The sequence below is a fragment of the Haliotis cracherodii genome, unplaced genomic scaffold (assembly GCF_022045235.1).
Source record: "Haliotis cracherodii isolate W230 unplaced genomic scaffold, xgHalCrac1.p SCAF_10, whole genome shotgun sequence".
NCBI classification, from domain to species: Eukaryota; Metazoa; Mollusca; class Gastropoda; order Lepetellida; family Haliotidae; genus Haliotis; species Haliotis cracherodii.
Window position 1 is genome coordinate 15,551,698 of NW_027266265.1, and position 69,899 is coordinate 15,621,596.

General features: G+C 39.3%; 3 protein-coding genes across 9 annotated transcripts; 2 read left to right on the top strand and 1 right to left on the bottom strand.

Moving 5' to 3' along the window:
• The first annotated feature begins 8,195 nt into the window (after positions 1–8,195).
• Positions 8,196–38,479, top strand: LOC139447330 (uncharacterized). Of its 2 annotated transcripts, none has more exons than XM_071228643.1 (2): positions 8,196–8,222; positions 37,241–38,479. In XM_071228643.1, the coding sequence occupies exon 2, from the start codon at positions 37,241–37,243 to the stop codon at positions 38,369–38,371; it is 1,131 nt and encodes a 376-aa protein (XP_071084744.1). In that variant the 5' UTR covers positions 8,196–8,222; the 3' UTR covers positions 38,372–38,479. The 2 variants fall into 2 exon arrangements, with proteins under 2 accessions (XP_071084744.1, XP_071084736.1); XM_071228635.1 differs by lacking the exon at positions 8,196–8,222 and adding an exon at positions 13,967–14,036 and having other exon boundaries at positions 37,238–38,479.
• A 2,759-nt stretch (positions 38,480–41,238) lies between these two features.
• LOC139454106 (uncharacterized) lies at positions 41,239–58,292 on the bottom strand. Of its 5 annotated transcripts, none has more exons than XM_071235618.1 (3): positions 58,220–58,292; positions 44,437–44,559; positions 41,239–43,947 (listed from the first exon to the last, which is right to left on the bottom strand). In XM_071235618.1, exons 2-3 carry the CDS (start codon positions 44,547–44,549, stop codon positions 42,624–42,626), a joined length of 1,437 nt encoding a protein of 478 aa, XP_071091719.1. In that variant the 5' UTR covers positions 44,550–44,559; positions 58,220–58,292; the 3' UTR covers positions 41,239–42,623. The 5 variants fall into 5 exon arrangements, with proteins under 5 accessions (XP_071091719.1, XP_071091718.1, XP_071091717.1 ...); XM_071235617.1 differs by lacking the exon at positions 58,220–58,292 and adding an exon at positions 50,786–50,878; XM_071235616.1 differs by lacking the exon at positions 58,220–58,292 and adding an exon at positions 50,288–50,397.
• LOC139454108 (uncharacterized) lies at positions 57,098–66,049 on the top strand. Of its 2 annotated transcripts, none has more exons than XM_071235622.1 (2): positions 57,098–57,190; positions 62,756–66,049. In XM_071235622.1, exon 2 carries the CDS (start codon positions 62,827–62,829, stop codon positions 64,192–64,194), a length of 1,368 nt encoding a protein of 455 aa, XP_071091723.1. In that variant the 5' UTR covers positions 57,098–57,190; positions 62,756–62,826; the 3' UTR covers positions 64,195–66,049. The 2 variants fall into 2 exon arrangements, with proteins under 2 accessions (XP_071091723.1, XP_071091721.1); XM_071235620.1 differs by having other exon boundaries at positions 57,099–57,235.
• Positions 66,050–69,899: the final 3,850 nt, after the last annotated feature.

Sequence of the window (69,899 nt, forward strand, 5' to 3'; positions counted from 1 at the left end):
AGGAAAGTTAGTTATAGCTATGAGTTTAACATAAAATATTCTGGAGCCCTTTGTTCTTATCAACAAGTCTCTCAAAATAATATTTATGTATGAATTAGCTGTGATACAAAATCTGCCATTTATTGCTTTTTCCATGATTTAGGGATATTTAGCATTACTCTGTTGTAGTCAAGTAAAGTACCTTTAATTTGAAATTTGTTTTGTAATTCTCCAAATGTTAAAATCTGTTGTTGCTACATAAATCTTTTAAACTATGAATACCCTTATTAAACCAATCTTTTATAATGAAGTTATTTTTAAATTGATCATTGAACCATATTGGCTCTGATAAAATTTCTTCAATACTTTGTTTAAGTAAGGATAAGAATTTATGGATGAACATCTTCTTAATTACAATTACTCCAACCTCTAAATGTCTATTAAAGAAGAAATACTTTGTTTGTCAACTTTATGTTTTCTGTAGTAATTACCACAAATGTTTAATATATCCCTCCATAAGGGATTTTTCAAAGTAATACACTTATCAATATTTGCAATCAAAAGGAATATCTATTTTGATTGAAAGTTCTTTAATGTTGACAAAGTCGGTTTTTGTAAACTTGTCCCTAAAAATGATAATAAATGTGACAATAAATTTGCGGGTATCTATCATTCTCAGACAAACGTCTTCATATTACCTTATCAAAGTAGATCTTTTCATTTTGTCTGGTTTGTTATTCCAAATGAATATATAAAATAATTTATTCAATTTTCTAATAAAATCATCGGGTGGGTTTGGAAGTGCTTCTTTTTTTCCAGTTTCCCAATAATGTATTAATATGCTTGAGTCTTTGTCTTGTATTTGTTACCCATAGATCATGTAATGTGGGATTAAATATTATTCCCAAGACTTTAAAGTTTCCCTCATGCCAGTCTAGTAATATGTCTTCAAAGAGTTTGATGCTGCTTCCTGCCATTGAACCTATACATATAGCTTTAGTTTTGTCAATATTTACCGTAAGGCTGGAAAACTGTATATTATATGTATATTGACCCAATTTATACTCCATATCATTTATTGTTATTCCTTTTATGCCTTTATTATTCCTAATCATTATTCCTTGTTTCTCAGCTACAAGCAAAAATAGGTAGGGTGAAAGTGGATCACCTTGCTTGCATCCTGTTTGGTAATGAAAAAAGTGGTGAGATAACCATTTTGTATTACACAGGATGATGCATTCTTAGTTAAGATATTAATCCATTTAATTATATTTGGTCCCAAACCATTTTTTTCATAACCAATTCAATACATGTTTTGAAAACTGTGTCAAAAGCCTTTTCAAAATCAATAAGTAATAAAAGTCCTGCCCTATTTTGCTGTTTCAGCTCATACATGATATCGTACATGGTTCTCAAATTTTCACTTATACATCGACCAGATATAAAGCCAGTTTGGTCACTGATGTTTTCTTTATTCTATTTACTACACAAGAGCTTAAAATTTTATATATAGTATTTAGAAGATAATTCGGTCGCCAGTTTGTCAGAAGCTTTCTGCCTTTGTTTTGTTTCGGAATACATATAATTATTCCTCTATTCATAGTTAAGGTAATTTGATTATTTCGGAAAGTTGTATACCTAAACAACCCATACACCTAGGTCATTCCAAAAGAATTTTTAAAATTCAATTGGAAACCCATCCAGGCCAGGGCGTTTGTTATTCTTCACTGATTTAACGACATTTGCAAGTTCACACATTTCAATAGGTTTTTCAAGGCTATCAACAAGTGAGTTAAGAAGTACAGGAGTATCAACATCATCAAATACTTGTCTGATTTCCAAAGTATGTTCCCTATCAAAACTTCAGATGGCGTGAGGTAAGATGAAATGTGGTTTAACGTCACGTTCACGATTATTGCACTTATATAGCAACGTGCACCCTTTACTTTACACATGTATGACATGCATAGTCTTATTTATGTATCCAGTGGTTTGTGTCGGCCATCACCTCCATCCATCAAGTCACTGTCGGTCACACACGTCGTCTAAGTCGTCTAATCCCGTTTCACCCCGATCATGTTTCTAGGTTTGTCAGCACCATACCCTTGTAGAAGGGGTGGAGAACAGACGATTTAACATCATATATATATATATATATATATATATATATATATATATATATATATATATATGTGTGTGTGTGTGTGTGTGTGTGTGTGTGTGTGTGTGTGTGTGTGTGTGTGTGTGTGTGTGTGTGTGAAGGGGGCACAGGTGACCCCAATCTCATTAAAATCAGACCTTAGTTCTCGCTACCGCTCAACAAAGATCTGAGGACATCCCATTGCGCGATATACTGTGTCTGAGTGGGGTATTCATGTTGAACTGCGGCGTGGTAGCTCAGTGAGCTAGCACTATAAATCGGCATCAGTCCAGACTATGTTTGTTTTTACTTCCCCTTGTACAAGAGCGCGAAGCAGTTTTCCTTGAATATTTTATCCATTCCCACAATGCATTTTGTATCAAAATAGCTTCAACTGATGACATGTAAAGTTGCTTGCAAGGACATGATTTTCAACAGAAGACCCGGCAGCACAATTAGATCGGCTTATTTCAAGATAAATAAGAGCTGGAAACTATTGTTTTTCAAGACATAATTTTCTAAAATTTCTTTAAGACTCGAGGTACAACCTCACATTTTGGGACACCATACCCCTGCTCGTGGGTTTCACCGAAGACCAGCATCACTTCGGGCTTTCCTCCCACATTAAGCTGACACGCCGAGATATAACACGCCGGAATATTGTTAAAAGCGGCGTTAAACCCAACTCACTCACTCACATTTTGGGGACTTTTTTTGTTCGAAGAAGATGCAAACAGTTGTATTTCAACTTTTTTTAATACATTACATTCAATATGAACCACTGAGGTTGATTATGAACCTGAAATGAATCTGATTGTACTTTCCTTACTTTTTCAAATGAGATCCTGCAACATAAAACCAATTTGTTAATTCATCTGCAGCTTCATCTATGTTCTCATTCACTAAGTTAGAGAATTTCTGAATAATTGATTGTACTTTATCCGAAGAGAAATTGGCATTAAATTGCTGTTTTCCTACTTCTTCCCAAATATATCTTGGAATACTCGTTGTTTGAACGTTATCTTTGGGATACTAAGTTATTTGATTTGGACAATAACTAAAATGACATGACATTGGTAAGTGATCACTCTCTGTACGACTATGCACAAACATGTTGGTAATATGAGCAAATATAGTAGTTGATACTATAAAATAGCCTATCAAGCTCATTCCATTTAAGCCGATAAACGTAAAACACCCCTCACTGTCCCAAAGCTTTCTTCCATTACCTATATGGATACCCCAAAGTTTACAGATGTAAAGAAGTGATTAACCAAACTTATTTACCTTTTCATCCAGAGAAGTTCTAGGCATACAGAATAAATCAGAGCTATACATTTCACCTAGATTTAGAAAATCTACATCTTCTTCACTTTCAATAATAAAAGGGGCGGTCGGGTAGCCTTGTGGTTTAAGCGTTCGCGCGTCACGCCGAAAACCCGGGTTCGATTCCCGACATGGATACAATGTGTGAAGCCCATTTCTGGTGTCCCCGCCGTGATATTGCTGGAATATTGCCCCAAGCGGCGTAAAACCACACTCACTCACTCACTCACTCACTCACTCACTCACTCACTCACTCAATAATAAAATCTTCCCGCAGTGCAACTCGAGCGTTCAAATCTCCAAATAGGAGTAGGTCTATGTCACTATCATGTTCGGACTTAATGGCAGCTATTTTATCATCAAGATCTTCAATATCATTACCTTTAGGAATTTCATACATTAGTTTCTTCACGAGTGTCTAAAACACGAAGGGAGATAGTTTAATATGATAGAACACAAACTATAGTCGCCACTTGAAATATGATCATGAAATATTGCAATGATTAAATAACCAAGATAGCTGCATCTGTGTTAATACCTAGTGAAAACAAGCCATTCCACCGAAAAGGAATAGTACTTACAGTAATGACGAAAACTGCAAAGTGCGCTTTTCTCTGATACTACATGGGGTTCACAGCGTCAGATAAAAAAATTAGATTCTTATGCAGATACTTACACAAATCTATAGTGTTTTAGAAGGAAACTTATCAACTAAAGAAATATGGTATTATATGGGACAGGTTTTAGAGGTTGTAAATACTTATAGATATCTAGGAGTAGCCTCCACTTGTAAGTTTATTCTAAGTAAATATGTTGGTGATCTAGCTCTATGTGCCAGAAAGGCTTTACTGAGTTACTTACTACAACTAGAAAAATATGTATTACTGACCCAGAAGTATTCTTGAAGTTATTTGATTGTCAGGTAAGTCCGATTATTTGGTACGCATCTGACATTTGGGGGACAAATAGATTTAAGAATATGGAGAAAATCCACCGACTTGCTTTTTAAAAAACTTCTTACAAATTGTACCACCTAATGGTATAGTTTATGAACAACAACATTGTGGATGGAACACAGCTAGAAGAACGTACAGGGCTTAAATAAGAGACCGACCATTTCATATTGTGTGTGTGCGTGCGTGCCTGCGTGCCTGTGTGCGTGCTTGTGTGCGTGCCTGACTGCGTGCGTGCGTGCGTGCTGGGATTTTGTATGGAGATAAGATATTTTGCAGCTGCAGCTGGGACAATGAATATATCGATTAAAACCCTCGCCCAACCCCCATTAATCAAATGCAATTAATAAATGCGCTACAAACAAAATTATCCTGCGTGTGTTCAATCAATTTCAAATTTTCAATCAATCAAAGGTTCATTTCAGCATGTGTTAAAGCCATTTTGGCATTTAAAGTTTGAGCCATACATACATATGTGGTTGGTGCAGTGCATATAATTAAATTGGTATGCAATTAATACATGACAGCTGCATTATGGGAGGAATGAATAGCTGAGCAACAATTGTGCTGCACTCATCAGCACCAACTGATTTCAGTTATAACACACTTGCATAGATGTACTATTATAAGTTTCGAAGAACCAGTTGTTATCCATTACTTCAAATATTAAATGTAACAGATGTGTAACCTCAGCACATAATGGCATTCTGTACAGATGTTCGTGTGGATCAATACCTGGATTTTCTGCCCCTAGTACATTTCAGTTACTATTGTGTGGGATATTGTTATATATGTACCGAGGCATTCAGAAAGCACAACGTTGATATTCTCCACGTAAGTACCCGTTAAATATTCTGTTGTATATGTCGACTTTGAATACCCAAATGAATGTAGAAACCTTCCCTTACGACTAAGACTCAGATTTTTATTTTGTTGGGTCTGTGAGGGTCGCTATCGGACCAGTGTCCCTTAGGAAATGGCACACCCCAAGGTAGCATTCTAAGCCCAAAACTTTTCAACGCTAGGATTAATGACCTATCCGAGGGAATACCCAATAAAATTCAAACTTTAAGGAAGCCCTACTATCACTTTAAAAATCACTAATTAGAGCAAAAATAGACTATGGATGCCATACATAGTCTGGATCCCTGCCCACGTTGGAGTGTTTGGCAACGAACACGCAGACAAATCAGCCAAATCATCACTGAAATTAGAAGTAAGCATCAACCTACCAGTATAAAAAACGAAATTAAACGTATCACAAAGGAGAAAATCTTCCAAAAGTGGCAAAATAACTATCAGAAATCTGATTGCGAACTAAAACACCTGCTACAAAAGCCACTAAAAAAACAAAAATCCACCATAAACCCAAACAAATGACAGAAAAAAACTACAAACAAACCACACTTAGTTAAACTTCCACCTACACCAAATTATAAAACACTAAACCGGTAAATGCCCACTGCTACTTAAAAGAAACGCCTGAACACGTAGTACTGTTCCGTGTGCGACATACGCTGTTGGTGGGAAAGCGCACGTTAAATCCCCAACCTCACTCAGTCACAGACGTAACACTATAATGCATACATTACCAGCAACACTGAACAACACTGCAAGTGCCTGAATTATTTAAATTTCAGTGAACTGAGTCTATTCACATGTTAGCTTTCATAGGTTGTGAAGGATACTTGTAAATTCCTAAATTGAGTCCACTCACTAACTACTGTGAGCGTTTTTGCCATGACTTCTGTGCTTGTATAAATTTAGTAACTTCTAAAAGCGGCGTAAAACCATACTCACTCACATAAACTGTTAATCCTCTGCTGTGTGCTGGCAAAGTGTGGATAAACCTATGTCAAAGACGATCAAACTTAGTTAGAATCTTTGTTTATCTTCCAACTGGTGACATTTTAGTAAACTTGACAAGTGAGGATGAATTTTAATATTCATATTATTATAGTTTTATTAAATTGTAAATAAAGCTTAAATAAAATTGTGCTACACTCTCGCGAAAAGTATATTTTCTGTGAGTAAGTTTACATGTCACGTGACACCAGCATCTTTTCAGTTATATTAAGACGAAATAGTTGCCAGCTTTTGGGACTACATGTGACATTGCTGCTTTTACATTTCTTATACAGGTGCTTGACTGCCTCTACATCATGTTGAAGCCGAAACAGTTCTCATGCTATCCAACAATATCACATCTAAAAATGTGACATCAGCAAGTACATATAATAACATATGTATTGACATTTTTCGTCAGGATAACAAACATTCCTCTCCTTGTTACCACGTCCAAGTTCAGCTTAACATGGGTCCGCCTTTCGTCAAAAGTTTGTTCCCACTGTAATGATTGTGTCACGCGTTGCACACGCGTGTCGAACGGGGTGCATACCCGTGTTTAACGCGTTGCGATTAAATTGATGACCCAATGGGGACGTTTCAGCTTGCATAATAGAGTTTTATTTAACCAGAACCTTAACAGAAAGGTTAATGGGGGCATATCAACTTTGATGGCAAAGGTTTCAGCGTAAGTGAAATTATAGTTAACCCAATAATTAAAATTTGGAAACGTATCATCATCTTATTTTAGTACCGATAATATGGGCATAAACTATTCACATGCATACCCTTGATATCCGGAATGATACATAACTTTCTAAGGCTTGAAAACTTTTAAAAATTATATATTTACAAATGTTTCCCCACCTAAGGAAACGTTCATATTTCAAACCCTAGTACACTCAGAAAGGACTAGGAAAGCTCAGCACCAATCACAATTAAAAGGAATGCATTCGAATACTCTATGATCAAGTATTTACTGGGGTATCAACTTTTTATTTCATGCCTTGGAAATGTCAGAAAACCCGGTCAGAGCAATGGTGCTTGTGCAAACAACAATGCACGGTGATCATATGTCTCCAAGTTGAAGCTCCATATGAAATAAACGCCCAAAGTTAATTCATATAGGAAAACACTACATAAAGCCGGTCACAGCATACATTTCTATTGTATAATGTAAGGGACATTCTCGCGATCTCGCATTCTCGCGACAAAAAGTGCCAGGTACCCAAAACACGAGAATACGAGATCGCGAGAACGCGAGATTTGGCCAAAACCTCGCGTTCTTGCGATCTCGCATTCTCGTGTTTTTGGTACATGGCACTTTTTGTCAAAAGTCGACAACGCGAGAATGCGACATTTGGACATGATGCAAAATCTTGCAATCTCGCAATCTCGACTCGACAAATTAGGCCTAAAAAACACGAAATCGCGAAAACGCGAGAATGCGACATTTCATGTTCTCGCGATCTCGCGTTCTCGTGTACTCGCTGTAGACGCTGTCTGTGCGCATTCGTAATAACATAAGGTCAAGTAAAATGCGTTCCGTCTCCCATGTATTTTAAAATTCAATCAAACTCGAACTGATAATTCATTGCAGCCTTGACATCCACATGGTGGGCTTGCTTATACTGGAAAAGTACCCCCGATATCCAGCCTGAGGGAATCAGGGTCAGGGTTCTGCATCTCCTCTGCACTGACTGGTTAAGCGTACGAATTCTGTCCTGCGGAATTCGGCGCCATTTTGCTTGTAACACGTTGGCCAGTGGTGGAGTGTCTGCGGCGGTTCTGACGTTGACGTACACGTCGATCGAGTTCATCCCAGAGTTGTTCGATTGTGTTGAGATCTGGATATCTCGACGGCCAGGGCAAGACGTTGATGTTGGCATAAGGAGGTAGTCTACCGAGACACAAGCTGTGTGCGGTGGAGCGTTGTCCTGTTGAAACAGCTTTCTTTGGCGGTAAATAATTGGAAGCAGGTGAGGTTGAAGAATTTGATTCATGTAGCGATTTGCTGTCAAATTTCCCTAAGTCAGATCTCGTGGTGTAGGATATGCCCACGCTCATTTCGTTGACGATAAACACGTCGTCTTTCATCTCGTCAGTGTAGAAGAAAGCGTGATTCCTAACTAAACCCCGATTGTCTCCAGTTTCTCAAAGTCCAAGGCTGTAAGGTATGGCACCAACGCAAGCATCGCTGTCGATGGATCTGATGCAAAACAGGGACAACAACTGATCTTCGGAGTCGGATTCCACCCTTGCGAAGATGGTTCCTGACAGTCTGAACCGATATCCTCCTCAAATCAGGGAGGCATCCTGCAGTCTCCATAGCTGTAGCATTGCGATGACGTAGGTAGGACAGTCGAATGTAGCGATCCTGTGCAGGGGTGGTAACTCTTGGTGGGCCGTTTATCGGACGGTCTGCAGTGGAATTGAACACCTGTGTATCGGTAATATTCATGTATGTGGTGCTGGTACAATTTTGTGTCGCCAGTGTGAAGCGTAGCATTATTATGAATATGAAATTACAATAACACATTTTCTTTTTAAAACAGACGACTTGTGCGTTGGTAATGCTTTAATCTCTAAATTAACAATCCCGGAAGAAAACTAACCCCTTTATTGCACCACTGTGCCCAAGCTTGTTCCAAACTCAAGACCTAGCAACATATCCGATAACACTGGCCCAGGCTGACCCTAGCGGGATTCCGTCAGTTCTCCATGGTCTGGTGCTGCGCCATGACTGTGAAATTTATATTTTTTAGGTATTCTGTTTTACTAACATCCTAGGCAAGTTTAGATCATACTAACCAAGTCTAGTTTAGTCTAGTTCCGAAACAGCAAAAGAGAAAGGTTCTTTCGAATAAAAAAATATATATTTAAAAGAAATGTTTTAATTGACTAGGTGTTACTCTATCTGTCCCTAGATCCTAGAGAATATATTTGAAACGGAATCCAAGTGAAGAATGATTTGACAGGTCTAGATTGCCTAGGCTCTGGTCCTGAAATCAAGCATCGTTCTGGGATCCATTTGTATTCTATTGAATAGATTTATAATTTTGACTACGACAATTGTATTTCTAGGAAGTTGGTTGATTTTAGATGTGGGTATTTAAAGATAACAAAATAATATGAAATATATATAATTTATGATGTAGCTGAGGTACGTGCACATGTAAAAAACTAGTTTGTAGTCAAACAAAGAAGATCTTCAACACTTTAGATTGTATATTGTTTTGAAATGTTCTGCCTCATGAACACGTTCCTTATTTCAATATCGTATTCAGTTCCACCCATGACTGTACACAACATATATATATTTTACATGTATACGACGGCTACATGGGCAAGTATAACGGTAAAAACAAACGTGTGTTTGTTTTACATTTTTGTGTGTTGAAACACATGTTATATTATAGGGAAAATATAAACATTTAGTCTGTTTGGGTAACTAATTCTAGCTATTGTTTCCTGAATAAAATATTATTTACTTCAGGCATACATATATTATTTCGTGTCATGTGACAATACTCATATCTTAAACAACCACAGAAATGTGAAACATCAATGCTAGAGAATAACGAATTTCGATATTCCAACGAAACAAATGCCTTTTGACGTAAACGTTGACAATAGCGGTAAAAATATATTAATGGATCACTGAAAATCAATGATGACATGATTGTTGGCAAACATATGTTGTTGCCTCAGATGAATAGATGAAGCCGAAAGAGTAAGCTCTTAGAAGTCTTGATTGCCAGCTGGGACCAAGACAGTTTCACGATCAGGTATGAAATGTATTTACATGTTGGACGCATTGACAGAGAGTATTGTTATCTTGAACGGTTTCTGCAAACGAAGTAGACATTTTGGATTCCATTTATGTACACGAAGATGTTTTATTTATCAAAATATGCCTGTGTTTGTTTGAAGGGTACATGTTCTTCACCGACTTTGCTGCAGGCTTCAATGCAGGGTTGGAGTACACAAAGACTATTCAGAGACAATCAATTCAATTAATTAATCAGTGCTGCTACCAGTGCAAATAAAGAATGTTTATTATAACATGTTAATGTCATTGTGTGTGTATACAACACATAAATAAAGTACAAGTTTACTTTTCTACAGTTTTATATACATAAAGTACAAGATTACTTTTCTACTTTTCTTGGATCACTCCATTCTAATACTGCCGCCATGACCTATGTTGTTTTAAGTTGTGTGTGACAAATGGGACACAAAACAAAAGGGAGGATACCGACTACACTGACCCGGGCTGACCCAAGCGAGATTCTCTCTCCTGGTCAGTTCTCCATGTGATACTCACAGCGTTGCGTGTCTCCCAGAATGAATGAATGACTTAATTTCGTAAGGGGGCCACCGGCCCATTATACATTGTTCATTAATCGGTACCCATAGTAACGATGGAGCGCCAGATGATTACAGAGTATATAAAACCAACAATGGTAAAAAATAGAGCAGATTCTCTCAGACCCAAGAGAATAAATATGAAAAGGACTCCAACTCAAGTCAAGAAGGATATGGCAAGTCAAGATTGCCTCAGTTTTGGCCCTGAAATCAAGATTACAGGAGGAAGTAAACATTTCTCCAAGTCTGGAGAGTGTTTAATGATCCGCCGTCCAAACTGATTTCTGTAGGTGATATAGAAACGGACAATGTACGCCCATCACTTTTTTAGGTATTTACCCTATACACCATTCAATATTTCTTAATTAAACTGAATACACATTAGACATGCACTGGACTGGCACCTTTGGCTATTAAGGGAGTTTTCAGGGATTTTTTTCACATTGCGTTTCCAGGCATATGAGGGTAGTAAACTGTTTACCAAAGGCAAATTACCATGATGAGTAATGTCTAGAATCACCGATGTCTTTGATTGGCATTTGGAAGTTGGAAGAACAAGAATGATTGAAGTTGGAAGGACAAGACGTAGTCCTGAAACTTCGTTATCAAAGTACTTTATAAAAGTTTTGCCATCACAATTGTGACTTCGGATGAATTCACGTACTAATATCCCATATGTCTTTAATGATGGATTTTATCGAGCTAGGGCTTCATCTCGAGTGTTTTTGTCTTGCCATATCTTTTTAGCCAAAGGGTTTGGTGTTCGTCACCAGAACGATGATATTGCCTGCTCTCTTCTTAGTTTCAATGGGAGTTCTGTGAAGTCAGACCGAACACTTGTGAGACTGTTGAGAATATGGGGAGAAGAGGTCTACTTTAACCAATGTGTCTGCTTTAAATAGGATGAACACATGCATTATAAAGTGTTTTTACTTAGATATGATACTATCCTATAGATGTAAACGCTATGTCGACAGATGGAAATTTGTATCACGATAGCTAGAAACATTTGATACGTTTCAAATCCTATTTCGCTTAACGATTGTTTTTTTACATGTTACCTAGCTCAGCGATTTACTCGCAATCACTTAATTATGCTGCACGTTTTTGGTTTGTGATAGTTCATTTATGGCACGTGTGTCTGTTGCATCAAAAATATGTAGGTATGGTCGATAATGGAGTAATTAGCCAATAATAAATTTGGCTCGGCCCGACTATAAGGCAATCCAATACAGTGTTGATCTGTGTGTCGTACAATTGTGTGTTATATACACCTGGAAAAAAAGCGTTTAAGCACAGCTTACTACATACTTCTAAACTGCCGGACAAAAGAATGTACACACCTTCTTTCGATGTTAGCTTAATTGAAACAAACAAGAAGTGGTCATTCAATAGTGTATATTATACTTGTGACCTTAACTTCGCAATGCTTCGGCTACTGTTTTCAGCCTAGTACCGGTTTTGATCAAATCCAATGTTCAAGTGAATACTTTCTTTTCCCCGGTAGTTTATATGCAATAGTTGTTTCTTAAAATGTATCCTTTGTTAAATTTCTAACAAAACATGCATTCAGCTTCACCAGATCGACTTCAACAAAGGTATGTATGATGTTCAAACGTGAGGGATGAGAAATTAAGACCAAAGCAGGTGAAGCGTGTTTCTGGGATATTATAATATGTATAAGTGATGATATTAATAATAAATATATAACGTCAAAGCGAGAGAATAGTCTCAATTATCCGACGAAACAGATTCCTTTGGGCATAAAACATTAATATAATGTCATATATGATATGACAAGTTCGTTAAGTATTTTGTACTTTATACGAGTGTAGTTTATACAGTTCATAGACACCATGGTATAGAAAGTACAAAATGGTATGGAAATCTATAATTTGCTATTTCTTATGAAACATTATAGACCAAACCATTTTGATCAAATAACGATTTTTAAATCACAAACTGCGTACATTTTAATGTTGAAAAGGGAAAGCCCAATCCTCATGTTTTTCATAATATCCGATCGTCACGATATGGCAGAAATATTGCCGACGTGACGTGAACTCACTCATAATATCCGAACTGAAAATACCTATGTTTATTTATCTCATTTGGATCAATGTGCAATGCACCACCAATACCTACTAAAAACCTGGGTATAGGGGTACTGTATGTTTCTTCAGATGTTGCTGATACTGAGTCACGTATGATGCAAAGATGCAAAGAAGCGGAGAAAGCATTTGTAGGGATAATCAGACAACTATTGCCATGGAAACAAACATGTCATTTGTAGGAAATCGATTTCAGTTTCTGTATTCAGTATTTAATATGTCTCTTTGTAACAGAAGAGTAATACTGGATACGACTTTAAAAAATGCTATTTTATATATATATTTTTATATATATCAAATTTTATCTGATTCTCATGTGTACAATGGTTATGGTTGTCGATGTGGATGATGTTGTCGATGGTGTTGGTGGTCGCTGGACATTCTGTTGTGTTATTTCTCCTGCTCTTCGGACTGACCAGTCTATTCGTAATGTAGCGATGGTTAAGCTATGCATTTGGGTGAGTGGGTGAGTATGATTTAACGCCGCTTTTAGCAATATTCCAGCAATATCACGGCGGGAGACACCAGAAATGGGCTTCACACATTGTACCCATGTCTGGATCCGGAATCGAACCCGGGTCTTGGTCGTGACGAACGAAGGCTTTATCCACTAGGCTATCCGACCACCCTGTGTGGCATTTCTAAATTATGTGGTCATTTGTGAAGTTTCATTTTATGCTCTGTGGATGGAACTACTCAATCAAGTCATTATTAAGTACTGATATTTGTTCACCGTTTTGTCGCGAACTGAAACAATATCAATTATCTGTCCTTAACTGAACACAAATTAGGCAAATACAGTAAAGTACGGTTATAACGAACTCAAAGGGACTACTAATTTTAGTTCGTTATAACCGTAGTTCGTTATAAGCATATATACAGCATAACTACAGCAAATAGTCAGGACCAAAAAAGTGAGTTCTTTATATCCGTCTGTTCGTTATAAGCTTGTTCGTTATAACCGTAGTTTACTGCATACCTTCATTCATACCAGTCAATCCATGTAACTGAGAATACCAGACACAGATAACCCGCTTAGTCTACTTGGCAGGAATGTGATGCTGTCGGTGTAGCGAGAAGCAACCATTTTGAACAATGAGCGGATGGTATGTCAACACCGCAACAACCCGTACGTGTCGATCTGAAAAGCTGTAGCTTTGGTGGGTTAAAATGAGGTTGACCTAAAGAGATTGTAGTGGTTGAGATAGCTTTTTCACTGTTACCAGACCAACATCTGTCGGAACATTGACAGTCTGATTGTTCGTTTTGGACTTACTCCTGCTTGCTGTAATTGAGCTTACTGAAAGTGCACAGGTGAGTTAAACATTCAAGCTTTCAGAGGTTCATGTTACCTTTCTTTATCCTCTGAGCTAGAAAGAAAACGCAGTACTTTAAATATTCGAAATTTAGGGGATGTAGAGAGGTTGGAGACTCATAAACCATTTCAAATGCTTCAAGCCATTAACTTAACAGAACCAGATAAGGCCACTCGAAGTTTGGGACTTAGTAAATTATCAAAGACGATCCAAATGCCCTTTTATGCTCTATGCAGACTCTGAAACCGAAAAATTAAATTATTAACAAAATGTGAGAAATTATGAACAAGTAGAATTAATTACCTCAGAAGTAAGATTGAGAAAATACATAAGCAAACCAGTTTGAAACGTTTCAAAATATTTTCAAATATGAAACAAACACATTCATTCAAAAGCACATGCGCCATAAGATGTTTAAATATTGCCTTTTTTATCATGAACAGGGGCTACCTTTTATTTAATTAGAAGCTACAACAATCATTTATTAACTTGCAAAACAAATAAAGTAGACTTGTCGCCATTCGATGGTAAACGATATGTGATAGACGACGGCATTTCAAGTGTAATATTCTGCGATACTTCATATATAAGTTATAATTACATTTTAAAGGTAATCTCTTATACTAATGCTTTCCAAGTTATATTAATAATAACAACACTATCTACCGTGTTTATTTTTGTGAATCGATGAAACGTCACAGTATATATACATATATTTGGTACATTTGCTTATAAACAATATGTTTACCAATAAACAATCATTAGAAGAATACTCATGTGCCAAATCGACAGATATGTAAGGAAATCCCATTGGACACATGAACAGTGGTCATTTGCTGGACAAGAAGTTACACAAGGATATCGACCCCTATTCCTATGTGCATAGGTATAGGTCACAAACATGGGATGGCATTGTGCAGTGAACTAAATAGATGGAAGAAAAATTCATTTATTATCCCGAAGGAAATTTGGGTTACATCAACCCAATGCCTCAGTTTATTGATAAACAAACATACAAGAACATTACCAAAAAAGTCAAACCAATCTTTTTACTAATTCAAAAAGAAATACTTCGATATTATGAAATTACAAAATGTATTGTATATTCAAATTGTAATTATGCAAGTTTCCATGCCTTCTGGTCTTCTCTACATATATTACTTAGAGACTCTGTATTACTATGATATATGATCTGTCCATGCTACAAACATGCCAATATTGTCACAATAAATCCATGCACCCTTGATGTATGATTTTGAAATGTAAATATGATGGAAAATTGAATAAATTATTAAAAGAAAAAAAAGAACATTACAAACGTAAAAAACATTAAATATGGCACTAGCGAATAAATACAAGACTTCGATATATTCCTATTCCAAGTATGTTTAACTTTATATATAATTTATTATTTATCCTAATAATTATTCGTAACCAATATTTAAATGTCACACGATATCAGGGTCCCGTTCCGCAAAGCGATCACTAAGTACGCGATCTTATTTTTTTTGTTACGATCGGCAGCCACAAAACAATCTTAACTAAGAGAGTAGTAAGTTAAGATCAAAATGCTAAGTTGCTCCGGACCAACTTAGGATCGCTAAAACCGATCTTAAAGTGTACCATAACAACAAAGATGGCGACTTTTATTAGTATGTGCAAGGAAATGGATCGTGTCTTACACAAAGAAAAGGTTTTTAGGGACCTCAACGGGCAGCTGAACACGTTATCTGACGATGAACTACAGGCGCGATATCGTATGCCACGCCACGCCACGCCCTCTTGAAACTGCTAGAAGCTGTCTCTCTGCCTGTTACACCAACAACCCAGCGTTCGTACTCCCTGTAACCCAGAAACGAAGTTACTCCTTACTTTGAGATATTTAAGCAAGGTGTTTTTTTCCTTGAGTTGGGTGCACGTGACCATCACGGTACTGTGAAGTCTAGTGTGTCCCGGGTGTTTCACCAGACTATAGACGCCATTTGCCGCTCTTTCAACAATATCAGTTTTGATCTTGACAATTTACGTGATGTGCAGCACGAATTTTATCGACTTACCTGATTCATTTTGATCTGAATTAGGATAAAGCTGATAATGACATTGAAAGGAAACATTTGGTTATACTTGCTCTATACATGCACTATTTGTCTATTTATGAGGAATAATATATTTTGTTGTGTGTATTACCTCCTGTACCTAACGATGTTAATACTCTTATATCCATCTTTCACCACAATATTCACCTGCATGCACTGTTGCTTCAGCGACTGCTTCCTCATAAGGAAGGCTAGGAAGGACAGGCTCATCTCCCAATGTAGGTTCGGTTGGCATGGTGACCCTACTTGTCTCACGAGACACTTAAAAAAAGAGAATGTGTTCTTTATTTTTTTTAAATAAACATTAAAAATGAAATATTAAATACAAAATTCATACTACTTGTATTTTAGAAATTAATACATAAGCACGAATATACAAAGTAAAAGAACATATAATTATCATGTTTAAACATAACACACCAGTAGCTTTCAGCATTATAATGGTGTTGTTTCATTGTAAGTATTACCTTCTCTAACATCTGTTTCCAAACCGGGGGCACGTTGCCTCCATTGGGCACGCCAGAAACCTTTGATTGTGGGTTCGAATCCCGGTTCGCCCCAATTATGTTTCTAGGTTTGTAAGCACCATACCCGTGCTCGTGGGTTTCACCGAAGTGGTAAACGTATGAGACCTGCGTCACTTTGGGCTTTCCTCCCACATTAAGCTGACACGCCGCGATATAACTGGAATACTGTTAAATGCCATCAACCTGGCAGGCTGGAATCAATGAGCGTACATGTGATATCAAGGAAATATTATTATTCAATACTTATCATTGATAGTGTATATTTACGGACAGGAATTTCGTGATCAAAAGGAAAACATTGAATGGACAAGCCCGAAGTAATCGACAGGGCACGTTCACATGTGCCGCGATTTCTTGTCAACCAGTTGTCCTACATGCTCGCCCGTTTCGACAAATAACTGCTGTTTTTTTTCATATGAAAAGTCATGTCTTATTGCTCAAACTACCTGACCGAGTGAATGAATAGCCCTAACCGTTTCACATTTTGTGAGATTTCAAAAGTGTGGCCACGACATCTAACGTTAGTCGACGCCATATTGCAAACAAATTGTGTCATGGTCGGTTTCACATGTCGACGCTATACGCGATACAACTATTGAAAACATCAACATAACTTCTAAAATGATGACAGCAATACCCTTTTTTTGCATTTGGGTAAACCGTTTATGGATACGATGTTCGATATCGATTTGTTTTTCCGTTCTTTCAAACTGTGGTAATGGAGCTATGATTGATTTGCTGAAATAGTATTTTCCGTCACATGCTGTAATTGTACAAGATAATTGATAATCAATTTTGTATGAATATCTATCATCAAATACACATTACAAATCTCCCCAGAAAATGGAATATATTACCATAGCACGATAGGTCGTATCTCCAACACTCTGCCATGGATATTATTTCTAATTAATATTAAATTTACAAATTATTGATGTAGACTTTACTCTCGATTAACGTATGATAATCTATTGCAAGTCTTCAATTCTTATTTGATATGTTATCTGAAAAGTCAACAATGAGTAAACGCTTCATTTTTTTCGTTCAATGACGTTACAATCTTCAATTATATTTGTGGTGGCTAAATAGACGATCGGTGATTTCCCGCTGCTGTGAATTTGTCGTCTGGACATGTGCATGTGATTTGACCTCGCGTGTTGTGACGTGGATGACGCCACGTCAAACAGCTGATCTAATGGTGTGGTCGTGTAATGGATACATGTGGTTTCAGTTTCCAAACAATAATATTCTCTTTGACTGAACTAAAAAGGGTAGACGCGAACATCACGAATGGGAAGATTTCCACGGCGACCGACGAATGGATGAGACCGTTGATCACTTGACCAACACTATTAGAATATTTGGAGCCGTTTTCTAATTTTGGTATGTTGACATATGTTCCTTTAATATCTGTTTGGAGGGTTGATATTCCAAGAAAGTAATGTGCATATAGTGGGGACCAGTAAGTTTTACAGTGAGAAATCTGTCAAAATGGATATAATGACACCTTTTTAATATTTTAGCCTCATATATACTGAACCGCAAATGAAACGTCACCCCAAGTAACATTGCATGGAAAGTTGTCCTAAAATATCTGGGTAATTTTTGTCAAAGTTTCTTAAATTTAACATTACCTTGTCCGGAAAAATTTGGTGATAAAAAAACAAAGCAGATGACAATAAAACCGATAGCCCAAACGCATCACGCCAACGGCTATGGTAACCCGATGCACGTGAGTTCCGTGCAAACAGAAATGCACATGCGTTCCCCCGTTTCTTGGCCTATAAAAACCACCCAGATCGGATAACATTCATTCGTTTTTGAATTGCTACCACATGCCAAGATTGACAGGAAATCAGCGACACCAAGCCCTTGGACGATTGCAAGCTAAACAAACCGCCCGGAAAGTAGCCAATGCATTTCAAGTCCACGTAAGGACCATATACAGGCTCCAGCAACGGTACCAGACCACCAACACTATAGATGACCGACCACGTAGTGGAAGACCAAGGGTCACCACCCGACGTCAGGATCGTCAGTTTGTGCGACAGCATCTTCAACATCGCTTTGTTACTGCTGCGGAAACTGCTCGACAGACCATGGGGACACACCAGCGACACATTAGTGCGGACACCGTGCGTCGACGAGCAGACACCTCCACTGTCACAGGCCAAACCGAGGACCCATTCTGACACCACGTCATCGCCGGGACCGTCTTCAGTGGGCAACACAGCACCAGCATTGGCGCCACCAGCAGTGCAGAACAGTCCTCTTCTCATACTAGAGCCGTTATTATATCTCAACAGCAGATAGCGGGGTGGGGGAGTCTGGGGTGGTCCGAGCATCATGGTGTGGGGTGGAATTGGTCTTGCACAGATGGTCGGCCCTGTGGTCTTCCAGAACATCCACTGCAAACACGAAAACGTCGGTTTTTTCCGTATATGGTCATTGGACGGAAAAACGACGTTATTTGGACGCTTTCAAACCATCGTTTTTCAGTCCAAATAACGTCGTTATTTGACATCGGAATTTACTGGGAGAGAACGATATCATCAAGCTCCTCCCTTTCTTGATTGGCATTGTCAATCAAGCAACAGCGTCTACCGGTATTCCTACTTCTCAGATTTCATTGGTTAGTTCTCGCGTGTTAGATTACAGGCCCGAGCTGTACTCGAAGCGCTTAGCGGAAGTACTGAAATCAATCGTTCTGCGCATGCGGATTGCTTAATGCCTTGTCCAAATTTCCGTTCTATGCATGCGCGATTTCGCGTATTGTTTCCACTATATGTCACCACTATTTGACAGTGATTCATAAACACAGTCTCGTGATAAGTTCGGAATCGTACAATGTCGCTTTAATTTATGGCACGTACTTGATCGGCGCGTATTTCCCATTAACAAATACAATGATAACGGTAATAATTTTAGTCAAAATAATTAGGAAAGCGCAAGGCTCAGGAACGTCTGAGTATAGGAAAAGGATTTATACTTTCGAAAGTTATATAATCGTCAAATACGCAAAAGAATATCAACCGGCTTTTAAAACTTATTTTTGTAGAATGTGATCTTGGTGTTTATTGCCAGATAGTATATGCATATACATTTTCCCGATATTGCTTATTTTAATGTTTATTAGTTTTAATGTTCGTCCGCCTACCTGACGGGATTCCACTTTCTCATTTGTACATGACACTTAAACAGTGTTCTGTTACTGTAAACAGATTAGTTTCAAATTCCAAACTGGTGATATCTATTCAGACTAATGCTTAGTCTCTAAAACTGTATAGTTTTGAAAGAAACAAGTAACTCCATTTAAATTGAAGAGGAGCTCCAGTTATATGGGAGATTCCGAGATGAACCTACTCTATGGATATCTGGGGGCACGGGTGGCCCAGTAGTCTATGGCGCCGCGATTCGCTGCGCAGAGTTGCGTCCCTTTGGCACGCCAGAAACCTATGATTGTGGGTTCGAATCCCAGTTCGCCCCGATTATGTTTCTAGGTTTGTCAGCACCATACCCGTGCTCGTGGGTTTCACCGAAGTGGTAAATGTCTGAGACCTGCATCACTTCGGGCTTTCCTCCCACATTAAGCTGACACGCCGTGATATAACTGGAATACTGTTAAAAGCGGCGTTAAACCCAACTCACTCACTCACTCACTATGGATATCTAAGCTGCCACCCAAACCGACCCAAACGGGACCCGAAAGCTTATTGTATGCTATATAGTCCCATGGAAGTGCACTAGAATTATACATTGTATTCCGGACGATTGTGTTCTTTCACCTACTTTTAAATGTTGCCTATACACTAATCTGGACGTACTACTCATTGTTCTATTTATGTCATCCTATTATATATATATCTTTATATCAGATATACATTATAATTAACGCATGTTACCATTCTAAAGTCATACTCTCATATAACCTTATATTGTTCATAGTATCAAAGTTTATTCAACAACATCAAGAACAGCAATTTAACCTACTGAAACACCCAAATACAAGGCTGTTATCAAGCGCTGGTGCAGACGTGATGCATCGTAAAAAACTGTATCGTGATGTCATCAGAAATACAATTTCTTGCAACATTTATACTACGAGATAGTAAGGCTAACGCTTACTCACCGGTGGAACGTAGACAATATCGCTAATACAGATATCACGTATGTGAATGTTAATACTAAAGACAAACAATCATTATTTCTGCAGTGACGATATAACACTTATACACGTGTATTGGTGACTTTCATCAGTTTTGCTATTAATTTTAATAACTTTGTTTTCACATATACAAGTAACAATACCCGACTAGCCTGTCATATATACTTATGAGCCAGTTTTCAATCTTGAACTGACTTACTCTGGTGTTCCTGAGGGGAGGTTATTGGCTTGGGTGTTATACCCCGTTTTTTCTGGTAATCCTATTATTACTTCATTTTTATCTAATGACACCCTGTTCTCCGGATCACGGCTCCGTGACTATCCATAACAATTAAGACGAACATTCAGATCAAGTACATGAATGAGTTTGTTTTGACGCCACAGTCAATCAAAGACTAATGCTGTGCGGTTTGATTACACACTTCTACCAGGTCGAACATCATGGATCTTTTTCTACCTAAAGAGAATCATAGTTCATATGCTAATCCATCTATTGCCTACGAAACCCGTCCCGCTCAAGATGACCTTACTTGTTATTACATCCATCAGTTACCCCCCCCCCCCGTTCTCACACCCCCTGGACAGGAAATACTGCTGATAGCCTCTGGTCGGTGTCTAGCCGGGAGAGCCACATTTCAGAAATGGCTAATGCCGGTAGAGCCACATTTTCAGCTGAGTGCATTTCACCTATTCTACCGGGTAATTAATTAATCCGATTACCGATACCTGTATATGAGTGTCCCACATTTTAATTATACTCCTAATTTAATACTCCCAGACTGAGAGAGGCGACCAGTTCCTACACCGTGTTAGTGACGACATCCTCATCTTCACTACAGACAAGAACATTGAACATTTGTGTACTGCAGACATTGTATTTTGTGATGGTATATTTTATGCCTGTCCCTAGTTGTTTGATCAGATTTATTGTTTACATGCTGAGGTGTTTGGCCATATGTTTCCATTAGTTTACTGTTTGTTGTCCAATCGAAAAAAAGAGTGTTATGTCAACATGTTTCAGTACCTATGCGATTTTGCTAGTAGAGGAGGTCTAGAGTTTGCCCCACTTACAATTCAGTTGGACTTTGAACGTGCAGCTCACAATGCCGTGACTGATGTATTTCCTGGGACATTAGTTAGAGGGTGTTTCTTTCACTTCACCCAATGTATCTGGAGGAGGGTGCAGAAAGAAGGTCTGGTGATGGACTATAAGGAAGATGAGGAGGTGAAGAAGCTGGTGAGAAGAGCTGCTGACCTCCCTCTAGTACCTCGTGACAAAGTGGATGATGTGTGGCTTGATGCCATTGCTGACTCTCCTGCTGGCCCTAAAGTGACTGCCTTCATGGACCACGTGACAACCAGTTGGGTTCAAGGAGGGGCCTTCATGCCAGAGATTTGGAACCATTTCGAAAACCAAGGCCACCGTACCAACAATCACCTGGAAGGGTGGCACAACAAGATAAAGAAACTTGCCAAGAAGTGCCACCCGAGAGCAGTCAGCGAGAGCAGTCACTCAAAGAGGTTGCAGTCCTGAGACTCTCTCACCAGCGGTGAGAACCTTCACGAAGAAAGAAGTACAAGGCAATCGATGCACGTATTGCAGTAATGCAGTAATGACATTAAATCCATTATGATATTCATATGCTATTCATATTCATCAATGTAAAATTTTGATGAATATGTTATCCTTGTTGAATAATAAATGAGAAAACAAGACTTGTTTTGTTATATACGGTAACCTGTTAGAATCACAAAGCATGTTTTGACAGCATAGCCGCGAGAGCCCCATTATACAATCACGCAACCATAACCATTGCCGCGAGAGCCACATCAATTTGGGCTATCTATTTTCGAAATGTGGCTTTGCCGGCCTGTAACCCTCTGGTCAACACCGCCGCGAGCGCTACCACAGAATGTTCGTCGAACTCTGCAGGGGGCATTCTCAGTGGCTTCAAATGCGCTGAAATGTGCGTGTCAAGGACAGCTGGTGTCCGATGCTGAAGAACCGTGTTCACGGCTGACCGACTTGGTATTTTTCTGCACTGACAGAAACTGGATATACTGACCCACAGCTGTTATAGATATTTAACTAACCCCTGCTCAAATAGATGCCCTTCTCTGCGTGGAGTAGATGCCCTACTCTGCGTGGAGTACCGTATATACCTGTGATAACGATACCGGTGGCGATGCTGATGGTGATAGTGGTGGTGATGATAATGATGGTGACGGCGATGATGATGGAGATGATGATGATGATGGTAATGGTGATGGTGATTGTGATGATATGATCATATGATCAAGGCCGCTGGCGTTGCCAAGTGGTAAAAGCGTTCGCTCCTCGTGCCGAAAATCCAAGTTCGATTCTCTGCATATCATAGGCACAATGTGGGAATCCCCCGTCGTGATATTGCTGTAATATTGCTAAGGCGGCGTAAAATCCGACTCACATAAACTCTCATAAATCACCAACTCTCGGTTGGTCTTCTTCCATTATATCTCACTAGGTGGCGCTACTGGCCTCGCTAGGACGTTCATTCATCCACAGGGCTGTGTACATGAATGGCGGCACTTTCTTAAAGCGGTTGTCAAGTAGGAGTTTATGTCATGGGAAGTTCACCTCAACCGATTCCAGCAGTCCTGCTTTTATCTGATCCATTGACCTAAGTTTGTGGCTCTGTGACAACACGTACAAAAGAAAGTTTTTGTACAGGAGATGCAATGGGCTATTCATGGCATATCACATGCTTTTACGGATTGTGAACCGGCCTCGCGATATCTAATCCGCTGTCTTCGCATAGATATTAACATATCTTCGAGATATGTCTGAATGAATGGCGTGACAACATTCAAGAAGTACGTTAACGGTTATGTGAAATATTAGAATGATTCCACCACAGAAGCCAAATCTTAAAGTTGTTTGATTCTTCGGTAGCATTTTCAATAAATGTTGTTCACGAAAGGTTCCTGAATACATTAATCGAGATTACGCTATCCGCATGGATGACCTATTCCTGCATAGATATATCTAGATCGGTGACGCTAAGCCGGTGGGTGACCCGTATCCAGATCCGGACATACCAGTGAAACAGGCACTCACTCACTCACTCACTCACTCACTCACTCACTCACTCACAATGTATCAATCTATCAATCTATCAATCTATCAATCAAACAATCAATCAAAATGGAAATCGAGTGACGGATGCTTGACTCATTGTAAGTCTTTGTACGCCATTGTATCGTTGCTAGTGGTACCAGTTACCGGTTTGGGCTAGACGAAGCATTGACGAAGCAAAGAGTTTAATCAGACGTCTCCTTGAGGGAGACTGGTATCACACCTGTGATCCCTGGCGATAAGAAATATGACATTGCGTACCAGGCCAGCAGTTAGACGTATCAACGTATAATCGTAAATTCTCCTCGGCGTAATATATATCTTGCACGTGTACGTAAACAGGATGTGTTTGGTAACTTGAGTAGGAAGCACAAGTGCACGAAGGGGTGGTATTTCAGATGACAAATGAAAGAAAACAGAAAGATTGTGACCCAAATTTAGTGACTGGTGGCCGTGTCGCACACACGAATTTTTATTAAATGTATCCTCGAGAGTCAGTAAGAAACTAGAAATAACTGCCTTTGTTCTGTAAATCTCACCAAGTTTCAGCTTACGCCTCTTCCTTTGTGGAATGGGGTTTCACATTTGTAAAATGATCTCTGTTATCTGTCTGTACCATCAACTTAACTGCGTCACCCCCTGCAGTTTTCCCGTCCCATATTGCCAAGCAGGTGACCCACAAGGAGGAAAACGGCCCTCCCTCAGTCCAGAATCATGAGTTATACTGTGCCTACCACAATAAGTTGTGAATACGTAGCCTTGCTGTGGCCAAACATTTTGTAACAATTTGGCAAACTTTGATATGTAAACAGCACATATAATTCAGTTTTATTTCATCTTAACATATCAGTTGAATCCCACTTGACCTTTGAAGATCCGGTTAAGAATGAAAATGTTCTTCGTGAAATGTTCTTCATGAATACTGTATATCATGAAATTAACGCAATAATAAGTCAGCACATTAATTCGAGTATAGAAGAACCCTGGCCTCAAATGCGTCATGACATTTATGAGAGTAGCCCTGCAAAAATCACTGTAGTCTCACAATTTAATAATGTAGTATTGGATGATAGATGTTCGACCGAATAATATCATTTGTACAATCAATTGTTCATCTAATTTCCATTAATGTATGTTACATTGATAATATGTTCATGGGTTTCTTCTCTGAACGTATAGTGTTGAGGACTACTCAGTTGAGGATAAGTAACATAAAAAATGATGATATTATTTTGATATTATTGTCATTATTATTCCTTCGGATCATTAAAAATAGTTATAATGTTTCACATTAAACATAGAGAAAGAGGTATGGATATTGTGGAGATTATTTTTTAGCATCGACATTATTAACATAATTCTTAAAGTCTTAGATATTATGTTTTGTTTATGGTCTAATGCCGCACTCAGCAACTTAAGGATATTACAACATACATTTAGGTTCAGTTGTATTATTAAATTTGTTTTATTTTGCATATGTTGCAGAGACCTTATAAAGTAATATAAAAATGTATAGTCGCTATTCTTAAAAGTAAGCATATGTTAGATTTATCAACAGGAAATATTGCACACCAAAGGATTATTATATATCATGACACTATTCTATGTCGAAGTCAACTATATTTGTGTTTGCTATTGCTACATGATTGGTTATGACACAGATACGTCATGATAAAGCAATGAGAAATTGACATTTGATGATATAAGACAGCTACGCGATAAATCGCAAAGAACAAAGAAGAAGGAAGCGATATTTATTTCACGATAAAACCTTGTTCTATCATTTATGGAGATTCGAACATGCACTCGCAACTTGAGGACGTCGTAACTTTGATGTTATTTGTGAGAGGGAAGTGTCCAGTGAGTTGTTCCTTATAGATGTAGCAGGGGAAGGTAGATAAATGCAATGCCCGAACAATCGCATCAGAAAGTGAGAGCGAAATGTTAATCGGTATTGGCAAACAAACAAACACATGTAAAGGCAAGCCAATTGTTCACCCGAAAAGGCACGGAAACACACGGTACAAGTCAAAATAGAGAATTGCATCAGACATCATTTTGGTCATTGATACGTCAAACCTGGATTTGCCAGCTACACGTCCTGTACAAAGACCAAGCCAGGACCCGAATCCTTTAAACCCGCCCAAACAACCCCCTGAGCACGAAGCTTGCTTACATTTTCTCCTAACCTAAAGTAATCTATACTAGTTCTGAAGTAAATCGTATTTACCCGCCTTATGTCATTTATTCCCGATAAACAGAGCATGCACACTTTCTGACAGTAATGTGGGGTAAGTCACAAACCAAACCTATACTCTCGATATACATGTTGCTCTTACTTAAAACACTATTGGGCTAACAAGATACGTATTTTAAAGTGCCATGCTTTTCTGATGTGCTATCATTCTAATTCGAAATAATGACATAGTTAGTTACCACTCACCCTTCAATATTTTTCAAGGTCGGGTTAATCACAAACATATTTGAATATATACCACATCTATACTTACATGTACTTATCTTTATACTTTAAAGAATAAGTGTGTCTGTCATACAGACCCCGAAACAAATATGTCCAATACAGCCCAAAATTTGGCAAAATGAAGAAAGTCTCTTGGCTCCTTTTTTGTTATATTTTATAACTATTGTTTAACAACTGTTTTTTTTCTGTAAAATATGTTCATTTCAGAGATTAGATGTTATTCTAGCATCAGGTCTGTGGTACGTTCACTGCATCAGCGTTGACATAAAACGATTTTTACATATATAAATACATACAGAGGAAATACTTAGCATTTATCTTTTAAGGAAGGATGTGGACTTGCTATAATTACATATGTATGTGGACATATATGTATGGACATTTGGATGAATATAGATATACCTCCTTATAGATAGTGATCGTAGATGATTGTAGAACGTGCACGAAGAAAATGGAATAATTATGTGAGTAATCGGGTAAATACCACGTTTAGCAATATTTAGCCATGTTGCGATATTGGTTTCCAACATACAAGACGGACCATGAAAGTATGACTTGAATTTGGACCTGGCTTTCTGGTGTGATGTAACACCCCATAATATAATGTAGAAAAAGAGCTAAAAGCACGAATAAAGATCACGAGATGAAACTTATGTATACATCTGGGCATATATTTGCGTAGTATTACTACGTTAATTCATCAGTATATATGTATTTTGCGCAAAGGATATTGTAGATCGACGCTTACATGCGCATATAAACTATTCACCAGTACTGTAATATTTAATTCATTTGTCTTTTGATACATATAGATATGAACATGGAGAGTCTGTCTGAAGAAATGTAGACATGCATGGGATCTTTTGGATAGTTGTACTTCACGGTTAGACAAACGCTTAGTCTCTGAAAATACATTATTTTGGTTAAAACGAGAAACTATATTTAAATTTAAAAGGAGCCCAAGTAAGATGGAAATTTCAGCCTGAACCCGTTGAACATCTAGGCTTGTTTCATTTGGGGCTATGGCATTGCAGTTAGGCCTGGGCGGAAGGGAAAATAATATGGTTCAGAGACTGTGAGACAAACTACATCACGGTCTGTATCGCCGTCGTGATCTTTAGAGCTACGAAATTAGAGCCATCTGAGACAGCGACTCTACACCTGTTTGCACTCATCAGATACTAGTCACTACTCCTCTCACCAAACGAAAAAAAAACCGAAAAAGAGTATATTTTTAATCCTTCTAATTTACTATTTAGATACATGATTTAACTTAAAAGTAATTATATAGATATCTGTGATGCTGGTACCGTTTTGTCGCCATTGTGTAGCTATTGTGGAGTTATTATGAATGTCAAATACATGTCTTGAAATATAGACTTGTAAAAGAGTTCATCAAAGAACCATATGCAGCCATTTAATTGGCGTGTATGGATATATTATCCATTTACTTATACACACTTATTATGGACATATACAGAATTTCATTGTACCTTATTATTGAAAAAATACCCGTGAAGATCCGGGTTAGAATAGGCCTTCAACAACCCATGCTTGTACTAAGGTGACTAACGTAATCGGGTGGTCAGGCTCGCTGACTTAGTTGATGCATGTCATCGTATCCCAATTGCGTAGATCGGTGCTCTTGATGTTAATAACTGGATTGTCTGGTCCAGACTGGATTATTTACGAACCACCGTCATATAGCTGGTATATTGCTTAGTGCGGCGTTAAACAACAAACAAATAAAATCTATTATTAAACACCTTCCAACAATGATAAATTAAACTTATATTTCTATATTTTCTGTTATATTTATAACATAGTTTGATTCATAATTTAATTATTGCGTTGCTTTCTTCCCTGTCATTCAATGTACATGTTCAACCCCCTAAACTTTTAATATTTCATTTTTCACAAATGGCTACCTTAGTGAGTTGCCTAGATCTCTCGTTACCTACTCGCACGAACAGATTAAACATATTTCTGTTTATCTAATTCATAATACGAAATTGATAATTCATTTATCACAGTATAGATCATATTCGTTTATATCACTATCTGATGCTAAGGTTTTATTTCAGAAATTATAATTAATTCAAAATGTAGAAAGATACACAATTTGCCATTATTTGACTTTTAAAACTGTACAAAGTATAAAATAATGATCAGAATGCCTGTAACGGGTAGTACTTAAGAAAGAAATATTTGTCGATAAGTCCCATTTTTCAGATATGCCCTTCAGTAGTATTATTGTATATCTCCAAAGAGAGGTTTACATTGTAGTTATCATTATTTGTGGATAATTCAAAAAGCAACATAGAAAATATATATGCTACCATGACGAAAGAATACAGAGTATACATAACTCGCAATTCTCCAGAAGAGATTTCAAATCACAATAACATATCTGATATAAAGAGAGGTGGTAATGATTTAATCTCTACATTGTGCCCTTGTTCGTGAGCCCTTGTTCTATTCAGCAAACAGCCCAAAACCGAAACTCCACAACATATCCGATTACACTGATTCAGGCTGTCCCAGTTTTCCATGCGATACTGACGCCCGTTCGTCTCCCAGACCATAGAGAATAAATTTAAAAGGAATCCAGCTCAAGTCTAGAACGATTTGGCAAGTCTAGATTGCCTCAATTCTATCCATGAAAGTAAGCATTAATAAAAAAATATTGTTCTTGTCTGCTTCAGACTATATTTTGTAGAGACATATTTTTAACTAGGAAAATTGTACTGACACCGGCGCTGTCCCTATTGAAGCTATTTATACGATTTTGAATTGTCGTCCATTGTTCGATGTCAATACATCGATCACAAGTGAGGATATCATATAGTAATCGTTGATGCCGCGCTACACTATAATAAAAATTATAAACAAGTTGACTGGTGTGTACATTACTACAGTGAACATGTACATGATCATGCCCTAATAATCAAATGCCGTAATGTCAAATACTAATATATTATTGTGTGATGAATTTTACTGGATCAGTGGTAACATGTGATATTAATATTCCATCAATTTCTCTCCTGGTTGGTCCATGTCTACAAAATGAACATAATACAATTAAAATGGAGCCTAGAACAATTCTTAATTTCAGGCTAGGGCTGTGGAAATCTAGACTTTCCCAATCATTATAGACTTGAGTTGGTCTCATTTTTTACATTATTCTCTTGGGTCAACGCCACAGCTCATACCATACACTAACAAGACCAGACTGCCCCTGGCCGGAGCTCCTGGATTTTGGTTATATCATCTAACATGGCCAACTCTGCTCTTAAGTAAACAAGAACCTAATCAGTGAGGGGTCCTTTATCATCCCTGTGACTGCTTATAAAAATCTGATATCTCTCCCCAAAGACCTGGTTAATAATATCTTTTCTGCTGAGAATTCGAAACAGAGTGAGTGAGTTGGTACTACATATGTTTACGGTTCTATTTTAAATGACTGCAGCGCTCCATTATGAAAACAAATTGTTTTAACGCCGCTCTCATCAGTATTCCAGTGATATATGACGGCGGTCTGTTGTATATGAAATAAATGCAAATTGAATCTTGAATCTTGAAAGTTGCAACATTTCCGCTAATAAGTATCACATGCAGTATACAGTATATCAACTGCAATATACTGTATACAACATTCAGTATACAGTGTGTCGCGAGCTCTTCGCTGGGCTGGAGCACACATTTCCTGCCCCTCTCCTTTCGGCAAACACCTCATGAGGGTTGCAACGAGATCACAGGTCAGGCGTGCACTCGTTAGTTGTCTAATGCGGTCAAGAGTAAGATCTTCCGGAAGACCACTGCACTAGAGGTATGTGGATTGTTGATGAGGTACTACGTGTTTGGAAATGGGAGTCGAACACTAAGCACTTTTAGAGAAGAGCTCACAATAAAACGTTATGGACTCGCGGACGGACTTGTGTTTTCATATCAAGACTTACATGTATCAGGTTGAACTTCTAGACAGATGTAACTTGGTTACCGCTTCCTAACTGTAACATTAACTAAACTTTACGCCTTTTATACACATTTGTGATGGGGCGACAATGCGACAACGAGACACATTTTGACCTTGAAAATGACGCGTTACAGCATCGTCGCCCTTTTGTAAAATAAAGAAAAGGATTATTCAAAGAGCGACAATGCAAACACGCGACAATGCGACAAATGGCCAATTGTCGCGCTTTTGTTAATTTTGACACGTATTGCTTGTTTTTGTAAGGGCGTCAATGCGACAATGCGACAACGCGACAATGTCCCTTCCATAGTGATCCGTGCAAATAAAACTGAGTTATGAAATAGAAGTCTGACATGCCAATTAAAAGATAAAGTGTTGCAGCTTCTGATTTCATAGAGCTTCAAGAAGGATTATCAATAATGGGATGGGTGGTGAGTTCAACTGCATGCCGAGTCTATACGTTGTGATTAACAATAATGCTCCGAGTCAATACATTTTGTCAAAATGTATGACATGTATTACGTGAATGAACATATTGTTTATACTCGTCCATGTTTTTGACGGACAATATAATTTACATGCTCGGTAAAAGTGAGGACGGGCATCATTGTGTGTTTCCGTGCTTTGTTCAGGTGAACAATTGACATGTCCTTGCATGTGTTTGTGACGGGTGCCACTTGTGTGGCAGAATACGCTCACCTTTTCCCGAACACCCGTTGGATGGCCTGAACCAATTCGGATTTTAATCCCACATCAATCTGTACACCGTGATATAACTGAAATACTGAAATACTGTAGAGTTGAAAATGGTGTTTAATGCGATAACCGTATATATATACGCGTAGTGTGTTACTGCAACTGTTCAAATGTTGTGCAGTGCTGTTATGTAATATGTTAAAGAAAGCATATTCAATTATCCAATTGATTTGAATAGAATATACTTGCGTCAGTGTATTTTATTAACGCCCCAAACCGTAATTTAAACACATATATTAACAGATCATATACAAGCATGGTGCCTTGACTTACTGCTAACTTTAATAGGCCATCCCGGAATAAAATAGTTCCCCCCCCCCCCCCCCCCCCCCCCATGTTTTAGTATGTTTACAAGAAATATATTCCAAACAATATCCTCATTAGATGAGAAGATATTTTTCAGAATTACGTCAGTAAGTCAATTACAATGACAGAGCGTCGTAATACATTTACATCAAGTACAATACGTCAAAATGGCCGACACGATAAACGTGACGGGAGATATTCCCGAAGTTGTTAATTAACCTGTGGCTATTTTAAGCCTTTGTCATCACTGATCAATTGGCCGATCGTTGAAAGGTGATTGTGAAGATGTGTCAAATAGATACTAAGGTAAATTCATAGACTGCTGTAGATTGTCACTACGATAGTTTGGATGTTTTTTTCGTTTGTTTTTTCTCTGGGATGGGTTGTAGCTAGGGTATCCTTAAACGGGCATGTAACCACGCTTCTGTATGGATTCGTACCAGGGAATTCCAAGGGTTTCCCCATGAATGTGGAAGTAGTCAGTGTTTACGCCATTTTAAGAATACAGTCACGTGAAGAACGTCATGTGACCGACCTCTCGTCCTAGCCGTATATCTTGTAAACTTCACATTAATTAAAAAATTAGTTATTATTATAACCAAATGAAACACAACCCATTATCCGATAGGGGTAACTGTTCATAGCCGAGGGATATGTTACCACAATAAACATGGTAACATTGTTTGGTTTGACTTCTTGGCGCGTGCCTGAATTCCATTAAAATGTTACATATCCTAAAACTGGCTTATCAGCAAATCTCGCTGCACTGCGCGCGACAGATACTAGAGCAAGGCATGCCAGAAATACGAAACCTAAAGCTTAGGAAGCCTTAGGAATCACGTGCGTCGGGGGACCAGCGTCATCTGATTGGCCGTTAACAGTTGTACAAGGCGGAGCAAAAAGCATCGTTTTTCCGTCCATTTTACGCTTGAAAAACTCGACCCTTTTCTGCACACTTTCTAGACACTCACCAATTAATCAATTTTAATGAATTTTTAGTCGTTAGTCCGTCCAATGACCATATACGGAAAAAAACGACGTTTTCGTGTTTGCAGTGATCGGTCCAGGGAGATGCAATGGTGTCACAGCAGCTCGGTACATTGATCAAGTATTGAGATCACACGCCATACCTCACTTGGCACGTCGCCGCAACCACGAGTTTCAGCATGATAACGCCCGTGCCTACACTGCGAGAGCAACAAGAGACTTCATCCAGCAGAATGGCATTAGAACCATGCAGTGACCGGCCCTCAGTTCCGATTTAAATCCCATTGAGCATCTGTGGGAACGACGTCCGACCTAGGCCGACAACTGCAGCTGAACTACGTCAGGCATTCCTCAGAGTGTGGGCTCAAGTGCCTATGGCCTTCATCAACCGCCTCAACCATTCCATATATCGATGTTGCACGGCAGTCATCAATGCCCATTGCGGACACACGAGATACTGACTTGTGGTGCCATTTTCTCAGAGACTAGTGTTGTGTTTCACTTTAAGAACATTTGACACTTTAATTTCAACCTTGATGATCAGTTTTGTCAAGTTTCATCTCAAAGTATGTTTACAGTGTTTGAACAAATAAGGTTTCTCATATATCTATCCATGGTGACGTTTCTTTTGCGGTTCAGTATATTAGAATCTCGCATGGTTCAAGTTATAACATTAACAGTAAATGTAATTAGATCCACACACAATATATAGATAATCGATTTCTGAATGACAAAATGGTTTCAGTGTAGACTAAATGTCGTTTCGTTTTGATGTTTTCAATTGTTTTCATTTTGTTATTTTTTCACTCTGCATCATCTAAATTATCCAATACTTCGATCAGTGACATACGTATTTTAGTAATAATTACTTTGTTTTGCATCCTTAGTAACAAATAGAATTTGTAAAAAAATCTGGTCTAAGAGCAAAATGAATGCGTTCATCTTTTTTTCACAACCAAAAGAAAAAAGGAAGGTCATATATAATAATTGAAAACCATTTACACTAAACAGTTTGTTAGTTATATTTTTTTCGAAGTTCAATTCCAAGAATATACTTTTCCTTTTAGGACAAATAATTCCATTGCTTTGGTTCACCGGCGATCATTATCCATTTCAAACTTTCCCTTTTGTAGAAAGGGATGAAATGGAAAACTGTACTGAAAATAAACTATCACGTATGTCTTTGAATGTGCATGTACATACCTCGGTATAAAATTCGCTTCTAAAGTCGTATTTATGAAACAATATGAAAGAAAAGGTTGAATTTCAAGGACTGACCATACAAGTATGTTTTGAGCAAAGGTATAAGTGAGGCAGCCAAGTGCGAAATACATGCTGAGACGAGGATGTATGTTTTCTAGTAGGCACAATGAAACAAATTTGTTCAGAGTTTTGAGCACATGAACTGTATATACATTGAACACTACTTTTATCGAGGTAATTCATATTTTAATAATTTTCACTTTCACTTAATCTAGATATTACTTATAATTATACCGTAAAAACAATAATATTGCCTTCTTTCACCTGTGCAAGTTATCGTTTCCTTGTATTAAATATTGCCTACTCTATGCTTCTTAACTTTCAAATTCAAGTATTAAAATTACATCTAGTTTCAAGCTTTTTATAAGTTAGGTTTAAACCATTAAGAACACATCATAAGACCCGAAGTATAAATAAGCGGTCTCTGTGATTGCGCACGAAGCAATGCTTGTCTGGCATACGGCGCCCGAGTTACGAGTGATCGAAAAAAGATTTGTTGAATAGATTTGCTGCCCATGAAAACGTTTCAACGAATTTCAAATGTTGTCCTTTGAAAATGTACGATGTCAAATACCCCTGAGTTGTTTTTACCACTAATGAAAGATCACGGACACTGAAACCTACATGGACGTAACCGGGACTTCTTCAAGATATACATTCCAAACCGTCATTCGTATTATAATCTTTGACACAGTCTGCGTAAGAACTAATCACGACCACTTCCGTCAATTATTTCCTAGTCGAGTTAAAGATATTCATACCTCCACCGTTGAAGATTTCAATCTTAGCTGAGATCGCAATCTTAACTCCAAGCCGTCTTACAATCGCGCTAAGATCGTTTTGTGCAAGTGAAATAGGACAATTGTATTGTGATTGTAAAGATGATTGTAGCCGCTAAAGATCGATTGTAACTAAGATTGGTCTGGGCAACATAGATTACTAATTTTCAAAACATTTAAAGTGTTTTCATATTGTCTTTTCGTCAATTTCTGTCACTATTTTAGATTCGTTTTGCACATTAGAGTGACACGTGTGTATAGGTGTTGTTTGTTCATTGTCTGCGACAGTTGCGACCATGTTACAGAAAGAATAGGACACTGGACAATTTCATAAAAATCAGATCTATTACTCAAATACGATACCTCTCGACGTGAAGATCTTGGGAGACCTTAATAGGATCGCTCATACAAAAGGAAGCGATCTCCTATGGAGGTGTCCTCAGCTCGGCAAGAAAGGTGATGTATGTCAGTAAATGATATGATTATTTGGACAATGGCTTATTTGGACAAATTTACTCCAATTTGTGTGTGTGTGTGTGTGTGTGTGTGTGTGTGTGTGTGTGTGTGTGTGTGTGTGTGTGTGTGTGTGTGTGTGTGTGTGTGTGTGTGTGTGTGACCTGATTTTTAGTAGGAGGTTACGAGTTCCACAGTCGTCCAAGACCGCAATTCGTTGTTCCAGAAACCTACGATCGTGGGCTTCTATCCAAGGTTCGCCCTGATTAAGTTTCAAGCTTCTCAGAACCATATCCATGCTCGTTATAGTTCACCATAGTGGTGAACATCTAGGACCTGTATCACTCAAGACTTCCCTGCCATATCAAGCCGTCCAGCCAAACCAAACTCACTCGCAATTATCTCTCATGTTAGGTTATCATTACATTTACATGATCACGTTTATTTGTGCCTTGAATGTGAATAATGCATACATCATGATATGACACTGCTTCTGTGAATGCATAGTTCCGACTGTCGTCACGAAACCACACCAGCCACGGATACTATTGCTATGTCCCTCAAGCCACGCCTGTTATGGATACTGTTGCTATGTCCCCCAAGCTTTGGGCTGCTGAGCGGTTAAAATGGTGGAAACCCCCTATGCTGAATCTGTCGATCGCTTTACCGTGTAACATTTCTCCAAGAAAGCACCATTAGCTTTAAATGTTGCATGAAAAAGAACTAGTAAGGTTCGAATGGTTAAAAAATTGTGATATTAGAAAACTATATATACCTCTAAATATAACGCTAGCGGTGTCTCGTATTATTGTAGGCAGTATTCATTTGGAGTGGTGTGCCTTCGAACTGACGTCTCCCAACTAGCCTAATTATCCCCCGCTCAACAAAGTTGGCGGGGGATATAGAAACAGGCTTCGTCCGTCCGTCTGCACGTCTGTCCGTCACGTTTCGTTTCCGGAGCATAACTCAGAAACCGTTCAATATTTTTTCATGAAACTTTGCAGGTCTGTCAAGTACATGCTGAACTGGTGCCTTTTGCTATTTAGAAATTTTAGAAATTTTAATTTTTTACGTTTCCAGGCAACAAGATGGACTTAGGTTCTGTGGGGGTAGGGTTCGTTTCCGGAGCATAACTCATAAACCGTTCAATATTTCTTCATCAAACTTCTCAGGTCTGTCAGGTACATGCTGAACTGGTGCCTTTTGCTATTTAGAAATTGTAGAAACTTTTATTGTTACGTTTCCATGGCAACAAGATGTACATAGGTTCCAAACCCTTCTTTTTTTACAATTCCCATGACAAGTTCCACCTCGGTTAAAAAAGGTTAGGGTTTGTTTAGATTTAATTATGTCATAAATTCTGCAACAGGGGCGGGGGATATAGCCACGTTAGTGACAAACTCTTGTTAGTATTTACATTAACTATGTTACATAGCGGAGTTTATTGTCATGTCACATTCACTACACATGGGTGATAACCATGACATACATAAAATACAAATACATAACAATTCATATGCGTAAGTGAGCGCTACAGTGTATGACAGAGTCTTTGTACTTCGTAACAGGCAAAAAAACACCGCTTACATACACGTTCACTAACAGTAGTCACGGGGAATACGGAACGCTGCTCATAAACTGACATGCATGTTTGGCTCCCCCTTGCGTTGTATGTCGCTGACAGATCTCACGGATCCTTTTCCATGTTTCGTTGTGCATCCCGCATCTCCAATACAGTAAACTCTCCTGCTTTATCTTGCCGCTTGTATACGTGAAACCACCATCACACAAATAACTGCAACATCGGGGCGTGGGAAGAAATTTCGAATGTGATCACATAACTTAAGAAAATTATCTAAATCATAAATATATATAGTATTTACGCTATTGTTTTATTGTTTTTTATTAAGGTAATGTTATGGAAGGTTAGTAATCAGTTTTTAAATTAACATGGTTCAGATTTTGGACGCGCAGATTAGTTTTTCAGCTCCCTTATATAAACAAAGGCAAAACAACAAGAAACTTCAAAGTGCATCGAGATTCGCCTTCATGCGATTACCTAAAATAAAAATTTCGAATTCATGCGAAGACCCCAATACATCACGTGGCTTTTAAGGCCTTGGATAACGTTACCGCTTTGGGGACAAGATGGCGCCCTAGTGACAAGCTATTCAGTAAAGGAGAGCAGCGTTCTGATTGGTTATATGGCTTCCGGTCGGAAGTATGCATGTATACATTGTTTTAAAAAAAGTAAAAATGTATGCATTGTTTAATAATGTGCGTGTCCATTTCAGAAGATGGTTTCGAGGTGGTTGTACCTGCTCCTTGCCGAAACAGTGCTTCTACTAGTCCTAGGATATACGTTTTTCCAAACTACCGGAACAGAAAATCAGTCACCGATTAATCATGATCAGGCAGTCAGCACTAAGGGTCTCCTTACAATGGCTCAATACGGCGTTCCTCGGAATGCGACCCATCCAGAAAACGTTAATAAAGTTGGCAAATACATCATATACACATGTAACGACGAAAGTTGCGGTGGACTAGCAGACAGACAGGAGGGCATTATTACCTCTTATATTCTTTCTCAGATGTTGAAACGGAACTTTGGCTTGTCGATGGAGAGACCATGTAATTTTTCAAATTATGTTATTCCTAATTCGGTCAAGTGGCAAATAGATGAGAACATGCTTAAAAACCGGAGCCGGGAGAAGAAAGTATGCATGAATGGCCTCGCTTGTGGAAGGAAGATGAAGCAAAGTGACCTGGAAAAGATGTTTGACAAGGATGTGACTTTTTATAAGGGTAATATTGACTATGTGCCTTTCCTCATGGAAAATCCTCTCTTTGGTACAGTGCAATGGGCGCAGAACAAAAGTCATCATGAGATATACAGAATTGCATTTTCACAGTTATTTAAGTTATCGCCAAGTACCATGAGTAAATATGAATCTTTCAATGACAAAGCCAGGAAGGAGTCTGGAAAACTATTCTGTGCACACCTGAGAATTGGGAAATCTAAAAACATGCCTACTGATAGATTTAGAACTGATGATCGACCAGATCCGATTACCTTAATCCAGTTTCTGAAGAAAAAGCTTCAAGATTCCCCTTCAAGTAAATTGTTCATAGCCACAGACAATGATGAGGTCAGGTTTCAGTTTAAAGACGCCTTTCCATTAACTTTTTTAGACATTAAAGGCAATATCACTCATATCGACCAAGGTGGACGTAATGATTGTTCGGGGTTTGAGAAAGGTATTTTAGATCAATATGTCCTGACGACTTGTGACACTCTTGTTATATCAGACAGCGGCTTCAGTCGGACTGCGGCTGTTGTAAGGGGTACAGATAACAATTTATTCATTATATATCAGAAAAATATTACACAAATCAAACGTATGAACCCTTCCAGAGCAAAATATTAAAAAAACTAAAGATATAAAGTTAGCCTTCTCCATTCCATCCAGATGAAATAGAGTACCATTTTCGGGCACAAAAGCCGGCGGAGCCAACATGGTCACTGGTCACAGTAACTGCACACAGGACATGTGAGTGATGTTTTATACCGCACACTCCTCGTGTTCAAAGAAGAATATATTTCATTGAACTCTGTGATGTATTTCTCTGTTAGATCAGCCCAGATAAGCCAGCCCAGAGAGTGTGTATGGTTTAAGTCGCTTTTAGAAATATTCCAGCAATATCACGGCAATTGACACCAGAGTGTTTTCATATTGTCTTTTCGTCAATTTCTGTTACATTTTTGTCACATTAGCAATAGACAGGAATAACGGTAATCTCTTATTATGGAGATGCACCATAAACAGTAAAGTTGTTGTGCAAACTGACAAGCATATGGAAACTGTTCCTAAAATTTCAGTCACCATTTTAGATTCGTTTTGCACATTAGAGTGACACGTGTGTATAGGTGTTGTTTGTTCATTGTCTGCGACAGTTGCGACCATGTAACTGAAAGAATTGGACACAGGACAATTGATGTATTTCTCTGTTAGATCAGCCCAGATAAAAGCCAGTATCTGTATTACCTTGCACAATTAGTCCGTTTATACCTCATTGAGTGAGTGAGTGAGAGTGTGTATGGTTTAAGTCGCTTTTAGAAATATTCCAGCAATATCAAGGCAATGGACACCGGAAATGGGTTTCACACATTGTACCCATATGGCCATGGGGAATGGAACTCGGGTCTTCGGTGAGACGAGCGAACACTTTATACCTAAACATAATTGTCAGTTCTAATCTACAGTCAGTGTTGCTTTGGTTGTACAGAAAGAAATATTTTTGTTAATTGGATTGAAACGGAGACATGGTCTTCAGCAATCCATGGTTGCCGTAAGAGGCGATTGATGGGACCAGGTGGTCAGACTCGCTGACTTGGTTTTTGCATGTCATCGCATCCCAATTGAGTAGATCGATGCTCACGATGTCCAGACTCGATATAGCTGAAATATTGCTGAGTGTGGTGCAAAATAAGAAACAAACATTATTAGTGTTGTAATCATTCCCCTTGGGTATAAACACAGATAGCTCTATTCCCACAACACGACTTTTGAGGATTTGAATACCCCAGATTTGGGGTTATCGATATCATAGGTTACCAAGAAACCCGAACCAATGTAATGGATTATATACATATTGAGGGGTTTTCCGACTACCTTCAACATCATTGAAAACATCAGGAGGTACTTGATTGCAATCAATGAAAAATATGCTGGATCTGCCCATCCCACTGAGTATAGTATCTGAGTCAAAATTATTGTCGACTAAAACTTATCGACGGTGCACGTGCAACATTCTGTGTGAGAACTCGTTATGGGCGTGCTGAGGACAATGCAACTAAAAAAAGGCAAAAACCTTGGTTCGAGTACGAATGTGAAAAACAAAGGATTTTCTGCCATGAGGCGACCGCCTCCGTGGTTTAGTGGTAGAGCGTCCGCCAGGATAGCATAAGGTCCGGGTTCGATGCCCGGTCTCGTCGTACCAAAAGATGTTAAAAGATTGTACTTGTTGTTACCCTGCCCGGCGCAGGGCTGGTCGGCTCGGAGTCAGTATACCGTGTCTGTGTGGGGTATTCATGTTAAACTGCGGCATTGTATCTCAGTGAGCAAGCACAATAAAATCGGTATTAGTCTGGACTAGTACAAGCAGCCACTCACACGCGCGCGCGTGCGCGCATGCATACACGTCGCAGTATAAGTCTTAAGGCGACGTTAAACCCCATTTCAAATCACCATCCATGAGGCTAAACACAAAGCAATCTAAGTGATATAAGAAGTGCTAAGACAAACATAAAATGTGAGGTGAAATTGGGTTTAACGTCGCGTCCAAGATTAGTAGTAGTAGTAGTAGTAGTAGTAGTAGTAGTAGTAGTAGTAGTAGTGATTAAGTGTGGAAAAAAGGCACAAATTGTTGAAAAGTTTGTTTTTTTTTCTTTAAAAGAAAAGTTATACTGCGGTATAAAATCATATTATGTTAAAACATATTCATCACATTTGTTCCCATGGCTTTTAGGACAAGGAGAATATCTATTCCCATTAGTATTTTTATAAAATCCAAAATTATTATTCAAAAGGCGACAATTGCTCAAAATATCGTTTTTGTGATTTGATTATGGTCATGTTTCGCTTGGTTTTGTAAAGCGACAGTGTCTCTTCTAGGCTTTCATACTGCAATTGTATTTGAAGCTGCCTAAAATCCTTAGTAGCTGGTATGGTCAACAACTTGTCCTGATAATTTAGTGAGTGACTGTGTTGGGTTTGACGCCGCTTTGAACAGTACTCCGGCGTCTAAGCTTAATGTGGGATCACTTCGGTGAAACCGGGCACGGTATGGTGCGGACAAACCTAGAAACATCATCGGGGCGAACCCACAACATTAAGTTTCCAAGGGAAAGCAACTCTGCACGGCGAATTGCGGTGCCTTCGATGACTGGGTCACCTAGTGTCTCCAAACGTATAATTTAGCGGGAGTAATAAATATTTCTTTCACGATATCGCCACATGTGGGGGAATTAAATGAGAATTATAGTGACTGGAACAAATTTAACCTTGCTTTAGATGCGATAAAGATACCGGGATCTCCATAAACTTGTTCGGCTTGCATATGCAGCAGTGCACAGGTGCGTCCCTTGATCGTGGCAACCTAAGATCGTGGATTCGAACCTCGTTTTGCCCTGATTATGACTATAGGTTAAACCAAAACTCACTCACTTTCCTATAACTGGACACAAAATTACAGAGGCATAGAAGTAAACAAGAAATCATTTTATTCGGCCAGTATTGATTAAATCTTGGTAAAGTTATGGCGTGAGTGTGAATAAAGCACACTCCAGCGAAAACAGTTTAACATGAAGACCCCATTCAGTCACAGTATACTGACTCTGAGCGCCAAGTAGGTTCACCACAAGTACCATCTTTTAATGTTTTCTGGTATAACGTGGCCGAAGATCGAACCCCTGACCTTCCGCTCTCCGGTCGGACGCTCTACCACTGGACCACGGAGGCTGTCCCATAATATGAAGGGAAGAAACACCCTACATCATGTCATCAAAAAGACATATACTTCCTGCAGCCTCTGTTTTTAATACGACAGGTTAAATTGAACTTCTGTTGTAACGAGATCTATACAAATTAAATGACCGCGAAGGGACTCCGGGTACGAATAGTTCCCCAGCTGTTTATTCTGGTCGTACGAGGTGATCAAGTGGATCGGCTGGTCAGGCTCGGTGACTTGGTCCTTCATTTCTTATATGAGCTATCAACATTATGTGCAGCCTCTTTAGGGGGGGTTGATAAGATGTACACGCTTTAAAAATATTTACCCAAATTTTAATACAATGACTTGAATAGAATCCGACCTTAGAAATGTGGGACAAGTCCATTTTACGAACAGGTGGGTTAAGTTTGTTATTTCCCGCATATTCTCACATTCCTTAGGTCGATCTTCTGCACCTCTTCTCCACATACCGATTCATATCGTATTCTCCCACTTTTTGATGCAATCAATCGGCCACTGCATTGTGTAGCCCAGCTACATCTATGGGGAGTTTCCAGAAATGACCTCATTGTAGAACTATGTTTTATCGTGAAATAAACCACGCTTCGTTCCTCATTATTCTTTGCGATTTATCGCGCAGCTGTCTTATATATGCGTATCATCGTACCCCGACGGCATGGATCATTGTTCACAATATCGATCACTGGATTGTCTGATCTCGATTCGATTATTTAAAGGTCGTCGCAATTAATGATGGATGTTTCGTAAAACAAATAAACACAACAATGAAATTATATAGGGAAACATCAGACATGGAAAGCACATTCAAATTCCATTGCCGAGCCAAATAAGGTTATTGATAACCGTTCATATTCTATAGATATATTTTGAATATATCATGTAATGTTCTAGTTGATGTTGATTGGTTCTCGACGGCGTGGATCGTTGCTCATAATATCGATCACTGGATTGTCTGGTCCAGATATAAAGGGCAGCGTTAAACAGCAAAGGAAAGACAAATTGTTTCATTGCCGCCTGTCGAGCACAATCATATCGAACGCAATGACTTGCGCTCATCTGTTATCTAGTGGACCCAATTCGATAACGCTTGGCCATTACTCTTATACAGTTTGATTAAAGCCGTATAAAATGGTTATCATTGCATCGTCATATATCGTACATATACTGCACCTCTTTTATAATCATGTCCAATGCATCTTTGTGCGCACGTGGTTGGTCACTCGCGTTTGAGTCGATGGCACTGTACTGTAACATCCGGGCCACCTTTAAAACATTCTGGTGGAGTCTCTTTACCTCATTCTGGGGAACCACTTTTAAAATGTCAAGAATCAGCTCCTGTCGCGTCTCTATCCGTACTGAATCGATCGTCACAGTGAAGTCCGTATAATTCAGTACCCGTTGGAAGGGGTATTCCACATTCTGATCAACAAATCTGAAAATGACTGGAATACATCCACTTTGAATACTGTCATAAAATGACTTCCTTGTGGGTGAATCTCCTGGAGGTTGCAGACAAAACACTGACTTCTGCATCCACCTAATCGTGATGCTCTCATGACCAGAGCGACATTCCTCTGTGTTCAAAATCACCTGCTGTGGTACATCCTTTCCTTGAACATGCAGATGTTCGGCAAATATTTCATAAGTAGTATCGACAACTTTTTGAGGAATCTGATCCAAAATGATGTTTCTGAATGGGTTGCTTCTTCGGTCACTAGCAGCGAGGAAAATCAGCACCTGCCTTGCTCCTAATCCAGGTGAGGATATTGCTTGTGATGCTGAGTTAGAGTTGTACTGGTGCACATACGAGGGGTAGGGAGCCACTATCACTCTCTGCTTCTCAAGACCTAGAGCCTTTCTGTACCAATCCGAGGCTTCCTTTTCAATTACAATGTAAGTCACATCTCGACATTTTGAATTCTGAAGTAACGGGTATTCAGTTGTTGCTTGTTCCCTTTCAATTTTGGCAAGTGTTGAGATATGAGGCTTCCCTTGCTTTAGGTAGGGCATGGCATTTACAATATTGAACATTTCAGTTTGTAATGTTTCCATAGTTTTAGGCCGATTACAGAAGAAGAACATTCCTAGGTAGGCGGGTATGTAGAAGATGTCAGCTTCCTCTGGATTCATGGTTCGGTATTGACTCTGCAGAAGCTGGTTGTGAAGAATCACCTCAAGGGAGAACTGATGGGTATAAAACACTCCCATCTCCCCTTCCCTGTAAATAACTTTTCCCAAGCCTCCATTTAGTAAATGAAAACATAGATATGGCCGGTTGTGAACATCCACACATGTTTCTATGTCTTTGTTAAACTTTGGTGGTAGTGAATAAATATAAACCTTTGGTATTTTCTTTGCTGTTCTCATTTGTCTGTTCTGGCCTTTGTTTTCAACAGATCTCGTACGTATCCCGCTTGGCTGTTCTGTTGCATGGGTATTGTGAGTCCCACTATCATCAGCAAATTGTAATCTGAAAACAAACAAAAATATACGAAGTAAATACATATATTTTTTTCTTGAAAATAGACTGTTTAACATCGCTCCATGAAAGCTTTGAGTGATTTTGATTAAAAGAATTGTACAAATAAAGAACCTGAACCTGGAACATCATGACACAAATAATGTACCACATCTATTGGTATTCAAAAATACCAAATGCAAGTGAGTGAGTGTGGTTTTACGCCGCCTTTAGCAATATTCCAGCAATATCACGGCGGGGGGACACCACAAATGGGCTTCACACTGGGCTTCTTCGCACGCGCACACACACACACACACACACACACACACACACACACACACACACACACAAACGCCACATGCAAGAATATTAATGGGTCTGAAGGCAAAGGCGGGTCGAGGTGCACTGTAGACAACGCAGTCGACTGTCTCTTGGAAAGCTTTGTACATTATATAAGTGTAGTGTTGATTGTGAATATTAAATAAGCATAACGTTTACCCAGTGTCATGTGGAAATTTTTCTTCCCGCGTCCATGTCAGAAAGGCTCCCCCAGTGAGAGCTACAATCGTCACCAGCCACAGCCTCTTTCTTTGTCTCCTTGTAAGCAACATATCGTCACATCTGAGAACACAGATACAATGAACAGTTACAACACTGAAACACATTGATAGTCCCACCTACTTGTGGATAACTACGTTTTCTGACCCAGAGACTCTGAGAGAGAGAGAGAGAGAGAGAGAGAGAGAGAGAACACTAACATATGCACTAGAACGGTATTCCAGTTACGTCACAGCCTAGACATGCATCATCAACAATCTAAGAACCATACATGACGCAGCCCCTCACCATACACCTGGCCGCCAACGGTTTGTGCTCTGTAACTCTGTACAACTCTACCCTGACATGGTGGATAACAAGGATACAGCTCCGTCTTCATACCATGGATGATATGTTCGTCATATCATTCAACATGATGCCCAGGCGCTACTGGCACGATGTAAGAGAAACAGGTAAGATCGAGGGGATGTGGACAATCATTACCGCAGGCTGACCAACCGCATGAAAGAGCTTGGCGGAACTGTACGCATACCCAGATCCTGGCATTAGAGAGAACATGGTACGCATGGGAGAGCGTCCACCGTGTTGTGCAGCAGGGCGCATTCACTGATAATTTGTTGCGTGCCCGGGTAATTTTATCGAGATGTAGTTACAGAAAAAGTAAACATAAATTTTCCCTGTGCAAGATTAGCTTGATCTTTGTGTCTGGCGTGGCCGCGTCAGTAAGGTGGTACTTAGGTGTTATGTTGCGGGTTGGTTTTGTGTCGGCCGCTGCATGCTCCTGGGTTCAGGGTTACCGCCTTTCAGTGTGAACCTTTTGGGATTTATCTCCTTTCTCAGAGGGAACCTGGTCTTTCACTACCTTTCAGCCACTGTATTTGGCAACCTTCAATGGCGCGATTTGTGGCCGAGTAGTTGTAGTTTCACATGGGGTGGAAAAAATGTTACATACAATAGGGAGAGGTCATCAAAATATTATCTCAAAGGGGCAAAAGAAGTGTACACTTGAAAATTGGATTTGACAAAAAATACAAAAGCGTACGTTGCTAAAAACACGGTCGCCGAAACACTGCAAATTTAATGTCAGCCAAAGCACTACCATGATAACCGTATCAAATAATTCACCATCGAATAACCATTTCTCGTTTGTTTCAATTTTTACCACCATCAAACATGGATGCATACTTGTTCTTGCCCAGCAGTTGAGTCTACTGTCAATGGTCCAGCGATTAACAAGATGAAATTTCAACTTGTTTTTGTAGAAAAAAGATATTTTTTTTCATTGTTACCCCGTTATTTATGGGATAACAAGACGTATTCTCATCTTAGAAGGGAGAATTCCGTGAGTCAAAGAGATGTTCCAGTATTTATTGTGAGTGAGTGAGTGAGTGAGTATGGTTTTACGCCGCCTTTAGCAATATTCCAGCAATATCACGGCGGGGGACACCACAAATGGGCTTCACATATTGTACCCATGTCGGGAATCGAACCCGGGTCTTCGGCGTGACGAGCGAACGCTTTAACCACTAGGCTACCCGACCGCCCCTATTTATTGTGAGGTTCAATGTTTTATAGATTATATATTAATCAAACAATAATCTTAAATACACATTTCACTTTGATGGGGATATTAGCGTTTCACATGGTAGAGTTTGTATACATCATTATAATTAATACTTCATTCTTTCAACACAACATTGGATAATAATCGTTCAGGAACCATTCATACAATTACTCATATCTCACTCATACCTCAAAGGTTGTCATATAAATCCTATGACATTTGCAGTTGAAACCAATATGTGCATTGGCTCTCTATCAGCATACACGAGTGCAATAAATACACAACTATTCCTGACAATAGATCTAATTGATTTACATGTTCAATAATCACTGAGATATTATGCACGACAATATTCATGCAGAGATTATTTGGAAATACACAAAATACGTAATATTTACCGCATTCTATTCATCATAAACAGTAAATTTCTGTCATGATATTATTTGACATAAATAATAGAGTTTGTACAAGTGAGCTTACCTTAAATTAGAAGGGAGAATTCCATGAGTCAGTGATCAGTCAAAGAGATGGTTCTAGTATTTATTGTGAGGTTCAATGTGTTCATATGAAATCACGGACCTCTTTTTATCGTCTAAAAAGTACTAGAAACTACACTGATCAACGTCGGAATTCTCATGATTGGCCAAAACATACAATGTGTCCTTTAATTACAATTGTGGTTGGTTGAAATAGATTAGGTAATTTACTAATAAGAATTTGATTGGACAGGCCGAAATGAGTTCTTATAGGATGTGTCACGTGACCGTGAACCGATGGTAATTGGGTTAATTACATCAGATTAATTATACATTGTAGTTTGTTTTTTACAGCTGCTGTCTGGATGTCTCATGAGTTTTTAGAGAAGGTGTCACGTGACCGTGACACGATGGTAATTGCGATAATAACGTCAGATTAAGTAAACTTTGTTTTTACAGCTGCCGCCTGGATGTCTACAATGGTCATTTACAGGTAAAGAAATCAATAGATTGGATTTTAAGTAGACGCCGGCGATAGCGATAGCCTTTTATGGCATTTTTCAAAATTCCAAAATTGTTCTCCAAATTAAGAAGGCAACCCTAAAGAGCCCCACCTAGGTTGCCTCGCCTTTTCGGACATACCCAAACACCAAATGGCCTGGCGGGCCCGTGCGCGAAATACGCATATGTCGGAAAGCGCACGTTAAATTCCTAATTTAAGTAAGTAAGATAGCATATAGTTGATGATAATTAGGTTTGCTAGGTAAGCTTGACCTTGACATGATGGGTAATTAAAGTGGCATTTCAATGTAAGTAACTGTATAGAAATAATTACATGAAATGTATGGCAAATATGTTCAAAATATATACATACAAATAAAGTATAGAAATAATTACATGAAACATATGGCAAATATGTTCAAAATATATACATACAAATAAAGTATAGAAATAATTACATGAAATTTATGGCAAATATGTTCAAAATATATACATATAAATTAATATAAAAATGTGAAATATTTTATCATAAATTGTGCACTGCCACAGTATTTTATAACAGATTTGTCCTACCCAACACAAAATTTGAACGCATAAAAACAAACAAATGTTTACTGTGAATGAAGGAACTCATTTTGTTTCGGCAAAAGAATAAGTTCAATGTAAATTGTCATAATTCGTTCCAAACATTATCCAAACAACTAATGATGTATGCCTTGGGAGTGTCTACAAACATAAACCAAAGCAAAGTTTACATGAATGGTCACATCTTACATGCAGCTCTAAACATGTCCCACTGACCTATAAATGGATAATTGTAAATATTTCCAGATCGACTGCACACTGAAAATTGGTAACTATCATGCTGTATTGTATCTACAGGTAAAATAATGGATGAGGTGAGGTGAAAGGCGGTTCTACATGTAAAATACAAGCCCCCTACCATGTCGCAGCTTAACATAGATACATAGAGTTTACTGACTCCGAGTCGACCAGTCCTTGTTTTATCACCTCAATGTTGATAGCCAGACATGGTTAAACAGTTAGGCCAATCATATGTTTTTATATGTTTCTCATCTCCAGTGAGTTGGGTTAAAGCCGCTTTTTTAACAGTATTCCAGTTATATCGCGGCGTGTCGACTTAATGTGGGAGGAAGCCCGAAGTGATGCAGGTCTCAGACGTTTACCACTTCGGTGAAACCCACGAGCACGAGTATGGTGCTTACAAACCTAGAAACTTAATCGGGGCGAACCGGGATTCGAACCCACAATCATAGGTTTCTTGCGTGCCGAAGGGTCGCAACTCTGCACAGCAAATCGCGGCGCCTTAGACGACTGGGCCACCTGTGCCCTTTCGCATCTCCAGCCTCAACCACCAAGAGAGTGGGTGGCGAAATTGAAATAAAAAGTAGATCGAGTTGCTTTGCTTGGTTTGATAAATATAGCTGAGGAAAGATCAAGCTGACCTGGGTGTTTTTAAAATGCATCTGTAGGAGTAATTGTTTTGTCACAACGGGGCATAAAAATCCACAGCAGCGGGGGAAATTGAGATAAGAAAAAAAATTATTTTTCACGTGCGAATGAAAATTCAGACCGGGTGGAAGATGGGAAAAAATAGGGACAGCGTGACCCCCTTTTAATGTATTTTGGTATGACGCGGTCAGAAGATCAAAACACTCTCAGGGCAGACGCTCTCTTCATGAGACCACGGAGGCGGTGTCTATGATATTCGTAAATGGGTAGACATGTCTCCAAATACTATTGTTACGAAAGCCTATTAGGGCCAAATTCATTGGTAACATTTTTTATTTAAAAATTGTAATTACTGCCGATCGGAACATCGCCATTGTTTTAATGCCTTTGTACAACATGTGGCTATCGAGTTCCAATATTTCATATTTGTATCGATGATATGAAATTAAATATATCGACTATATCATCTGTGAAACAAGACTAAGTATTTACTGGTAGATTGATAGACATGATAACATTCAACCAGCAAACAAACACAATTCCGGGGGAGGAGTGTGTTTCTTGTTTAACGCCGCAATCCACAATATTTTAATCTACGTGACGCGGCCTGTTAATAATCGACAATTAAGTTATTGATATAATATAACATTCGTGACCAACTCAAGTTATTCCGGGACAAGCCGAAAAGCTCTTCTTGCAGGTTACGGAAAGGGGCGAGTCTTGACGAATGATAATATAACTGTAATTAAACAACGATCCACGTCGTCGGGTGCGTTGACACTCCCATCAACCACGTCACCGAGCCTGACCATCTGGCCGCCGCCCATTGCGACTCACATCGGTTACAAGAGAACCGGATCCCCATTGGTGTCCCAATTTAGGCGCCTATTCCCACTAGCAGTGGGGAGCTGGGGACACAATCTAACCCATATCCCCACGGGGCGGACACATGGAGCTTGAGGGAATCGACTCTACTAGGACGGCAAGTGATGCAAGTCCCCCCCCCCCCCCCCCCCCCCCCCCACACACACACACACAAACACACACACTCATGATGGCAATCACTGGTTTGTCTGGTCCAGACTTGTTCATTTACCGACCGCAGTCATATAGCTAGAATATTGCTGAGTGCGGCGTTAACCAATATACAACAGACAACGATAGTGTAGAGCCGCCGTAGTATAGCTAGAATATTGCTGAGGATGGCGATAGTGTAGTTTTCTGTTCAGTTGTAGCTTTGATTTTGGGTTTCCGTTGTTTTCATGTGTGAGAACCATAAAGAAGACCTTGATATCTTCCAGACTTCACTATCTCAAGATGTAGCTAGACGGTCACCAACACGGTGTCCATGCCAGCGGTGTCTTGTGGTTGGATTGACCATACTGGTGATGATTCTGTTGTCAGGGTTGACGGCCACCACAACTCTGCTTATCACCAACAATGAGAGTAAGTCACTGAAAACACACACACACACACACACACACACACACACACACACACACACACACACACACACACACTTTAAAGACTTCATAACGACAGGCAAGAACAATGGAACCTCGTTAATCCGGACAGTATAGTTACGAGTGAAATCGTCCACACAAACAAAACATCTTGGACTAAAGAATCATTGGTATATAGCAACGGCCCTCTCATCATTTAAGATGTTCCCAACAGTGATTGCCCGGAAGGCTAATTTTCTGGACTGACGGTGACAAGTTTAACGGTATTTTACATGCTTAATGTAGAATGCAAAATTTGTACAAAATATACTCACCACAGAATTGAAATCAAACACACCGTGAAAATGAAAGCCTCGACTGGCTTCACCTTAAATCTACCGAACTATACCTTGTACAGAATGAGCCTCATCGACAGCTAAACCCAACATTCATTCATAACGCCCCATTTAAAGCCTCGACAGACCCCAGTGTAAACAGGCAGTATAATCATCCGCTCAATTCAACGTAAGTTTAAAACCACCGTGTTTCTGTGGGTCTTTGTTGATGAATCGACAAGCCTTCAAGAAAAACATTACCTTCTTCCCTGCACTTTTGCAGACAAACAGTGCACACGTACAGATACTATTTGTTCTGAGTATTCTATGTGTGTAGGACGTCCTATTCAAGGCACAATTAACGGGCTTGACAGCACGAAGCCCTTTATTTCGTTGGTTATAAAACTGAAAATTGAAGGCGAGACGAGCACTTGTTTCTAATGTCAATAGGAAACAAAAGACACAAGCGAAAAAGAAAAAAAAGAATGATTTACATACCCGATTTAAGTGTTGTGGAGTGTCCAAAGCCATACGGAAAGGGCTGACATGGGACGCTCTTTTATCGCTTGTGTCAATAAATAGTTTGGGTGTGGGAACATACCACGCTGAAGACACGAAACGGTGAAATGATTGGTCACACAGGTATGACAGAGCCACATTGTAGCATCTTTGCAAGTCGCCATTCACATGAACTAGCTTCATTGATCATGTTGCTATGCTACTGTAACATATATTTGTTAACTATTGATTTGCTGTGCGATGATTAAGCAAATACTCCTTGGCTATGGAGCTTTTCAGTAGGTGTGACATCTGACACTTGACCAGGGAAATCTTCTTGTGCCGTAAAATAGAAATGTGGTGCATGTATTGATTATTATATATTACAATATCACAGTATTTGGTGAGTGTGGTAGTAAACAAAGAACTCTATGAAGATCATCGAAAAAAGTATATATGCAGTAAACATTTGACACAGATCTGAAGACCGTAACAGACAGGCCTTTTTATAGTCTTTCTTAGAAATGGATTTATATTTGTGTGTAGCTGCTTCAAGAATTACAGAATAACTTCATCGTATATTCGGTGCAGGCTTATCTAATTCTGCCGTTGAATAGGAATGTGTGACATGTATTGATTAGATATATTACAATCACTATATTTCACCGAGGGGATTAAGGGGTAATGTCTAGACCGCATTCACCTACATTTCAGCTTTATCACGGCGGAATGTGAATAGCGAAGTAGCCGACTTAAGCCAAGAAAACCTGCAGTGATAATAGCGACGGTAAAGAAAGAAAAGCTTTGAAGCAAGGTCGCACAATACAACCACCCAGTCCTATAGTTGCCTCTCACGATGAGCATTGAGAACCCGGGACTTATGCCACGAATGTCCAAAGGAGTTAAACATTCATAAGTAAGGTACACATTATACATCCAAATTGCAAATAATTTCTGCTATCATTATTTTATGAAAAGTAGTGGAAGAAGAAAATATTCGGAAATATTATATTTTTCTTGATCCAAATTCTTGTCTCTCCCAAATCTGAGCAAGTGCCCGTTTGTGATGGAGGCAGATTCGGGAGGATATTGTTTTTGTTTTTGCGTGAGGTTTGTAAAACTTCATAACTTTATTCCTTTACTATAGTTTCAACTTCAAGCGTGAGTTTGGTCATTGATTGGTCTATTTGTTTACCTTGTTAACATCTTTAGATTGGTTTGAAGAATTTATTTTCCGTGGTTAAATCCCGTCCGGGATTCGAGCCCACACTGCCAGAGTGAGGCACCAAATTGCCAGCAGACAAAGTCAGTGATCTAACCCATTCAGCCACCGAGGCTTCCACAAAATGAAAGTCTGACAACTGGTAGTCACGATCACGTACTTTGTGTACCCCTGTAAATTGGCACAGCTCCCATGGCCGAAAGCTATGAACACACAATGCCATTTAGAAAGTGGTCAAATGTAACAAATGTAACACATTTTATACTTGGGATAACACTATCTGAGTAAAGTACGGATTCTCGTCCTTTTTTCGGTTGAGTCCTGTCCGGGATTCGAACCCACACTGCCAGAGTTTTGTGGAAGCTTCGGTGGCTGAGTGGGTTAGATTGCTGACTGGCGATTAGGCGCCTCACTCTGCCAGTATGGGTGAGTGTGAGTGTTCACTCAGAAAGTGTTATCCCAAATATAACATTTGTTACATTTGACCACTTTCTAAATGTAACAATCCCGAGGCAATGGTTGCCATCTACCTAGGATCAGGATTCGGGGCGACGACGTAGCCAAATGGTTAAAGCGTTGTCTCGTCAAGCCAAAGCCCGGGGTTCGCTTTCCAATACGGGATCATTGTATGGAGTCCATGTTTAGTGTCCACCTGCGATAATATTGAGGGAATACTGCTGGAAGCGGAGGAAAAAACACACACTATATTCGTATTCCCCCCACCCATTACAAATCTTTGTATTGTGTTTTATATCTATTTTTTAATCATTTTATTGTCAATATGATCATAGCTCATATTAAATAATTTCCGAGTTATTGCCTCTGTGATCGACCGACCGTGTAAGGCAAATACAAATATGACAGCGTTACAAATATTCCCTTCATTTGCATTTTATTTTCATTTCATTGAAATACGTTATGCCCTATTGGATGCCTGGCGTTGAATCCGATTAAAGATAAACGGTGCAACCTTACAGTTGTCATATTAGCAGGTTATTGCTACAAAACGAATCATAATTCTATTCACAGTGAAGTGAGCAGAGAAGCCGTTAACCATTCACGATTCAAGCAACGCTTCAAAAGTTGAGAACGTACATGTAGGAAGGTCGAAATAGTGATCATAGCAAGGGAGTCTGTGGTCTATTCACTCTGTTATATTGTGAGCAGACGAGATCATGAATGCACCAATTCAAAGAAAGGAAGACAGAAATCCAGGGACATTATTTTCAGAAGCTTTCGGTTTGAATACATCTTTACCTCCTCGCAGAAGCATGCATTGAGCAACCACACAATATCGTGACCCGTTAACTCGACTTTGATGAGAACGCGGGATACAATGGAGCCTTCATGGCAGTCGAGAGATACAATGCTTTTATATGCTTTTAAAATATAAATGCTACTCAAAACAAGTAAGGATCCAAGAATATATTGCTATAAGATCTGTTAAAGTTGGATAAATAGTTTCATAATAATTATGTTAATTTGTTTTTTGGTTGGTTTACGCCAGACTCGGCAATATTCCAGCCATATGACGGCGGTGTGTAAATCATGGAGCCTGCACCAGACAATCCAGTGATTGACATCCTGAGCATCGATCTCAGCAATTGGGATACGATGACGTGCATCAACCAAGTCAGCAAGCTTGACCACCCGATTCCGTTAGTCGCCTCTTATCATAATATGTGGCATATAGCGGGTGGGTTCATGTAAAGTTCTGCAATTCTAGAATTGATCTTCAGCAACTCATGCTTTACGTAATAGGCTCGCTGACTTGGTTGATGCATTTCATCGTATTCCACTTGATTAGATCTATATGTACTCGTGATGTTAATAAATTGATTGTCTGGTCCAGACTATTTACAGACTGCCGTCATGTAGCTTGAATTTTGCTGAGTGTGGCGTTAAAAAACAAGACAAAGAGTACTAAGTGCGAGTGAATGAGTTTTATCCAACGTCGCTTTGAACAGTATTCCAGTTATATCACGGCGTGTCTGCTTAATGTGGGAGGAAAGCCCGAACTGATGCAGGCCCAACACGTTTACCACTTCGGTGAAACCAACGATAGCGGGTAATCAAGGCGAACCGGGATTCGAACCCACGATCATAGGTTGCTGACACGCCTAAGGGACGCAACTCTACCCCGACATCGCAACCAAAGCGTAAATGAACAGGTTGTAACACAGGTATAACTTTATTCTTTTTTTCACAACCCACAGGTGCTCCTAGCACGGTATTAAATGTCAACTTAAGCAACCTATTTATAAAGGCACAATCGTGGCCTTTAATCATGTCTTGAAGTGTGTTGGCTCATGACGTGGAAACCGAATAATGAACATGTGGAGTCAACTGTAAAAGACCCATAGAAAACAGCCTGTATTGATACCTAGATTGCATAAAGAATGTTACAGTTGTATGCTGTGACGACTGAGAGTGTGTTGTAAAGGAGCGGCTTGACGCTGGGGATATAGTACAAGTACATTTACTATTCATATTATATAATATTCAGTGTTCCAAAACTGCAGAGACAGAGAGAGACACACACAGAGAGAGAGAGATGGGGGGGGGGGGGGGGGGGGGGGGGGTTGAGTCGCCCAAGGGTTGAAAATTACAAAATATCCCGGGAAGAAGGCAATTTGTCTTTGTAAGGATATATTGTTTACAGGTTACCCTAAGGCAATCTCCTCTCCTTAGTGTGGCCGTCTTAAATAGGCACAATGCTCGGACCAACTGGTTGTCCCAGCAATTATAATTTGAGTCAAGTAATTAAAAAAACACTTGTTTGTTCGACAGTCCAGATTTTAGTATGGTTGTTCTAATAAGTCAGAGCTAAAACTAACTTTCACACATAACACTCATTAAAACGTCTAGACCTGGACTGAACATGTACACTGGATCCTGGGACCTGCATTGTCGCTTTACCTTTAACTCCATGTACACGTTGTGCGTCCATAGAAGTGTATACAAGCCAAATCAACGTCTCCCTAAGTGGAGGACCAGTACCCAGTGTTCATTGTATTTATATGCATATATTATGTTGTGCGTCTATTGAATCCGTCTCCATACTATGAACGTCATGGATGTGACCCGTTCATGTCTAGATGTGCGTTAAATCGACCTGAAAAGAAGCCACACAGAGCTAGAGAGTCACAATTTAATTGCAGTCTTCTTTTGTTGTGAACTACTTGCCAGTAACGTTCACACTGCTCTCACTCATGCGCACATGCACACACATGATACACACATCACACACATATGCACACTAGCACACGCACACACATATGCACATGCACGCGCGCACACACAAATACAGATGTACACACACAGACAAACATACGCACGCATACATACACACACGCACACACAGACATACACGCACACACACATGCTTACACACACATGCATGAACACACATACACACACACGTGTGCACATATGCATACGCACACATGGTCATACACACACATGTACACACACGCACGTACAGACACATGCACACGTACACACAAACACACGCGTGCAAACATGCATACACACACATGGTCATACACACATGTACACATGCACACACATGTGTGTGCACACATGCATACATACACATGTACACACACGCACACACATACAACGACATGGACACACATACACACACGTGTGCACTCATACACACACATGGTAATACATACACATGTACACACACACACATGTGCACACATGCATACACACACACATGGTCATACCCACAAGCACACATATGCACACACAGAGAAAAAGATGAAGAGTATATAACATGATTGCATTTATATTTTCACATAGTAAATGATATCTCAAACCATGTGCATGTATGCTCTTGTGTTTTCTATCGGGTACTCTCTGCACTATTCAACCAACAAATCAGGTCAACACTTTGTATAAATTGCATGTGCACAAAGGATGACAAGGCGGCTAGCCTCATGTGAATATGTCTTCGTAGCTGAAATACGTTTGGATTATTAATTAGAAGGAAATAATCCACTCTGGGTCAGATAAACCTGCAATTCTATCCACGTAATCGGGACACTTTTCCGCCTTATTAATCATCCAATCCAACTTATTTGACCACCCAATCCTCTTTAATTGATTCTTACTATCATATGATAATGGGGCCAATTCTTTCCCGGAATCCTTACGAGAGTGTTGGGAATATATATCTATAATCATGTTTGGATATTTCTGTTTCATTTGGAACGAATTGTCATGTGCATCTGTTTTGTACTGTGTCAAACGTCCATGTGTGTTTGTTGTTTAACGCCACACTCAGCAATATTCAAGCTGTATGACGGCGGTCTGTAAATAATCTAGGCTGGACCGGACAATCTAGTGGTTGATATAACGAGCACAGATCCACGCAATTGGCATACGATGATATGAACCAAGCCCACCCGATCCCGTTAGTCGCCCTTTACGACAAGCACAATCGCCTTTTACAGGAAGTACGGTTCGCTGAAGACCTAATCCACCCCGGGTCTTCACGGGTACAAACGTCAAAGTATGTCCATTTAAATGTCAGCATGTATACCCGTTTAATTTACAAATTCAATTATTAAAATAAGCAAACCATTCCATGTCATGTAATTCTTTTATTTTTCATTTATTTGTTCTACAACATATTTAAGTGGTTTAGCCTTTACGCTTATATTCATTGAGTACGGAAAACATTTCACCGGTACCATCCAAACCTAGCGTTTTAACCTTGTCTAAATCAGAGTGGGTCGATATATAAACATGAATACATAGGCGTTTTCTACGCATCTATGCAAGCCGCCACATGTACACGAAACGCTATTTAATATGACTATGTGTATTGCGTAATACGCTTCCATTCTTTGCTAAGTCTTCCCTGATTAAAAAAAACTGCAATATAAATTTCATTTCTATTCTTTTTGACACGGTATTATTTACAGATAAAATCTACACAACTGCTGTCTTTGTGTAATCGATACTTTCATAGCTATCGATATAAATAGAAACATCGTGAGCAAAACTGGTTTGCGTTTTGTCACCCCCCCCCCCCCCCCCCCCCCTCACCCCCCCCAATGCACACAGTACGACACCTCAACCCGGATAGGTCTTTTATAGTGTCACGCCTAGAGTCCTGCTCCTGCATGTGGGCCATCGGAAAGGTCTGACAGTGTGAACATAATCCCGAGGTGACTATTCTAACGTGGTTATATTGAACACGACTCTGGCTACAGGTAGGTGTTTATATACAGCTGTGTAATTCCATTTCATTTTGATATGTTTAAAGTTGCAATTAGTTTAGTCGTTTTGTTGGATTTATGTGCTGATCCCCGAGATGGGAGCACAAACAGCTGAAATAGACTCAGTGAAACTTGCAGTTGACGGTTGTGAGTGTAGAGAAAGGATCGTGAAAATAGGGTTTTGAAGGCGGTTTCGGTCAATATTGACATTATACAACATTATGTGATCAGACACGCCTATTCAGAAGCGTTAACTGTACATACGGGAAAAGTTTAAGCACGGCTTACTATATGTTTCGACATCAAATAGCATTTAAGTCGTATCCTATTTTAATTTTTTGTTACAAAGAGACATAAATAAATAAATACTGAATACAGAAACTGAAATCGATTTCCTACATATGACATTGTTTCCATGGCAATAGTTGTCTGATTATCCCTACAAATGCTTCCTCCGCTTCTTTGCATCTTTGCATCATACATGACTCAGTATCAGCAAGATCCGAAGAAACATACAGTGCCCCTATACCCAGGTTTTCAGTGGGTATTGCTGGTGCATTGCACATTGATCGAAATTATATCAATATCATATGTATAACATAGGTATTTTAAGTTCGGATATTATGAAAAAAACGAGGATGAGGCTTTCCACTATAAAATGTACGCACTTTGTGATAAATGTTTCTAGAGAGAAAGCAAATTTTAACATTCCATTGTGTACTTTTTATACCATGATGTCTGTGAACTGAGTCGTATAAACTACACTGTATAAAGTACTGTGTAAGGAACTTGTCATATCATATTTGACATTCTATGAAAGGTTTTATGCCCAAATGAATCTGTTTCGTCGGATAATCGAGACTCTGGCGTCATCTATTATCAATATCATCACTCAAATCACACAATATTATAATATCCCAGAAACACGGTTCACCTGTGTTGGCTTTAAGCCTCATCCCCCACATTTAAACATCATACCTTTGTTGAAGTCGATCTAGTGAAGCTGAAAGATACCGGCCGACACAGCGTCTCCTAAGTACTTTATGACTGTATATTATTCACAGCATTTGTAAGCAGACCTCAGTCCTATTTGTACTGAAAACCCGCGCTACTCTATGCATGAATGTCGTTGCTTTAACCCATTCACAACTGCGTGTGAGTAATCCTTCTTCAGGTCAAACGTTTAGTGTACTCAGCCTCGGTACGTTACACAACACACGTATGTTAATGCATAGCCTTACTGTTTGAAGTTAGACGGTTAATTTTATTACTATTGTTTTACTGGAACTTTAATATAGACGAAGAGTGTTTTTATTTTCGATGCAGAATACTACTCATAGCCCACTATAAGTGAGAATAAATATGAGCATCACATAAGCAATTGAAATTGTATGCGCATGAGAAGGTGCATATTCGAAAGAAGGGTTGACAAAACGGTGTCTTCCCATTATGACTACTGTTTCAATACACATACTTCCTGGTTCATTGACTGCTAATTATCTCCTATCAAAAGAAATTCCTTGTAGTATCCATTTTATTTATTTATTTATTTATTTATTTATTTATTTATTTATTTATTTATTTATTCATTTATTTATTTATTTATTTATTTATTTCAAGGTACACATGTCATTTAAAGTCATTCAGCAAGTTAAGGACAGGCTTACTGCATTTGAAAACTGTTGAGAATTGCTCACTCTTTATGTCATTAGTCACACAGTGCATAGTGCAGCGCCCTATTTTTATAGTGTCAGTATTGCATATTTTGATCTTTGAATATGTTTTCTACCTTTGAAGCCAGCCATTGTGTAGACCTAAATCTTATTTTAGTTTGCACCCTGCACTCAGCAAACTGCGGGCCAACGCCCATAATTTTACTGACTCGGCCACTGCTTCCCTCAGATATTACTATGTCAACAAAAACGTTGGTGTGGTGTTTTAAGCATAGTCGTCTTTTACAAGCATGGGTTGGTGAAGACCAGTTCTAACCCGGTGTTATTTTGGTAGTTACACTGGGAGTAGACACAATAGGAGTGCACCGACACAATAGATAAAAGAGAAGATGTACACGTTGACGTGATTGGGGGACTTGTTCTCAAACAGTGGAAGGTTGTTTGCCCGCAGGGGACAGACACCCTGACGGGCGCAAGCCGGAATAAAAATATGCAGCTCGTCCTCAGTTACATAATGTCAAGGAGGTTTGTTATCAGGGAGCATGGCGTCCTTCCGTGTATTTCGGGGAACACAGGAATGTTTGTACGACAGATTGAGTTCGCTCCAATCAAATTTTATTTGCGTTAGAATTCTTATCAAGCAAATAAGGTAATAGATTATATATTTTGGATTCAACGTTTCAACGAAAATCCAACTATATTTTTTTCGAATATATACACCTTCATACCACTTCTCCCCATACTCGATCACCCCATACACCTTCACCCCATACACCTTCACTCAATACACCTTCATGCACCTTCACACCATACACCTTCACTCCATACAGCTTCATACACCTTCACACCATACACCTTCACTCCATACAGCTTCATACTCCTTCACCCTATACACCTTCACTCCGTACACCTTCATACACCTTCACACCATACACCCTCACTCCATACAGCTTCATACACCTTCACCCTATACATCTTCACTCCGTACACCTTCATACACCTTCACTCCGTACACCTTCATACACCTTCACTCCTTACAGCTTCATACTCCTTCACACCATACACCTTCACTCCATACACCTTCATACACCTTCACTCCATACAGCTTCATACTCCTTCACCCTACACACCTTCACTCCGTACACCTTCACTCCATACACCTTCACTCCATACAGCTTCATACTCCTTCACCCTACACACCTTCACTCCGTACACCTTCACTCCATACACCTTCCCCCATACACCTAGGCCTCCACTCCATACACATTCACTCCATACACCTTCCCCCATACACCTCCACTCCATACTCATTCACTCCATACACCTTCCCCCATACACCTTCACTCCATACACATTCACTCCATACACCTTTACTCCATACACCTCCACTCCATACACCTTCACTCCATACACATTCATTCCATACACCTTTACTCCATACATCTTAACACTATACACCTTCACACTATACACCTTCACTCAATACACCTTCACACCATACACCTTCACTCCACACACCGTCATACACCTTCACCCTATACACCTTCACTCTGTACACCTGCATACACCTTCACTCCATACACCTTCACTCCATACACATTCATTCCATACACCTTTACTCCATACATCTTAACACTATACACCTTCACACCATACACCTTCACTCCACACACCGTCATACACCTTCACCCTATACACCTTCACTCTGTACACCTGCATACACCTTCACTCCATACACCTTCACTCCATACACATTCATTCCATACACCTTTACTCCATACATCTTAACACTATACACCTTCACTCAATACACCTTCACACCATACACCTTCACTCCACACACCGTCATACACCTTCACCCTATACACCTTCACTCTGTACACCTGCATACACCTTCACTCCATACACCTTCACTCCATACACCTTCTCTCCATACACCTTTAATCCATACATCTTAACACCATACACCTTCACACTATACACCTTCACTCCACACACCGCCATACACCTTCACTCCGTACACCTTCATACACCTTCACTCCATACGGCTTCATACTCCTTCACCTTATACACCTTCACATCGTACACCTTCATACACCTTCACACCATACACGTTCACTCCACACACCGCCATACACCTTCACTCCGTACACCTTCATACACCTTCACTCCATACAGCTTCTCTCCACACACCGCCATACACCTTCACTCCGTACACCTTCATACACCTTCACTCCATACAGCTTCATATATCCTTCACCTTATATTCCTTCACATCGTACACCTTCATACACCTTCACACCATACACGTTCACTCCATACACCTTCATACATCTTCACTCCATACACCTTTACTCCATACACCTTAACACCATACACCTTCACTCCATACACCATACACCTTCACACCACACACCATCATACACCTTCACACCACTCACCATCATACACATTCCCATCACACACCTTCACTCCGTACACCTTCATACCCTTCACTCCATACACCTTCACTCCATACAGCTTCATACACCTTCACTCAATACACCTCCACTCCATACACCTTCACATCATACCCTTCACTCCATACACCTTCACTCCATACAGCTTCATACACCTTCATACACCTTAACACCACCATACACCTTCACATCATACACCTTCACACCATACACCTTCACTCCACACACCGCCATACACCTTCACATTATACACCTTCACTCCATACACCTTCACTCCATACACAATACACCTTCATAACCTTCACACCACACACCATCATACACCTTCACATCATACACCTTCACTCCATACACCTTCACACCACACACCTTCATACACCTTCACACCACACACCATCATACACCTTCACACCACACTACATGATACACCTTCATACACCTTCATACACCTTCATATCATACACTTCCACACTACTTCCCACCATACACCTTCACAACATACACCTTCACAACATACACCTTCACAACATACACCTTCACAACATACACCTTCACAACATACACAAATTCACCTTCAAACAAATTAACACCATTGTCTCGGTAGACATCAGTGTGTTGTTGCACTAAGTGAGTGAATTAATGAACGCAGCCAAAGGAGTATGGCATACAGTATATGTAAAACTATCAAAACATTAGTCCTTTCTTTAACCCATTCAGAACTTGTATGTATAACCTTTCTTCAGCGCTCCTAAGTTTCCCTCAGGTCAAACGCTAAGTGAACGGTGTATCGGTATGTATACACCACACATACGTTAATGCATAGTCTTTCTGTATGAAGTTAGACGTTCGTCTTTACGTCTCCGTCGGTTCGACGGTTGTGTTGAGTCTTCTGAATTGGATTGAATTGTGCTGATATCAGCTAATCAAACGATAGGTTTAACAAACTACGCGTCAAATAACTGTTAACTGCGAGCCAATGAGTAGAATGATACAGCGCATTAAGCAACAGTCCACCCTGATCACGACAGAGACCGAAAATGGGCCTCGCACATTGTATTTAATACCCATGTTGGGAATCGATTCAATCCCGCTGCCTGATGACCCAGCCCCCCCACACACACAAACACCCACCCACCCCCACCCCCACCCCTCCCTTCCTCCCAAACCCACAAAGCAGTTTTACTGCGTTAAACGATGGAATAAAGAATAAAGAAATTTAATGTCATCTTTCTCAGGTCACGAATAAATGTATTATTTGACAAGAAAAGTAATTTTCTTTTACTTAAGATGCATTTTCTGATTGACATTAGGCTGACAGATGGTTTCAATGCTGCTGACTGAATGTAGTTCAGGCATTAAGTGTTATTACTTGATATTTTCAGATAAATACAGATTTTCATCTAGCGGGATTGCCAAGGTGAAGGCTGTGCATTATTGCCATCTCCGATACAACATGTTCCTGTCAAGGAGGACAAAGAAGAGGCTGCTGTTGGTGGCTCTTGTCGCTATCGGGTGTGGAGTCATCTACATCAGTTTGGAGGAAATAGAAATAACGAGGTCAAAGGAGAACATTATCAGTAGCTTCAGGTTAAAAGGAAATGTTGTTTCGATGATGAAAAGAAAACCAAAGGTGTTCATATATCCGCTGCCACCAAAGTTTAATAAAGATGTAGCCATGTGTGTGGGTACAGACAGGGTACCACACTTCTGTTTTCATTTAGAAAACGGAGGGATGGGACCGCTGTTGTATAGAGAAGGGGAGATGGGAGTGTTTCATACCAATCAGTTCTCCCTTGAGGTGATTCTTCACAACCAGCTTCTGCAGAGTCAATACCGAACCATGAATCCAGCGGAAGCAGACATCTTCTACATACCCGCCTACCTAGGAATGTACAGATTTTGTAATTCATCAGAATCCGTCACACAATTACAAGACGAAATGTTCAAGATCATACATTCTATGCCCTACCTTAGTCAAGGGAAGCCTCACATCTCATCACTGGCGAGAATTGAAAGGGAACAAGCAGAAAAAGAATACCCTTTGCTTATGAATCCAAACTGTAAAAGTGTGACATACATCGTCATCGAAAAGGAGTCTTTGTCGGAGTACAGAAAGGTTTTAGGTCTCGAGAACCAGAGAGTGATAGTGGCTCCCTATCCCTCGTATGTGCACCAGTACAACTCTAACCCAGCATCACAAGCATTATCCTCACCTGGATTAGGGTCAAGGCAGGTGCTGATTTTTGTTGCTGCTAGCGTAAAGAACAACGAATTCAGACGAAGAGTTCTGGATCAGATGTCACATAAAGTCACGGGTGTTAGTTTTGAGAGAGTAATTCATCTTTTGAATGAGCATGGAGATGAACTACCTGGCGGGGTGTTTCTGAACACAGTAGAATGTCAAACTGGTCATGAGAACATCACGATTGGGTGGATGCAGAAGTCAGTGTTCTGTCTTCAACCCCCAGGAGATTCACCCACAAGGAAGTCATTTTATGACAGTATTCAAAGTGGATGTATTCCAGTCATTTTCAGATTTGCTGATCAGAATGTGGAATACCCCTTCCAACGGGTACTGAATTATACGGACTTCACTGTGACGATCGATTCAGGACGGATAGAGGTGCGACAGGAGTTGATTCGTGATATATTAAATGAGATTCCCCAGGATGAGGTTATGAGACTCCACCAGAATGTTTTAAAGGTGGCCCGGATGTTACAGTACAGTGCCATCGACTCAAACGTGAGTGACCAACCACGGGCGCACAAAGATGCATTGGACATGATTATACAAGAGGTGCAGCATATGTATAACATATGACGAATGAATGGATTAGTGTTGTGAATACCCTTTCACATGCTTTTAGCATAACTATACGAAACGATAGTCCTTCAGATATAGTTACAGACATGAATTGGCGAATCAGTTTAACGAAACAGTGAGATGCACACAGAGATGTGTTCGATATGGGCACGTGGGAAATGTATCAGACATACGAAATATTTTGATGAATGATTAAGTGTGTATTGATCAGTTCTGAATACGTCAATTCATTATAAATGAGTGACCAAAGTCCATCGCGGAGGTCCATTGCGGAAGTCCAGTGAGTGCCAAGGAGTTTCCGAGTGACTGAAATGCTGGCGGGAGGAAAACCTATAGCGGTGTTACTGTTAGAGGAAATAAACTGTATCGGTGTTCAGCCACATACCGGCAGTCGCCAGCTTCATCTGCACATCTCCCCGAGGCAAGAGAGTTAACTGACTGTTATAAAAGTCCAGTTTCCACCCTTGCCGAATTAGGCTGGTATTATGGAGTTACATTTTGGCTGGACTAACGAGTCTATGCATAGTCCAATCAAAATCGCGTACCAAAATCGAAATCCGGTTCGTAAACTGTCGTGCAGATTTCGATCGATTGCAGGATTTGCAAAACATGTGCACCGCCAACTCGTTGTCAGCATATAATTTCCAAATCTTTTCATCATTTTCATCAAGGTGCTCACGTGATTTGATGCATTTCGAGATGTAAGATCCGTTTTATCACAATATAGATCTTAGATTATCGATCAGATCGTCCTGACTGGGCGCCACCATTTTGTGTGAAGCAAACGCTAGTGATACGAGAAGTGGAATCTTGATTGGTCCATAGGAGAGGCTTAGAAGGGGCATAACTGGTAGTAGCCACTGGTGGCGCTACGATCGACCCCAGTAATTCCAGCCTAGTTCGGCAAGGGTGGAAACTGGACTTTTAAAGTCAGTTAACTCTCTTGCCTCGGGAAGATGCCAGCTGCAAGGATACACGTCATAATGAAAAGTCACTTTTACAAAACGTTTGTAAGAGGTAGGAGCGAACAGTCAATAAAATTAAAGTGCGAACCGAGGTATATGTTGCTGTGACAAAGTTGGGCTTAACTTATATTTAAATAGCATATGAGTCAATTGTAAGCTGAATTTTAAGTGACGCCACATCAACTAGCGCCACTAGGGTTAGCGACGGGTCAAACCTAGTAATAACAAAGACATACTAGAAGTACAAACATTTATGTAAACATGTTCCTATTAGGGAGAGCAAATAGAGGCTCCTGTCGGTGGCTCTTGTCGATATCGGGTGTGGAGTTATCTATATCAGTGTGGAGGAAATAGAAATAACGAGGTCAAAGGAGAACATTTTCGCCAGCTTCAGGTGTAAACAGCATTTGAGTCAATTGTAAGCTGAATATTAAGTGACACCACATCAACTAGCGTCATAATGGGGTTGCGTCGGGTCAAACATATAGCTGGAAGTGATCACGAGTAATAACAAAGATATACTAGAAGTACAAACATTTATGTGAAAAAAACATAAAAGAAAATACTTTTCTTTTCACATGTGTTTACCTTAAACGTTGTAACGCTCTCAGCAGTCCTAGTGAAATTCCAATTATTTCTACACCACCCAAAAGAAATTTAAGTTCGTCCGATTTGTCCATATAACTATAATTAATCTGAAATTCCAATTATTTCTACACCACTCAAAAGAATTTTAGGTTCACCCGATTTGTCCATATAACTAATCTTCCATGCCATGACAGATTATCTATGGTAATGTGAAAAAATAGTGCATATGTAGAATCGAAGCGTGTTATAGAAATTTCTGTACTCGTGTATGCCTCAATTTGAGAAGATTTTGTGAAGAATAAAAGCTATGTTGCTACCCATGGTGTCCGGTCATGATAGTCTACTTCTGTTTTGCACATAGTGCGATTTATATTTTGTCTTGATAAGAGTGACCCTTCTGTATTTAGTTATACATTATTCAGTTTATTGCTGTGATAAGATTGTTTGAATGTCATGTTTAATCTAGGATTTGCAGTTGTGGCCATCTTGCACAAGTCACAAGATGCTGACTATTATTTGCTAGATGCTAGACTTTCTGGAGTGAGTGAGTTTAGTTTAACGCCGCTTTGAACAGTATACAGTTATATCACGGCCTGTCAGCTTAAAGTGGAAGGAAAGCCTGAAGTGATGCAGGCCTCGGACGTTTAGCATATTATCACGGGCACCGGGATTCGAACCCTCAATCATAGGTTTCTGGCGTGCATCATAGGTTTCTGTCGTGCTCAAGGGACGCTACTCTTCACAACGAATTGAGGCGCCAAAGACGACTGGGCCACTCGATGCCCCCAGACCGTCTGCAGATGATATCGAAGGTAAATTCGAAAGATTGACGACTGCTATAAAACTTATAAAACAACAGCGTTTGGCGATTCCCAGTGAAGAAGTGCTTTTTTACGCCGCTTTTAGCAACATTCCAGCAATATCAAATGGCAATTCTGATTATCATATGAGTATATGTAGTGTTTATTTGTATATTTATTGTTTAAAGACGAACGCAATATCCCACCTATATGACGGTGGCCATAAAAAATCGATTCTGGACCAGACAATACCTGATTGATATTGTGAGCAATGATCAGCGCCGGTTACGAAGTTGCCTTCTACGACTTCATAGGTTGCTGGGAACCAATTCGAACCATGATTCCCAAATGTTGTGTAGGTTTGAAATGTTTTTCTTATTATTTGTAATATTGTCTGCTTAATATGGAAAGACAATATTTCATTAATCTTATCCAATGAAACCTCGAGGAACATTATGAAGGTGAAAGTGATGTCACAGCAGACGTTTCTGAGATTGAAAGTCTGTTATGTTCGTAATGACATCAGGTTACCATGGTTACTGAAGATAATTGACAGGAACTTCAAATTCTTGTGGTCATCAGTGTCTACAATTTAGGTTTTTATGTAGTCTCCTGAGATAGTTATTCGTAATCGTGGTTGTTAATACAGAAATAATTCTTCCAGTTTTAAGAACATTTTATACTTAAACTAGTAGCGCTTGCAAATTATGTACTTGCCAAAACTTTTCCACACACACCGTCCTTTCCAGCGCAAGCATACTACGTTTTAGAAAAAGAACATGTTTTCTACAACCTTGAACCAGATTTAAGTACTTGGCCTCTAGCTCCCACAATGACCAGCCTAAACACGTTCCAGTCTAAAGTCATTAATTTTGTTCTGATGAAGCTTTAGACGTAAACTTGAAAACTCCATCCTTCTTGTTACTTGGAGCCTTAGATATTAATAACCAATTTGTAACTTCTTCAACAAATATTTACGGTAATGGTTTAGCTTTTGTGTTCGTTTGTTTGTTTGTTTGTTTGTTTGTTGTTAAACGACTCACACATCAATATTCCAGCTAAATGACAGTACCCTGTAAATAATCAAGTTTGTACCAGACAATCCACTGACTGATATTGTGAACACGCCAGAAGCCTGTAAATAATCAAGTATGTACCAGACAATCCACTGACTGATATTGTGAACACGCCAGATGCCTGTAAATAATCAAGTCTGTACCAGACAATCCACTGACTGATATTGTGAACACGCCAGAAGCCTGTAAATAATCAAGTCTGTACCAGACAATCCATTGACTGATATTGTGAACAATGATCCACACCATCAGGGTATGTTGCCACGCCATCAGCGCCATCAACATTAAGTCGCCTACATGACCAGCATAGGTTGCTAGTGAGCGGTTCTCACCCAGATTTCCCCTGGGATTATTACTCATCTAAGCAACTGGGATACAATGACATACAACATGTGCACCAACTGAGTCACGGAACCGAACCGGACTACCCGATCCGTTAGTCGCACTTTTCGACAAGCATGGGTAGCCGAAGAACAATTCTAACCCAATCTCCATGGGGGTCTAAGCATTCGTGTTCATACAGACATGGCATTCATAATACATGTACATTTACATGTACATGATATAAGTAACCATGGTAACATACAAGAGTCCAGCTGTGAAGAACAGTACAACTAAAATCTTTCTTTATCACTGTTTATTTCATTTACATTACATATTTTTTGTCAAAACTTAAAATGTAGGAGAAAATCAAGAACATCATAATTTGTAAATGTTGTAAACATCAACATCTGAATGTTTCAAGGTGCTTCTGATATGCAGTCATAACATTCATCATCATCATGATAACACAATAACATGTCGTAGCAACAATCTGTACAAAAGCACTGAAATATTTATAATCAACAAACATTATATTATGTAAGCAGTTGTTGCTTGCCTCATTTATTTCGGAGTGTCTGTCTACATTTCTTTCATATTTTCAGATTACAGATTCAGCCTATCAGAACCAAATTACACAATAAAAAATAAAAAAGTATATATACAAAAAATATATATTCAGTTAAACATTGTTGTGTCAAACTTTGAAGTGTCAAACTTACACTTGTCTGGAAGTGCCCAACTTACACTTGTCTGGAAGTGCCCTTCTATATTCATGATTTTCTGTAGTATCAAACCTCGGATAACTCGAAGTACTTACTTTGGTCCCTTCAACTTCGACACAATGGTGTTTGATTGTATATTTGTTTTTATGTAATCAAATATTCTATCCCGCAAAAAAACCCTACAATGACAAAAAATAAATGGTATGGTAACCACTGACTTCTGAAGCAATAATTCATCAAATATATGCTGCATAATCTGTGGTGCTGCAAATACTAACAAGACACCACCTCTGACAGAAGCAAACATAATATGTACATGTCAAAATAGTTGACGGCAAACATCCTTAACCAATCTCATTAAAATCAGATCTTAGTTCTCGCCACCGCTAAACAAAGATCTGAGGACATCCCATTACGGGTCACGTCAGACCGACCTTGCGCGAACTTTGACCGACCAATGGAATGACCAATCAGAAGGCAGCTTTCTTGTGCTTTACGGCACTAATTTCAAATTGGCAACTACGCTTCGTAACATATTTTGACAAATTCTCGATTACAAATATGAAACCTGAACAAAAGAACAATCTGGAATGGCTAATAGATGGTCTAGATTGTATGGAATCAGTCGTTAAACCTGTAACTATAGTTCGAAGTTAAAGATTTCGAGTTTGCAGGATTAGAAATCACATTCCGACTGTCACTTTCATAATCTGGTAAGCGATGCTCTGATTGGTCGGATGAAAGGTCGTTCTGACGTGACCCCTAATGGGATGTGCTCAGATCTTTGTTTAGTGGCAGCGAGAACTAAGATCTGATTTTAATGAGATTGCATCCTTAACTTCAGTCAGAATCAGCCTATATCTGTTCCCACTAAATCAACAACAAAATTATACCAAACATAATCAAACAATATTGAGCTATACTTATTGGATTTTATATTGGCATGCTCAAGCTAATTGAATTAAACAAATCTGCACTAAATGGTCAAGGTGACTCCTCAAACAATCTCAAAGATTTGTTCAAGAAAGGATCTGCAGTGAGTGGATGTTGATTAATGCTGCCGTAAGTTATGTGGTCGAATCCAAGCAAACCCGTGGTGTTGACATGAGAAGGGATTTATACAGGTGAGGTATGAGGATGACACACAATCAGTCATGCGACACAGTGCAGCCACCCAATCCTCACTTCTCGGCTCCTATATTTGTTTGTAACGCCACACTCTGCAAT

Coding starts and splice junctions, on each gene's coding strand:
- LOC139447330 (XM_071228643.1), top strand. CDS start 37,241: ATGGTTTCGAGGTGGTTGTACCTGCTCCTTGCCGAAACAGTGCTTCTA.
- LOC139454106 (XM_071235615.1), bottom strand. CDS start 45,026: ATGCGTACAGTTCCGCCAAGCTCTTTCATGCGGTTGGTCAGCCTGCG. Junction 44,560..44,979: donor ATGCGGTTGGTCAGCCTGCG/GTAATGATTGTC, acceptor CTGTGTTCTCAG/ATGTGACGATATGTTGCTTA. Junction 43,948..44,436: donor AAATTTCCACATGACACTGG/GTAAACGTTATG, acceptor GTTTGTTTTCAG/ATTACAATTTGCTGATGATA.
- LOC139454108 (XM_071235622.1), top strand. CDS start 62,827: ATGTTCCTGTCAAGGAGGACAAAGAAGAGGCTGCTGTTGGTGGCTCTT.